Here is a 72,089-nt window from a genome sequence, read left to right on the forward strand (position 1 = left end):
TAGCAAATAGCAATCAAAATTCAGTCATAAAATCAATTTCTTTAAAAAAGACCCCAATTATTAAATGATAACTAAAAGTGGTAAAAGTGATCTTTTATAGTTTTGATATTGAAATGCATGTTTATCCCTTGTGATGGAGAATTCAACACAGTTAAGCAAGATATGCTTGACCGTGACTCTCTCATCACGAGGGATACAAAACGGAGGATCCTCACCTTTCAACAGGTATGCATGTATATCTTGTTGTGTGGCCAATACGACATCGTCGCATAACCAATATACCAATAACGAATATACGGTTTTATTTCATGTAATTTATTGATACCAACTTGGGTGTCCCACTTCTTTTGCATTACATCACGGATGTAAGATCTAACACTAGTTTTGTAATCAGTATGGAATAAGAAGTGGTGTCACAGATTTGTTGAGTGCTGCCTTAGCAGCAAGATCAGCCATTGTGTTACCAGAAATGCCTACATGGCTTGGTAACCAACAAAAGACGATATCGCACTGGCCAGTAGCAAGATCATTATATAATTCAATAATTTCTATTAAAAGTGAATGTTTACCATATAGGTTTTTAATAGCCTGAAGGAACGAAAGAGAATCTGAATAAATTATATATTGTTTATGTTTACTGTGTCTTTGAATATATTTGAGAGCCGGTAATATGGCGTTAGCTTCAGCAGTAAAAATAGAGATGTTATTTGGTATTCTAGAAGGTATTGTTCTGGATCCAATGATAGTGGCACAAGCCACAGCGCCAACGTCCTCAGACCCATCTGTAAACGAGGGTTTGTAAGTATTATATTTACTTTTTAATTGAGTATATTCTTATTTATATTGTAAGTCATTAGTTTCTGTTTTTTATATGCTGTTAATGTTAGATCAACTTGTGACCTAAAGGAGCCAAGACAAAGTGTTAGACATTGGTGATGGACAGAATCTAATAGTTTTAAGCTGCTTTTACAAGCTCCACCATGGACGATGGAGCCATAATCAAGCTTTGAGCGGAGAAGTGTTCTATAAAGGTGTAGGAGATTAGCTTGACCTCCTCCCCATCTTGAATTAGACAAGACTTTTAATAAATCAAGTGCCTTCAGGCATTTAGTTTTTAGGGATTTGATATGCGGAAGAATAGTTAAATGGGAGTCGAAAATCATACCAAAGAATTTGGCCTCCTTGACAACTTTGATGGGAGTATCATTTAAAAATAGTCTTTATGTGGTTTATATTTACGGCAGAAATGTATGCAGTTAGTATTTTATTTAGAAGCCGTTTTCAAGACACCATTTATTATTTTGTTTAAGCACAACTGCATTTGCCGTTCAATAGTATGCATATTTTTCCCACGACAAGAGATATTAAAATCATTCACAAATAACGATCCATCAATTGAGCCACTGAAAATCTTGGATAAACTGTTGATCTTGATGCTAAATAAAGTGACAAACAAAATATTGCCTTGAGGGACACCCTGACCCTGATTGTAATGGTCAGATAGGGGAGAACCAACTCGGACTTGAAATTGTCTGTCTTCTAAAAACTCACATATAAATTGGGGTAAACGGCCCCTCAAACCAAAGTCATGAAGATCTTTAAGAATTCCATACTTGCATGTTGTATCATATGCCTTTTCAAGGTCGCAAAAATTGATACAGCATGTTGTTTATTTAACATGGAATTTTAATAAACGATTCTAAACGTACCAAGTGACAGATGGTACTTCGAGTTTATCGGAAACCACGTTGAATGTTAGTGATGATGTTGTTGGTTTCCAGGTACCAAACTAAACGATTATTAACCATACGTTCCATAGTCTCACAAACACAGCTAGTAAGTGATATTGGTCGATAGTTAGAAGGATTAGTATGATCCCAACCAGGTTCAGGAACAGGAATGATAATAGCATTTCGCCATGATGAGGGAAAATGACTAGACGTCCATATATTATCAAAAATATTCAATAATGTTTCTGAGGACGATTCGGGTTTAAGAAGCTGATAGTGTATGTTATCAGCCCCAGACGCAGTATCATGGGCTTGCTCAATGGCAATATGGAGCTCATGAATGGAAAAGATTTCATTGTAGTCCTCCCCACTGTCGTAAAATTAATTTTCTGTTTTTCTTGTTGATCTTTAAATTTCATAAAGGCTGGTAAATAATTAGACGTAGAGGAATATTTTGCAAAGGTTTCACCAGCTCTATTTGCAATATCAGATGTTTCAGTGAGAAAAGTGTCACCCTCCTTGAGATGGTGAACACTGCACTTTGATCCTTTACCTTTGATTTTCTGTACCATATTCCAAACCTTAGCAATTGGCGTTCGTGACTTAGAAACATAGTTTTGCCATGACTGCAGTTTATTTTGCTTACATGTGCGACGAGCCTTGGCATTAGAAATTTTAAACTGATTGATTATGGACAGTTCGATGGCGACGGAAATATCTTTCTGCCTTTTTCCTCTCCCTTCTAGCTTGTTTGCAATCAGTGTTCAACCACGGTTTACGAATGTGTGGAACTGTATAGGATTTTGGATTGCATTCATCAGCTATGATATTTAAGAGACCAATCGGCTTTTGTAACGTTCCACCTTGGTGATGGTGGAGAGTTACCTGGACGTACAATTGATCGAACAGTGGGAAGATGGTCGCTTCATGATACGACCATACAAATTTATTTAATAAGTGGGAGTCTGTAAGGGAAAGATCTATTGAAGCATAACTTCCAGTTCCAGGATGCAGATAAGTATGTGAATTATCATTGAATATACATAAATCATTGTTGGAGATGAAATCGTCAAGTATTTTTCCTTTTGTATTTATAACTGAACCACCCCAAAGTGGGTTGTGGCCGTTCAAGTCACCTGCGATAACACAGAGTTTGGGAAGTTGATCATACAACTCTTGAAGATCTGATTGCTGAAGACAGAAAGAAGGGGGAATGTGAAGAGAACATCAAGTGAACACAAATTTAAATGTAAGCAAAACTGTAACTGTTTGAAGAGGGGTATAAAATGAGATACTCTGCTTCACAATAACTGAAGATCCTCCAGTAGCCTTATGACCTGGAGGGGAGAAACTATGATATGAGCTATACTGCTGTAGGTCAAATGTATCAGTGGCTTTGAGATATGTCTCTTGTAAACATAAAACCGATGGCTTCAAATCTTGAACCAAAGGTTGTAAATCATTGAAATTATTCCGCAGACCTCTACAGTTCCATTGGATTATATTTTGAGAACGCATGGGGGTTCAATAGGAGAACTGGATGAGTTCAGTACCAATACATTAGAGTATCAATCATTTAGGATGAGCTATTGGAGAAAGTTCACGACTTTTTTTCTTGAAGAATGACTCCTGGAGGAGGTGCTGACCTGGGATGACACGTCCACGTTATCTAAAATATCAAACCTATTTAAAATGGACACAGGGTCTCTTTGTCCTTGAGGCACACGATCAGTTCTACTTTGCTTTTTAGAATAATCAACATTCGCATTTTTCTTTTTCACAACTGGTGCAGACGGCTGCGTTTCTGATGATGTCTTTTGTGAGGAAGATTGATTTGGAGTAAGAGGTGTCAGATCGGAAATGCACATAGGCTTCTCTGCAGACATCCATGTCAAATCAGTCTGACATCCAGTGGACTTGACAGATGGTTTCAGTACTTCTGTGTATGTGGATTTACCTCTCAAGGAAGCATTGCCGGAATGAAGCAGCCAGTTTCTTTGCTTCTGAAAAACTTATATTCTTCTCCGTTTTGATACGTTGATCAGACATTTCAAACTGCCAAGCTGGACATTCTTTTGAGGAGGCCATGTGCGAACCAGAACAATTCACACATATTGGTTCAGATGCACGTGTAGTAGAATCATGATCGTCACCACCACAGCGATGACAAACAGCACGATTCGTACAGGTCTTCTGTCCATGCCCAAACCTCTGGCAGAGGATTAGGGACATATAGATCAATTTTCATTGAAAAACATCCAACTTTAATAGATTGGGGCAGCTTTGGAATATCAAAAGTCAGTAAATAGGTATTGGAAGGTAAAGAGATACCATCTTTCTTAAAGGAGAAACGTTTAGCCTCAACAAGTCCCTGCATTCGTAGCTGACTGACAATGTCAGTGGAGAGATCAGGAAGATTTCTGTCTCTGTCACGAATAATACCTTTGCTAAAGTTCAGTGTTTTAGTGAGGATAACATTTAACAGGAACATTTGCAAAGGATTTTGCTTCCATGAGATTAGCTGCTTGCTCTCACTTCAAACATTCTATTAAAATTGAGCCAGATCTAGTTTTGGTCACATTTACTGTTCCGGCAAGTAGTATAGGGAATGACAGTTCTAAAACACTTTCAAGAAAAGTCTCTACAAAGCCTTATTTACTAAATAAGGCTTTGGTTGGGACCTTAGTTCTTGCTACTATTACCCCTACTACAAAAAAGTTGGCGTGCCTACTTGCTACTATTACCGTGTGTTGGTAGGAGGTAACACTGTGCCGTACGGTACGATCAATAATTCTTCTCTTACAAACCCCCTACCCGGCCCATCCCTCAAGTAGTATAAGTTAGGTTCGTCGGCTTTCATATCCACTTTATCTATGTTGTAAGTTTTAACTGACCATAGAGGATCGGTGGCCCACTTACGGTTATCACCGTCGTGTTCCCCCGGCTGGTATAGATACCTCACTAGGGCCCTATCTGGTATCTGTTTCTCCTTCCCACGCAATGGAGCGGCCGGCTCTGCAACTATTGATTTTAGTTTGATAGCGTCTGCCGGTTTCTTACCGGTGAGACGGGTGACTTCATGGTTGATTGCCGACACCACCTTGGGTAACCTCGTGACCCATTCAGTCGATCGTTTTCCAAGGGTGGCCATCTCCCTAGCATACTGATAGCCGAACAAGCGCTCAGCCAAAGTCCTATTAAATCTCTCAACTATGGCTTGGCTGCGATGGGCTCCGGCCGTGCCACGCCTGACCTTTGTATCGTGTTTGGCTAGCAGTTGTGACACGGCACCCATGAACTCCCGTCCGGGGTCAACTTGCAGCTCTGTTGGCCACGTCAGCGGGCTGCGTTTGTATATGCGTTCGAATCCTCTGGCTACCTGGGCCGAATCTTTCGTGGTCAAGGGTTCGGCTTCCTTGTAACGACTGGCTACGTCCACTACGGTTAAGGCATACTTGTACCTCTTGTCGTGGGGTAGGAACAGTAGGTCTGCCTGGTGAACGCTATTAGGTATGTTAATACCGAACCTCCTTCTAGGCACGTACTGTGGTGCCGGCAAATAGATCTGCCACAGGGCTTGTTTTTCAAGCCACGCTTTGGCTTCCTCAGGGGGTACTCGCGCTATTTTAGCTAGCTTATCTACTGCGCTAGCTCCTTTCCAGTACCCACGCGGGCTGTAGTAAATAGCCTCAAATTTTTTCATGTCCATACGCGTATGTGTTTATCCCATCAATAGCTATCCAACGTTTCGTGTCCATAGGCGACAGGGACGTCTTGTTTATAGTCAGTCCGTATATCTTATGTCCATCACTTCTAAGTGTGTTCATTTTATGCCTAAAGGTACGGGTCTTGAACAGGGCTTCCTTGAATCTGGCGTGTTTGATGTGTTGTTTCACCACATACTTCTTAACCCCCTTAGCCTTCCGGATCTCACTATTGTCGGCTTTCAGTATGGAGTACATCTTAGGTCTCAAACCTATGTACTCGGCTATGGGCGTGCCAGCACACTCGTCCTTCATCTTACCTAGGACCTTTTTATTTACCGTACTGTGTAGGGCATGGGTCTTAGGGTAGTCGCTGGTGTCGTATAAATCGAGGTGTTTTTTCATGTCCTCGTACACGTCCTCGGTTCGAATTTCTAACAGCAGGGAATCCGTGTCAGTGTACAGCACTTCACACCTGTCACCGTACTGTTTCTTGAGCTCATTGTAGTAAAAGTCGTACATCAGGTGTTTGGATAAATCGAGGATGCTCATCCCCACGTAAACAGGCCGGTTGAATTTTATGTGGCTTTTCTTCATGTGTAGGGCAACCAGGTTGTCTGTGAATATCTTACTACGGTTGAATGCCGGACTGGCTATCAATCTCCTGAGCTTGTCTTCCTCACTCGACCGAACCAGCTTCACGGTCACGCGTTTCCTCAGGTTCTCCATAGTCTTACAAAACACCGAGTTGTTCATGAGCTTGTAGAGATTTTTCTCAAAATCACTGGTGGCTTTTTTTCGTAGGTCTGTGTTCATTCTGATGTAGGGCTCCATCCATGGGCTCTGGTCGAACATGAGCACCCTGTGTATTTTGGTCAGCCTCATACCCAACGACAGGTACAGCTGTAGGTTGCGATAGTGAACGATGTACTTGGTCTTATTCATTAAGTTAGGCACGAGTTTTTCAACGTCTGTCACACGCCCACCTAACATGCAAGTTATGTTGGTACTCAGACATCCAGTCTGGGTTTACGTTCGGGGGCCAGGGGGTAGCTGTTGTGCGATGTGTGTAATTCCTTGGTATACTCTAAGTCAACCTCGAGGATATACCCTTTGTTCGAATCTGGTGCAACCCCCATAACATCAACGTGGGGTACCCATTCGAATCCACCTGTAGGTAGATACTGGCTCATGGCCCAGCCGTACAGGTTGTTTGCGTCGAGGTAGAGAATGTGATTGGTTGGCTTGTTAGGATCGTAACCTTTCACGTATTGATTATTTGCTTTAGCGTATCGTTTGGATGCCATGGAAATCCCACCTCGCAAGCCTTTCTCAATGAATAGGTGCATGTCATCTCCATGTTGTTGGGGATGCACGTTATATTACCATCGATTTTCGCGATGGCCTGCATGATCAAGTGTGAGTCGTACCCTCTCAAGTTGTGAAAGACAACGGGGATGTTTATTGTCTTAGGGTTGATTTTAAGCTTGAGGTTGCACGCGCTGTGAGCGGCGCCTCTATACTTACCAGTTATGTGGCAGTGATCTCTCACCGAATCAGCGTTAAGTGGTGAGTCACACACGTGACATTTAGTGCTATGCTTGTGAGCTAGCTTGTCGTCTTGGGTCAGACGCATGGGAGCGATTTTATACAATGCATTCCTAATAATTTTTTCTTCCTCCTGCAAACACTTTAGAAACCTTTCAGCCGCGTCAGGGCCCCTATACACTACCGGAGCTTTCGTTTCCCCGTCACAACGGACGACAATGTATCCAAACCCACAGGCTTTATGCTCTTGTGTCTTGTGGGTGAAGCTACCACTGGGGGTTGTGGGGGAATCCCCACCCACAACCAAGGCTTCGAAGTCGGCGTATATGATATAAGGCACAGACATTTGGTTCTTGTGGTTACTGAATTTTAGGATTTTGTTATCTTCCTTAGGCATGTCGACTCGTATAGCCGTCTGCCCCACACCTTGGCAATCCTCCCGGTGGGATTCTAATAAATCAGCTCGACTGAAACCGTGTAGGCATCGTACACAAAAGTGTTTTTCTCCATCGTGTTTCGACTGGTCGTGCAACAACCGGCTGAGATGTTTTATCCACGTGTAGTGATACTTGTCACCTCGTTGGATCATGAATATATTGATAACTTGGCGATCCTTCACCGGGCTGACCCTGTGTACTATTGTTTTGTTACCTTCGTGCCCAAAGACATTTATAGCCATATTATTCTGTTTTTCTACTTTAGTGATCTGGGATATGGGGGTGGGTTCATCTATACCATCCCAGTTGAGCCCATCATCCTGAGGATAATTAGAAGGCCTGTTCGGATTAGTGTCAGCTGGAAATAAGGCTGACCTGATAGCTAACCTCAGGCAATCGTTTCCTCTATTCTTAACGTTTACTATGGCATGTTTGTTCCTATAGTAGGGAGGCAAGGCTAGGTATGACCCGCCTCTGAATGGCACGTAGTTAGCTATGTCTAGATAGACATTATCGATTTTATCTACAGCCCACCCGGACCCTAAGTGTGTGTAGCGTTCTAGGTTTTCTCATATCTGCTGAAAACTGGTATCGATTGATGCGTCAATGGTCTCTGTATGTGTGACGACCTCTTGTTTACCTCGGAAGTAAGGCTGAACATATTCAGTGGTACTCCCAACCTGCTTATCGAGCGACATTTTCACTGTGATCTGAAACTTGATACTTCCTAGGTTATTTAGTTCCTGGTTGACCTTATCAGCTATCAGAGGCTTGATATCTGTAATATCTATGTTTCTATCAACGTGCATGCGCCAACCTCTCAAATAGTTGCCTACAGCGCGCTCAGTGCGCACGAACTGTAGGTCAATAGCTCTATTCTGTCGTAATAATTCTACAAGCTGTGGTTTTCTCATACGGGAATACCCGCCTAAACCCAAATCGTGTGCCTCGGCTTTCAGTTGTTTTACAGTGGGAGGTTTTGCTACGGGGGCATGTGATAACAATGCGGTTAACCCGGCTCTCCCCAGGTTTGTAAAACCCGTGTATCCAAGCTGTTTTGCTTGAGCTTTTAATTGTGTTACCGTAGGAGGGGCTTCTAAACCTAGTAATCTCAACAATGCTGACTTCCGCATTCGAGAATACCCGATCACACCTCTCTGTTTTGCGACCCGCTTCAGCTCGCGCACAGTAGTCATAGTGTTTACACCTAAGAGAACCAATGTCTAATTGGTTCACAGTAAAGGGAGGTAACCCTTAAGTGGCTGTTTCACGCACTGTTGGATATATTGTAAAACATTTAATTGGAGTCTATCTTGAGCAGTCGCCTACGTTCTTTTATGTAGGCTTTTTTATTCTCGTAGATGAGTTGATGTCTGACTAGACAGTAGTGCCCTTTAACCCCGATACCACACACAGAACACGTGTAGTTAGGACTTCCCATATGGAAACAACAGAACCCCTGATTCCTGCATTTCCTACCACAGGCCTCGGTCTTCCCCATAAGTATGTATTCGCATCGGTATGGAGCGGGTCTCATGTTTACTTATATAGGTATTTTAATTTAATTGCTTAGCAACCAACGCAGTAGCTGCTATACCCAACACTATGAAGACCAGTTCACGATTCATTTGTCCCTTGGATGGTGTGTAGTACTGAGCGAGTGTGGGTTTATTGAGCGGTTCCAATCGTTTACCAGTTAGTAGGTAGTATTCTTTCATTGCTTCATCGACATCGGTGAATGTTTGAACGGCATGGTTTTCACGCGTGAGTTGTTCGTTAATAAAATCGATCCTCTGGAGGCGTTTTTTAGCGTACTCAGCCTGTGCCCTTTGTAATTTCTCAGTAGCGAGATCGTGCCGCTTCCTTTCTTCCTGTATTGCGTGATCATCTCGTAGTTTCGAGAAGAGGAAATTACTCCCGGAAAATGCCAGGGCATTCACTAACGCCCCACCGGCCATCATAGCTATCGTGGCCATCCTATATTTATTTCATTATATTTTCAGGTATTATTCCTTGTTTTACTAGGATGTCTTTTGTGGCCATCGCCATACCAAGGTTCATTATGAGCGTACCCATATCCTGCAGGTTGAAATCTAGCTTGATAGTTGGTTGTTTAAGCACCATTTTAGTCAACCGAGCGTACCCTACGGCTAGACTGGCGACCACTGTGGCGTGGTATGCGTCGTTGACGAACGTTTTCCCCTCAGACATTATGTATATGATATAAAATATTAAAATTATAACATGATATGTGGGTCGACTGTGGGGGTGGGGGGCTCACTGTTGGGTGGTGGCTCACTGTGGGAGGGTACCCCCACGTATAACCACGAGATAGCCAAGGCAGCAGTTACGCCTACAGCCAACAACAGTCGGGTTGGGTTGGTCACTTTATGTTGGTTACACCACCGTTTTTTACCGGCAGCTACTCTCTTAGGATTCTTCTGTCTGGTTACTGTTGGGGGTACCTCCACTGGGGTCACTTCCCTCACTGGTTCCTGTGAAGGGGTCTCCACCGTCACCTCGGGAGGGGTTTCCCTCACCTCGGGAGGCGTCTCCACCGTCACCTCGGCCATCTATACTATTATTATTATTCTTTCTCTCAAATTGACAATGTTTTGCCGTGATAATCGCCGCCGTCACTGGAGCCAACAACATACCATATTTGTGGTACAGCTCGCAGCTGATAGAGCTCACGGCGTGTTCAATAAAAGGGTCTTTATCTAGGTCCTCCCACAGGTAAAGTCGGCACTCTGGTGGAATGGGAAGGAAGTATGACACAATACCGGTGTATATCTGGGTCATAGCCGATCCTATTGTCTTTGTCATTTCTGCTCCGAGCCGGGACTCGTATCTAGCGTACAGCTTATCGATTTCTTCGGCTGACATTTTGTGAATTTTATCCGGAGTGTAGTCTCCAAAGTAATGTTTGGCTTTGCCGCCAACAGCCAACGCCACCAGTTTCTCTCGCTTATCATCAGTGGGGCCTGCCGGCGGCGTGGGGGAGACCCCCAACTGTTCGAGCAATTCCTCACACTCCATCTTATAATATAACAAGTAAGATTTAGTTTTACCTATATAATACCCGATGCAGACAAAACACAGAAAAATGATGGTTAAGTTGCACACGACAAACACTTCAAATATCATAGCTATATGCTTAGCTTTGCTTAGTTTTGCTTAGCTTTGCTTAGCTTTGCTTAGCTTTAGCATACTATATATGCTACTGGTTGGTCAGTCTTTAGCACGAGCTTAGCGTGTTTAGTTTCAGCGAGCTGTTTCTTCACCCGTTCCCGTTCTAATTTACTCATCACATTGTTCTCTCTCAAACACTCCTCGAACGAATCCCTGTCCTTGCAGTGAAATAAGGCTACCCATCGCGTCTGCTTCCTTAGGTCTTTCAACACCGAGTTGAACTTCTGCGTTAGCACCCAGACGCTGTGATTTGCATGCCGGCCGGAGAAGGCCAGGTACGATAGCATGTCTCTCTTTTTTGTTATCTCGCGATTAGCGCTGCAGTCGTCCAGTATGAACAGCGTCGGTTCCCCTTTAAATTTCTCGTGAAGAGCTTTCAACCAGTCCTGCAGGCGTGTTCCAGGGTCGATTTTGTGTACGTCCGGGTCCGTCATCACCCAAGGTCGCGCGTACGTTTTATTCATGCTCAGAGTAGGGCACATGATAACGATGTTATCAAACACATCCTTGTAGTAACCCTCCAACATATCCAACACGAAAACGGTCTTCCCACAGCCAGTCTGCCCGCACACTATGGCGCAGTGTGGGTCAGTGGGGAGGTGGGGCAGTGGGGACTGTTTATTGTTGCCCCCATCAGTAGATGGCTTGCACGAATCTCCCATTGTCTATATTAAGTTGCGCGTCCATAATAACGTACAGATATAATTTCAACTTACCAGCGGGTTGAGCCTTCTTAGTAATCTGGATGGTTATCCCTTCGCTGCCGTTATCTATACGGCGCCCGCTACCGTGCAGTTTATCATCATCAGTGGATCGCATGTCCAACCATAGGGCGTACTTGGTGGTCAGGTATTCACGGATCTGCACGGAGCCGAGGTCCAGGTCCTTTGTTATATAATCCCCCACTGGTAGCTTTTTTATCTCATCCCACTGCTGGTGTGGTCTCATACCATGACTGAACAGCTGGTTGGGCACGCCCTCGATGGTCACTTCCACCTTTTTCAATCTCGGGGTTGAAAAACTTCTCGCTGTCCCTCTGGAATGGATTGTAATACTCCACGGGGACGACCAGGATACCTTTCATCGATCGCGCCGGCACGTTCAGGTTGATATTCCACACAGTGTCGCTCTTATCTCGCACGACTGATCTATGCCTCAGTACGCGATCGTACAGGATAGCCATCTTCCCAGAGTACTGACTTCGAACCTGCCTGGCCAGCTCCGGGCTAGTGACCATGTCGAACTCCAGAGAGATGTTGTCTATGGCATAACTGGCCTCATCACCGTTCGGCGTACGCACTACTTTGCTATAGTCGTTAAACGTGAGCTCGTATTCGAGCCTATCACCCAGCGCGGCCTGGTAAAACGGCGCGTGTCCCGTGAGCAACTCGAAGTCGAGCGGCACGCAGAATCGATTCCCGTATGCTCGAGCGATGGCCTTTTCACCGTCCGATAGCTTGTCTTGCTGTTCTTGCGTGAAGACATACCCTATGCGCGCCCGGGTTGATTTGCTGATACCCTGGTATACATCATTGACTCGTTCTCCCTCGCTTTTCCAGAGATCCCTGTAGCAGTGAAACACGTCGCTGTCGTCGATGCTCAGCACCTCGTTACCGCTGATCTTGACGGTCGTTTTCTTGATGATAGCTCGACCCACGTTCCGCACTAGCTCGCGTTTGTCGTTGTCGGAGGTCAACGTGATATTGAACGCCAGTCGAACAGTGCCTGGTACAATGAGGTCATTCTCACCAAGGTTTGGAAATCTAACCAGCAGAGTTTGATTCTGGTCTATCTTGCTGGGATTGTTGGTGATGGTCACCGACTGACGCACGGCTCTGGCTCCTAATGGCTCTCTCAATCTTCTGAAAGGATCTAATTTTCTGCCGTACATTGTTATATATAAACGAAATATATTTTTAATACTAAATAATGGATGAAGACATACCTATGGAGGAGATGCGGGGCGCTAGTGCCCAGGCATACGATGAGCAGGAGACCTCATTCAGTACTAGCCTACAGCAGGCTGTCGAAGATATAAACAAGCAGAAGATCTCATTCTCACCAAGGACCAAACTCGTGAAGGGCGCCGTCGACAAATTTTATGATGGTTTAAAAAAAGATAAAAATTACGTAGAGCCGTTGGGGTGAGACTATACCAAGTTTTTTGTTGATAACAAGGGCAAGCTGCGTTTGAATAATTACCCGGAGATCGATCTCTTTAATCAATACACGAGAAAACCGCTTGCTTTATCAACATTGGTCGGTAAAACTAATACTGAATTTGTCCAAGATGAACTAGGTTTCACAAATTACGGTGGCACGCGATCTAAGATTCCCCCGAAGAAGATTCCCCCGAAGGCCCGTCAAGATCTGGAAGGCATCAGGGACGCCACATCGGTTCAAAACATGACTTATGATATTGAAAAGGTGTTGGCTGACTACGAGAACAAGCCCTTCCCGGGCCTCGAAATTACCTTTCGGGAACTGAAGGGGTTGGACCTGTTGATGCAAACCATTCGTGGTCATCTCTGGAAAAGCACGGCTAAAGTGAGTGAGATAGACGACAAAATCGCCTATGAAAAGAAAAAACTCGGTGAAACTGAGGACGAGTCTATTAAAACTACCATCGAGGAACGAATACGTAATTTGGAAGATGAAAGGCAGGTCTGGTTGGAGACAGCGTCCGGCTACAAAGAAAAGCTTCGATCCCAGACCAACCGTGTGCGGGAAACCATCAATCAAGTCCTCTACCGAGACACCACGTTAGCAGACAGGATTCGGATATTGTTCCGGGAGCAAGGGATCACCATCGCCAGCATTCTGACTGCATTTGGTTTCATCATATCAACCCTGGTGGTGTCACTGACAGGGGGTACTGTGGTGCCTGCCCGCGGCGGAACTCCAAGTGGCGGTGGGGGTGTTAAAGACTGGATAAAAAAACTCGGGGAAGGCTTAGCTAAACTGGCTGGTAAAGCCGCCGAAGCCCTTCCCGGCATCCTGGGTAGCATCGTCTCGTGGTTGTTGAGCGCTCTGTCTAAAACTGCCATGTGGCTCAGTCAAAACCTGTGGGCAGCCATCGTCGCCGTGGCGGGTCTGGTGTACGTAGCGGCTAAGAAATCTTTAACCAAATAAGTCCCAAAGCTACCCCACCAACCACCAGGGCCGTTTTACTATCAATATGCTGCTGAGCCTGCATATTAGGGTGTGTGGGGGGTACCCCCACATGAACTTTAGACTCCGGGGGTGACGCCACTATACCTGTTTCACGTGGTGGGATGTGTGGGATATAGGTGGTGTTAATATCGGGGTTGATACCCAACTTTTGATCCGACGTGGCTATGACTATTTTGTTGTTATAACCCACCACTTTTTTTACTCTCAGTTGCATATCACTCGGAGCCATGTACAGCCCCACGCCGAACACGTAATTGACTTTCGATCTGGCGTATTCTAACACGTTTTGGTAACAGTCGATGGCCCGCGGGAGATCAACTGGAGAATTGATAGCATCCTCAACGTTGGAAACGAACTGTTTCTGAGCGTAGAAAGCAGTTCCCTTACCGAGGATGTTGGAACGCGTCATCGACTGCGCACCCAACAGCGCCCACAGGTACGTTCGAACCGAGTCGTTCAACCTGACTACCCCGGCACGAGTGAATCCTTTCGACGTGTCCAGCATAAACATTTTTCACCCGTCTGCGGTTGACTGCTCCACTTTCTGGATTGTGAAAGCAACACCACCTTCAAAGTCCATACGATCATCCCTCCATTCATTACTCGATAAAGCAAAGTCCTGCCTAAGTATACCTCGTTTCACTAAATCATCACTTGCATCTTTCACTGGTTTTGGTCCATATTTGGTAGGTTTAGGAACAATATCATCTAATGCATGGAAAAAATTCCCAGTACTAAACATTTTTCGTTTCATAAAGTTTGTTAGTAAATCTTTCTTAAATGCTTTTACTGAGAGCCCATCGCTGTAAGGAATACCCAACTCGTGGTTCAGCCCCGGCAAACGCCAATCCGTCTTCGGGCTTATTTCGAATTCATTGCAAATACGTTCGTAGACCCGTCTATCGTACGGGTTGTTTGTTGCGTCCCACGCTTTGTCCTGTGGGAGGGGGGCGCTGATCTCTTTAAGGATACGTCTGACCTGGTAGTACACGTGGAACTTGAACACAGACTGACTCAGCGGTTCACGCCGAGTGTCGGTCAGTGTCACACCACACCCCGTTGTAGCGCACCACACGGCAAAGTTTAATTGATTCTGCCAGAACTGCATAGGGTTGTTGAACCAAGCGTGGACTGCCTTGATGTTAGTCACCGAAAGCTTATACTTATCGAACACATCTAAAAGCTGGGCATTGAAATACAACTCAGGAGCAACTACGATCTTCATGGGGGAGAAATCTACGTCCAGTTTAGGGTAAAACAACATTTTAAAACTCTTATATAATGAGCATATATACTCTAACATGTACATAACACTTCCAGGAATAACGAGCGGTGAGGCCGTTCAGCTGACGCACGCGATCGATAACACGTCAGGCCAACTCGAAGTCGCACTCTGCGATATCACCTACCTACCGCAATGGACTAACATCAACGTCAGCAACAATAAGCTTTTCGTCAGTGGAACTCGCAGCCAGATAACTGACGGCTACTACAGCGTGTGCTCTCTAAACGACGAGGTCTTCAAACCCCTGGGAGCCGAACTCAAGATGAACGACTCAAACGGTACAGTGGTGTTAATCAACAACGGAAGAAACCCCTTGAGGCTAGGCCGACCATTAGCGAGGATACTCGGTATGTCTCCTGACGAGATAAAACCAACAACAACCGTCACAGGCACGAAGTTACCCGATCTAGTACCGTACCGAGAGCTGTACATTCATCTCGGTCAGGTGAGCACAACGTACAACATTCAAGGAGGTCACCCTTCCACTATACTGAGAGCAGTGCCGGTGAAAACTGAGAAATACAACGACGGTAAAACCGAGTCGTTTTCACCACGGCAGTATAAGAGATTAATCCAGGGCAACATACCTGAGCTGACAATATCGGTGTTAGATATAAATCATAATCCTGTAAATATAGGATACCTCAGCTTAACGCTTCATGTAAAATGACCAGCGCACAAGGGCCCGGAGTGAAAAAATGCGTCAATATCGGGATCTCCGACCTCGGAGACACGCGCGGTTTCGACGCTCCCGGAGTAGATGGTACATCGTACGCATTTCAACTGAAAAACAACATTTACAAACGCGTTGAAGTCACCTCCGGTGGAGCCCTAAGTGATATAGTAGATACCGCAAGAGCAAAAGTCAACACTAAGTACGCCCTTGTCAACACCGGTAATAACTGGATAATATACCCATCGTTCGGGGGTAAACTGTTCGACTTAGACGATGTTGAGAGCACTACCGTCGTCCAAAACAAACCATATATGCTCGTCTTCACCGAAGATGACAAGTGGGTGTTGTTACCCGATAACGACGACTGGTTTCTCAATATTAGACTCGTCTCTCCCTACGTGTTCACGGATAACAAAGACAACCACCTAAACAAAGTTGTGAACAATGGAACCCTGCTCGTGGCTTACGTCCCAACTCAGAGACGTAGCATAGTCGTCAGCCCAGTCGACACTATTGCAGCCCACATGCTATCGAGTAAACCGGCCATACAAAACGTGAAATTGCAGTTGGTGTCTGAATTCGAAGGCGTGGTCAGTATACTAGAGAGTCTACCGGCAAACTCAACACTGATCATCAAAGTCTACCTAGGGGAACCATCGGGGAATGATGTCGAGATCGTGAAGGGGATCAAACTCGGGTGGGTGAAACGACACCAGTATCAAGTTTGCAACGTTTACGTGCGGGTGGGTGCCGACTCCAACACCAGTCTGCAGGGGGTCAACGTGATCGTGGAAAACAATATATCACTAACCAATATCTTCCTGCCTGACAACATACACTTCATGGGTATGAAGTTCACCCCTGAACTATTATCAAAAAACCAGTTGGAAATTATATCGTAATAGTATAATAATGGCCAGTCATCATCCCAATACTACGCTTAACGACCTAGGAGATACGGAGGGATTCGATCAGCCTGGTGAGGAAGACGCCTTATACATCCTGCACTTTAAAGACAACGTGTACAGACTGGTGTCGTTATCAGATTTAAAAGAGCCCAAATGGCTGATCAACTTAACACTCGCCTCACCTTATATCACAATAGACGAAAATGGGTATATCTCTAAGATTAGGAACAACGGTATCTGGGCCGGGGATTTCATTCCGGAGAGGGTACCCATAGCAGCTACTAATACTGAAAAAAATAGGTTACAGACTGTAGTAAAAAATAAATTAACATTTATCAGTTATTCTTTTAACGTATATCTTGATGTATTCTCCCCTTTCACACTCATCATAGAAGTCTTCTTTGCGTATTCAGACGACAATGAAAACACCTCAAGAGTACACCAAATTTTACCCGGGGTGTCAATACACTGGTTTGACGAACACCAAGACCAATATTGTCGTATTGTTATACAACCCACGGGGGTTCTATAAACCGCTTAATAAACCTCAGTGGGGTTTTTATTACAACAGGAAAGTCTATTAGACTCTCACCTATTACCCTGACTACTAATCTAGAACTTATAGACTTCAAATTAATTTATAGAGTATTAACTGAAACCCAATTAAAATATCTTTCAAAATATATATTATAGGATGGGTCTGTACCCAGTCGTAGAGGAAGTAGCGAAGACGTTGGAAACCGTAGATGGGTTCCGCTTGAGGCAGTTATGTAATGTGAAACGTCAACTAGAACAAGACCGTGACACGCGGAAAGCACTATGTAAGAAGTACAATAGAGCTTTCAATATCGTGGACGGGGCTGACACTACCCTTATGGCAACCAGCATGGGACTAGGGGCGGCAGGCGTTGGGTTGTTGGCTACCATCGTGGCTGCACCTATAGTGCTAGGTATTGAAATAACGGCAGGGGTGGCAGGGTTAGCAGGGTTGGCGCTTAAGTTATTATCACGCAGACTGCATCGTAAGGCATTGAAACACGACGAGATCAGGGTTCTGGCCGAAGCAAAGCTCAACACAGTGAGTGAGCGTATTTCCACGGCACTCTCTGATAGTAAGATCTCAGAAGAGGAGTTTCGTTCAATCCTCTCTGAACTCACAAAATATAACGGAATGAAACAAGATATTCGGTCCAAGTCTCGTAAGTCTGCTATCAGCGAGGACGAGAAAAAAAAGTACATAGAACAGGGGATACAAAAAGCCCAGCAAGCCTTTATTACGAACACCAAAGAGATCATAGGCGGTTCACGTTAAACTGTTTCATCGATATAAACGTGACATAGGCACGCCAACTTTTTTGTAGTAGGGGTAATAGTAGCAAGAGCTAAGGTCCCAACCAAAGCCTTATTTACTAAATAAGGCTTTGTAGAGACTTTTCTTGAAAGTGTTTTAGAACTGTCATTCCCTATACTACTCGGCAAAACCTTGGATCGCTTTCTCTAATAGAAAAGGCGAACAAGAAATCATTTCTTTCTCACTAGATCCATGCACACGGCTTGCCATGACCAGCCGATTGGTTGAAAAGGGCCCATTCAACCAGACGTCTAGGTGAAGTCAGGGCCAGTGATGTACCAGGCAACAGAAACACGGTTGCAGGCCCCTATTGCCCTCAACCACCAGGATCCCCTCCTCCACCGACACAGGGCCGCAACTCACGGCAAACGGGTTGGTTGACCAAATATCCCCCCGTTCCACAACGGGGGGTGAACGGCATTTAGCGTTACCCAGCACCCACCACGAGGAGGTGGCCGTTCACGGGTGCCTCATTCTTACGACAGTGTGTTATTCTATAATTTGTATAATCATTGAATAGGTGATAGTTATTATGGGTCACATTTCGCATCGTATATGTTCAACGGTAAGAGTATTTTAGCTGCACGCCTTTTTTAAGTAGTATTTTAGAGTTGCGTCCCTTTAGGCAATCTTCATGAGTATGTGTTTTTCTGTTGGTATACACGAGGACGAACGAGAAAGTTCTAAGTTAATGGCGATGCAGTTGCACTAGGATCAAATGTTCTACAATCTGTGACCGTATCTATAAGGGCTTCTTGTGTTGACGGAACACACACATACACGGACTTACGCTCGGAGTTATACTGGAGTTGTGCTCATCATTTGGCCGACCAAATATACATCTGTCTGCCTCTTCGTCTGACTGTCAACCTACATTCAGGACTAACACTTCTGTGTCTGTACTGTGTAACGTGTAGTGTAACTGTTTCTCACAGAAAACTAAGATTGTTGATCATGTGTTGGTGAGATTTGACTCTGTTGCAAAGTACTAGAAACCTCTATTGTGAATCACTGTAACTTGCTCACGGTTTCCTACATATATTATTGAATATTTTAGATTTGGCAGTGTTATACTTTGTTGGTTCAGAGGGGATTTCTTATAACGGCAATTAATTGTCACGGCAATTCCTTAACCGCAACATCATGTTGTTGATCACTAGATTGTCAGGTCCAGACTACTTACAGACCGCCGCATATTGCGGGAATATTGCTGTGAGCGGCAAAAACTAAACTCACTCACTCCTTGGGACAGAATAAGAGAAGATTCATTAATGTACTGGTCTTCATAAATAGGACAGTCGAGCACCGTTGTATCGAACTCTGACAACTCGATATGTCGATATAACATCTCGGTTCCGGCAAAATCCTTCATAATCTATCATTTTTCAAGGTCTTTTAACTCGATACGGATGTCTGGATATTTCGATATAATTTCATGGTCCCAACAAGCAAACCTACCCTTTATCTCGGTATTTACAAAGAAACTCGATATTTACCTACCTTTCATGGGCAGGTATCCCTCTCAGGTGAGGTTGTTTCCACACGTTTACACATGGTGCGGCATGAATCAATGGAATGCGGTAATGTAAACTAATTAGGGCTGATTATGTTGAAGTTGCCTCTTGTATGTTATTTAATTAAGATTAACTAAGAAGGAGTTAATAGGAAAGCACTTACTTTTACGACAAAGCACCACTGATAGTGGAGTCTGATAGTTTCGAGTCAAAACATACTGAGAATCCAGTGAGAGTTTTGGGTAATTACCTGCCTAACATGTGATTGTTGTTTCTAAATCTATATGGCACCCTTGGCGAGCCACCGCCTCGTGGTGGGTGCTGGGTAATGCTAAGAGCTCGCCAATACCCCGTGTGGATCCGGGTCAGCAAGGTCGATAGCACCCCATTGCTGGTCGCGAGGAACGACCGAATTGGGCACCCTGTTTGCCGTGGGTTGCGTCCCGTGTCGGAGAAGGAAGGCATCCTGGTGGTTGAGGGCAATAGGGGCCTGTAACCATATTCCTGTTGCCTAACACACCACTTTGGCCCTGACTTCACCTACACGAGTGGTAGAACTGGCCCAGTAGCAGAAGTACTGTAAGTCCCCATGGCCCCCAGTATGGTGATCTACCTTCAGTTGTTGGTGATCTATATAGTCTGTTTTTATATTGTATTGTCTGAATACGGATAATAATTTTAACTTTTGACGCTAGTTTTATTTCTTATTGTGATATTCTAGTTGTTTTACTGTCCTTCGTCGACAGGTTTTTTTATGATATACATAGATTCCTTTTTTAAGAATGCTCTCGTCACGATATGACTGCAACACTGCCGATGTGACGTTAAATGTTATAACTCACTCACTCACTCTTCTCCTCCTTGGCAGTTGGTTAGTTGATCTAACATTAACTACATTTAAAAAATCAGAAACGAATGAATTACAGTATAAACAAGAATATAATCAGTTGAAACATAAATATAGCAATTATAAATCCTTATTTACAGATGTGTCCAAGGGCGGTGGCGCAGTGGCTTGTGCCACTGTCATTGAATCCAGAACAATATCTTCTAGATTACCCGATAATAGTTCTATTTTTACAGCAGAAGCTAACGCCATATTAACAGCTCTTAAATATATTCAAAGACACCGTAAACATAAACAGTATATTATCTATTCCGATTCTCTTTCTTGCCTTCAGGCTATTAAGAATATTTCTTGCAAACGTCCACTTTTAATTGACATTATTGAATTGTATAATGATCTTGCCACTGGCCAATACGACATCGTCTTTTGTTGGTTACCAAGCCATGTAGGAATCTCTGGTAACACATTGGCTGACCTTGCTGCTAAAGCAGCACTAAAAAATCTGTGACACCACCTCTTACTTCTTATAGTGATTACAAAGCCACCATTAGATCTTTTATTCGTGATCTGATGCAGAAGAAGTGGGACACCCAAGTGGGTATCAATAAATTACATGAGATAAAAGCTTACATTGGTTATACCCACTTGGGTTGTCAGTCCAGATTTGAAGAGGTTATTTTACGACGATGTCGTATTGGCCACACTAGATATACTCATGCGTACCAGTTAAAAGGTGAGGATCCTCCATTTTGTATCCCTTGTGATGACAGAGTTACAGTCAAGCATATTCTGCTTGACTGTGTTGCATTCTCCATCACAAGGGATAAGTATTTTACAGTTAAAACAATGAAGGATCTTTTTACCAGCGTTAATTCTGATTTAATTATTGGTTTTTTAAAAGAAATTGATTTTTTGGTTGAATTTTGAATAGCGTGTTTCTGTAAATAGATGTATTTAAATGGTTGGTAGTTTGAATTAGTAACTTGAATTGTTGATGGCTGTACCCTCAAAGGGGGTTGAAATATTGTAAAATTATTGTCCTCCTAAGAGGGTACGTAAGTCCAAAAACATTCACAGTAAATTTAAGTCTACCAGGTTTTTAGTCCTAGTATTCATGTTCTCTTAATTTTGGCTAAATTTTCGTACAATCGCCAGCAGCTGAAGGGATGGTGTAAATCCAACTGGGGTCCATGTAGGTAGCAAAGGTACTGTAAGTCCCCATGGTCCCCAGTGTGGTGATCTACCTTCTGTTGTTGGCGATCTATAGTCTGTTTTTATATCGTATTGTCTAAATAGTGATATTAGTTTTAACTTTCCATGCTAGTTTTAATTGAAATTGTGATATTCTAGTATATTTACTGTCCTTCGTTGACAGATTTTACCACATGCATATATTTCATTTAAATGTTCTCGTCACGATATGGCTGAGATATTGCCGATGTGACGTAAAATATTAACTCACTCACTCACTCACCCAGTTCTAAGCCGTATGTTCACGGATAACACGATTTTTGTTTCAATTTGACTTCAAATGACATAAGAAATCAAACATAACATCTGTTGACTAAATCAATCAAACAATAAACCTATTGATTGAAGAAATCAAGCATAATAAGTGGATAACTACATTCCCAACCCACTTCGCTGTTACAGATGCAGCCAGTTTGGGCATTTGTTCAACTTCCCCAAAATGCGAAAATCGTGGGGTATGCTAACATATATACTGCATTAAGTTTTCTGAGTTAGTAGCCGTTATACTGAATGCATTGCCCTGACATTGCATTTCATGTTGCATAACAAATAGTTATGAATATGCTACCTTGTGAATACATTAGTTTATATCGTGTAGAATAACATTCTAGTAGTATCATTTTGAGTTGACCAAGAAGGAAAGCTATGTATATTTTTACCACTTTGGTAAAACCAATGAACACTAGTAAGGTGCTGACGAGCTTAAACATCGGTATTCCAACTCATATATGACGTGTAGAAAAGACTTAACTATCTACAGAGGCGCATCTGTGAGTACATTACAACATTGCATTAGATGAAACCCAGATTTAAGAACAATTTGTTCATACTAACAAATGACTCTTGTACCTTACAGGTCCGGAACCGCTGCATGAATGGTGGCGAATATGACCAGGGCAAGCAAAGCTGTCAATGTTATGGTGGCTATATCGGCCAGTTCTGTGAAAGAATCATGCAGGGTAGGGCTTTAGTCATAACCGAGCTATCATCTCTTAAAGTATTTTGAGAAACCACACACAATTGTTACATGTAATTACAGACGCAATTATAAAGATGCTCTACTTTTAAATATAGAAAGGGAAACACATTAATGGGTTACAAAAATAAATATACATATGGAAATTAATTAAGCAACACCAAATTCAAAGACACATAAAAACTTAACAAAGTTTAACGAAGTAATTTTGATGATTGATTATTCAATTTTGATGTATTGACATACAGCATGAGCTTTTCATGGGTTGATATGACGCGCGTGAAGCTTGCACAGCGCACGTGCATTGCTTTAACCTCAACTTTCGAAAAATGCACTTTTTCCCTGGGGTGTTTACAAGCGCAGGTTGTCGATTGCATTCGGTTTTTCATTCATTTCAATGTCATGGCACGTAGGAAATTATCAGAGGCCACTCGTTGGCAAATAATCGGCATGAGGAATGCTGGTATGTCTCTAAGACAAATCGGGACTCAAATCGGACGACATCATTCCATAATTTCAAAACTTTTGAAAAAATACCGGGCCACTAATGAAGTTAAAGACCTGCCTAGACCAGGAAGACCCAGGAAGACCACAGTCCGGGAGGACAGAGCTTTACTGAGACTTGTACGGCGCAGGTCCTTCGACTCGAGCTCTCGGTTGAGACAGGAGTGGCTTCCAGGGAGACCCATCTCGAACAGGACTGTTCGGAATCGTCTGAAAGCTGCAGGATACCGGGCAAGGAGGCCAATCAAGCGACCCAGACTGTCTCCAGCCCATAAGGCAGCCCGACTGGCCTGGTGTAATGACCGTTTGCACTGGAACATTGCCTCTTGGAGGAAGGTCCATTTCTCAGATGAGAGCCGGTTCTTGCTGCACATGGTGGACGGTCGTACTCGGGTCTGGAGGCAGAGGAACACAGCAATGGCTCCACGGAACATCCAGGAGACTGTGGCCTTTGGGGGAGGTTCCGTTATGGTATGGGGGTGCATTTCCATGAACTGCAAGTTGGATATCATTACCATCCGTGGCAACCTTAACGGTGTTCGTTACCAACAGGAGGTTCTTGACAGGGCTGTGGTACCTCATTTTGAGAACCATCCTCTGGCAACGAGACCCATATTTATGGACGACAATGCTAGACCTCACAGGGCGCATGCTGTAAATGATTTTTTGCGGCAAAATGCAATTGACAGAATTCCATGGCCTGCCATGAGCCCTGACCTCAACCCCATTGAACATTTGTGGGACTTTATTGGCCGTCGTGTGAGGCAGAGAGACCCACCAGTCCATAATCTCAACGAATTGACGGCTGCCCTGCATGAGGAGTGGAACAGGATCCCCCAGAATCAGATCCGGAGACTCATCCAAGGAATGAGGAGGCGTCTGGAATCGGTGGTGCGTGCGCAGGGAGGACACACTAGATATTGATGAAAGTCGGTGTGCAGACTCTCAGATGACTGTTCTTTCTTTCCATGTGACATTTGTGTTAATACACCTGACAACAACGTCTTTGGATGAATAGTAAATTGTGTCCATTTTTTCATGAATTTAAGACAGTTTTAAGAATTTGGATTTCGTTGCAATAAAGCAAAGTCTTGATACTTTTTCCCTTTAAGTTGTTTGTCAGAGATCGTCTGTTGAATAAAAAAGTGTCAAACTATATCAACCCGGCATATTTTGATTGTCAGAACACTTCAAAGTTGCTCCAATAGAAAAAATTGGGGTGTTGCTTGATTAATTTCCAGGTGTATACATTATGTGACACCCTGTTTCTAAAGCCCTCTGTGAACAAACCTATCGTCCATCTGACTTTACTGAACATAATGTATCTGGAAAAGGTCTTTTACTGATACATTTGTTCTTATCTTGCTGAAATATGCGTTCCTAATTGTGGATAACATTCTTTCAGATTGTACGGAAGGATATAACACACATCATTATAACAAGGGGTCTGGGATATTTTTAATTCACCCATACATGGCGCCTAGCCCATTCAAAGTCAAGTGCAGGATGGAGTACGGTGGCAATACATATATTCAAATCCATGACGACGGATCTACACATTTCAATCGGTCGTGGCAAGAGTACAAGGATGGCTTTGGGGACCTTACCAAGGACTTCTGGCTTGGCAACGACAAAATAGCTTATATCACAAATGGTCGTAGTCAGTTACTCTTATTTAAAACTAAAGATATTAGCTCCACCGTTTACAGACAGAGAATATACAAATCTTTCACCCTATCACAAGATGGCCTCTACACAATGACATATGAACGGTCTTGGGCACACATACGTCCTGAATATATTGGTGGTGATTGTTTAGCTGAATTAAAGGGACAACCTTTTTCTACCTTCGACCGTGATAACGATGAGAGCCCTCTGAATTGCGCTCAAGAACACCAGTCTGGATTCTGGTTCAAAGACTGCACCCCCTGTAATCCCAATGGTGTTTGGTCAGAGACTCCGGACAAGATGAGAGCTGGAGTACCTTGGGAGATGTTCTGGACACCTGTAACAGGAGACCACTTGATATTGTCTTGCTTTGCCTTTTTGAAGGCCGAATAATTTTATTAATTCCTGTAAACAGATCATCCGTATTGTTCCTTGTACCCGTTGTACATTATCATTTGTTAAAGGTTGAACTTTGAGGCACAATGATATAGTCTGTGGGAATCCTTACACAGGTACAATTTGTGAAGCCCATTTCTGGTGTCTTCAGTCCTGACTTTGTTGGAATATTGCTAAAAGTAGCGCAAAAAAGAACCACTCACTCGCTTGGCTCCAAATATTGCCTGAGGGGTGTTTCAGCAGTGTAATAGTAGCCGGCACACTGTACATGTCTGTAGGGTTACATCATTATAGTTTTCGAATGGAACTCCAATGGAGGGATTTTAACACTTGTGAGACAGTAGACAGTCACAGCAACGTCAACCGTCGCTTGAACGTTTGAACAATTGTAATATAAACTGCAAGACGAGTGGTCTTGGTTGATACAAGACACCGAGAAAGTTTGGAACTACACGGTGATCACAGCAAGTACTCAGATGCACGTCAACATGTGAAATACTCGCGAGTTTAGTATTGGTCTTCAACAACCCATGCTTCTTGTAAGAGGCGACTAAAGAGATCGGATGGTCTTACATGTTTGCCACATGTCATGGCATCCCAAATGCGAAGATCAATCTTCTTTAGACATGGACAAAGCCATGTTCATTTCGTTAATCACAATGGTAATAACAAAGTAAGTTCTGAAAATTTCTCTCTATCATGCTGTGTTATAGAAAACACTGGATGCTGAAGTAATATCAAAAGCAACAAGGAAAGAAAAGTATTAATTTCAATGCTGATAATGGGGACGATTATAATGAAACGTTTTCTATTCATGAACTCCATACTGCTCTTGATCAAGCTCATGACACAGCTACAGGAGCTGATAACATACATTATCAACTCCTGAAACATTTACCAGAATCCTGTTTAGAGACGCTCTTGTATATATTTGATGATATTTGGACTTCCGGGAAATTTCCTTCTTCATGGCGTGATGCCATAGTAGTACCAATACCTAAACCTGGACGTGATCATACGGATCCATCCAATTATCGTCCGATTTCATTAACTAGCTGTGTTTGCAAGACCATGGAACGCATGATAAATAATCGACTTGTTTGGTGCTTGGAAACAAATAACCTTATAACAGATATACAATGTGGTTTCCGTGGAAACAGATGTACTGTCGATCACTTAGTGCGTTTAGAATCATTTGTGAAAAACGCACTGATTAATAAACAACATGCTGTGTCTATCTTTTTTGATCTTGAGAAGGCATATGACACAACCTGGAAATATGGCATTTTAAGAGATTTACATGACTTCGGGTTGCGAGGTCGTTTGCTTGAATTTATAGCGAAATTTTTAAATAACAGACAATTCCAGGTCCGCGTGGGTTCTACCCTGTCTGATCATTACAATCAGAATCAAGGTGTTCCACAAGGCAGTATTTTGTCTGTCACTCTTTTTAGCATCAAGATCAACAGTTTATCTAAAGTTATGAACGATTCAATTGATGGGTCGTTATTTGTGGATGATTTTAATATTTCTTGTCGTGGTAAAAATATGCATACCATTGAACGGCAATTGCAGTTGTGTTTAAACAAGATTAATAAATGGTGTCTTGAAAACGGCTTTAAATTTTCTAAATCCAAAACTAACTGCATACATTTTTGTCGTAAATACAAACCACATAAAGACCCTGAACTATCTCTGGATGGGACGGCCATTAAAGTTGTGAAGAAGCCACTTGGGTCAGTTCTTCGGTCTTATCTTTGATTCACATTTAACATTTTCACCATTTATTAAATCACTTAAAGCTAAATGCCTGAAAGTACTTGACTTGTTGACTCTCTCATCACAAGGGATACAAAACGGAGGATCCTCACCTTTCAATAGGTACGCATGTGTATATCGTGTATGGCCAATACGACATCGTCTTAAAATAACCTCTTCAAATCTGGACTGACAGCCCAAGTAGGTGTAACCAATATACGGTTTTATGTCATGTAATTTATTGATACCTACTTGGGTGTCCCACTTCTTCTGCATCAGATCACGGATGTAGGTTCTAATGCTTGCTTTGTAATCAGAGTATGGAATAAGAAGTGGTGTCACAGATTTGTTGAGCGCTGCCTTGGCAGCAAAATCGGCCATTGTGTTACCAGAAATACCTACGTGGCTAGGTAACCAACAAAAGACAATGTCGTATTGGCCAGTAGCAAGATTATTATACAATTCAATAATTTCTATTAAAAGTGGATGTTTACATGATAAATTTTTAATTGCCTGAAGACAAGAAAGAGAGTCTGAATAGATTATATATTGTTTACGTTTAGGGTGTCTTTGAATATATTTAAGTGCTGTTAATATGGCGTTAGCTTCAGCTGTAAAAATAGAACTATTATCTGGTAATCTAGAAGATATTGTTCTTGATCCAATGATAGTGGCACAAGACACTGCGCCACCGTCCTTGGACCCACCTGTAAATAAGGATTTATAATTGCTATATTTATGTTTTAATTGATTATATTCTTGCTTATATTGTAATTCATTAGTCTCTGATTTTTTAAATGTGGTCAATGTTAGGTCTACTTGAGGCTTGACCAACTGCCAAGGAGGAGAAGAAATAAGACGGGAGGGAGCTATGTTTTTTCAGCTGAATGCCAGCAGCAGAAAGAAAGGGTTTAATTCTATGTCCGAGAGGCGGGACAAGAGAAGACTTTTTGTTGTATAAATCCTCATGAAGGGGATTGAAAACACAGTTATATGCAGGGTTAGAATGATTAGAGTATAATTTAGTAATGTACTGTAAAGCTAACTTTATACGGCGATGCTCAAGACAAGCTTCATCAGCCTCAACATAGAGACTGTCAATAGGTGAAGTTCTAAATGACCCAAGACAAACTCTCAGACCTTGATGATGGACAGGATCAAGAAGTTTAAGATTGCTTTTGCAGGCTCCACCATAGACAATGGAGCCATAATCAAGTTTAGAACGAACTAGTGATCGATAGAGATGGAGAAGGGTAGCTTGATCCCCTCCCCATTTAGAATTTGAAACCACTTTCAACAAGTCAAGTACTTTCAGGCATTTAGTTTTAAGTGATTTAATATGTGGTAAAAAGGTTAAATGTGAATCAAAGATAAGACCCAAGAACTTGGCTTCCTTCACAACTTTAATGGCCGTCCCATCCAGAGATAGTTCAGGGTCTTTATGTGGTTTGTATTTACGACAAAAATGTATGCAGTTAGTTTTGGATTTAGAAAATTTAAAGCCGTTTTCAAGACACCATTTATTAATCTTGTTTAAACACAACTGCAATTGCCGTTCAATGGTATGCATATTTTTACCACGACAAGAAATATTAAAATCATCCACAAATAACGACCCATCAATTGAATCGTTCATAACTTTAGATAGACTGTTGATCTTGATGCTAAAAAGAGTGACAGACAAAATACTGCCTTGTGGAACACCCTGATCCTGATTGTAATGATCAGACAGGGTAGAACCCACGCGGACCTGGAATTGTCTGTTATTTAAAAAGTTGGCAATAAATTCAGGCAAAGGACCTAGCAAGCCAAAGTCATATAAAGCTCTCAAAATGCCATATTTCCAGGTTGTGTCATATGCTTTTTCAAGATCAAAAAAGATAGACACAGCATGTTCTTTATTAAGTAGTGCGTTTTTCACAAATGATTCCAGTTCCACTAAGTGGTCGACAGTACTTCTGTTTTTACGGAAACCACACTGTATATCTGTTATGAGATTATTTGTTTCCAAGTACCAAACAAGTCGATTATTTATCATGCGTTCCACGGTCTTGCAAACACAGCTAGTTAATGAAATCGGACGATAATTGGATGGATCCGTATGATCACGTCCAGGTTTAGGTATTGGTACCACTATGGCATCACGCCATGAAGGAGGAAAGTTACCCGATGTCCAAATATCATCAAAAATACTTAGAAGAGTTTCCAGACAGGATTCTGGTAAATGTTTCAGGAGTTGATAATATATGTTATCAGCTCCTGTAGCTGTGTCATGAGCTTGATCAAGAGCAGTATGGAGTTCATGAATAGAAAACGTTTCATTATAATCTTCCCCATTATCAGAATTGAAATTAATAGTTTTCTTTTCTTGTTGTTTTTGATACTGCTGAAATTTAGGTGTATAATTCGAAGAGGAAGAATGTTTAGCAAGAGTTTCGCCCAGTTTATCAGCAATATCTGAAGTAATTGATCTACATGTTTAAGATGATGGACAGTAAATTTAGTACCTTTACCTTTGATTTTCTGGACCATGTTCCATACCTTGGATATGGGTGTTCGAGAATTTATTTTAGATACATAATTTTGCCAAGATTGGCGTTTGTTCTGCTTAAAAGTACGCCGCGCTTTAGCATTTAAAATTTTAAATTTATATAAATTATGCACCATAGGATGGCGACGGAAATAATGTTCTGCTTTCTTCCTTGCCTTGCTAGCTTGTTTGCACTCATCGTTGAACCATGGTTTTCTTATGTGTGGAACTGCAGAGGACTTTGGTATACACTCATCAGCTATTGAATTCAATTCATCAGAAAAGCATTTAATAGCATCAGGAACGTCAATAAAACCTTCAGGTTTAAGTTTTTCACCACACAGTATTTAATATAAAGCCCAGTTAGCTTTTTTTAAAATTTCGTCTTGATGATGGAGGAACATCGGATGGAGTTACAGCTTTTAATACAGTAGGAAAATGGTCACTTCCACAGAGGTCATCGTGGACTGACCATTCGAATTCATTAAGTATTTCTGAATTTGTCAATGACAAGTCAAGAGCAGAATAGGTCCCTGTCCCAGGGTGTAAATATGTGTTGGAACCATCATTATAAATACATAAATCATTGTCAGAACAAAAGTCCTCCAAGAACTTACCTTTAGTGTTTGTAGTTACACTACCCCAGAGTGGGTTATGCCCATTTAAATCTCCCATTATAATACAGGGCTTCGGGAGTTGGTCATACAGGGCTTGAAGATCAGTTTTGGCAAATGTCGAAGACGGCGAAATATAGAGTGAGCATAGCGTAAACGCTACATGTAAAGTAATTCTCACAGCAACAGCCTGCATATTAGTATTTAGTGAAACAGGGCTTTGAATAACGTTTTGTCTGACTAGAACGGATGACCCGCCAGTGGCTCTCTCACCCGGAGGTGAAAAGCAATGATATGTATTAAAATGACGAAGGTCAAATGTATCTGTTTGTTTTAAATATGTCGCTGAAGGTGTAAAATACTGGACTAATACCTGTAATTCATGTAAATTAGTCCTCAATCCTCTACAGTTCCACTGTACAATATTGGAATAAACTATCTTTTGGGGGGATTTATTGGGGATCTACCCCGCACTCTTTTGGAGGGCGACAAGCTATGTGCCCTAGAATGGACGTTTTCAGAAATGTCCATGTCTTCAAGAGACCCATACTTATTGTACAACTGAATTTTATTTTGTGACCCTTTAGGAGCTCTGCCACTTTGTTGTTTTGAAGCATCAGGCTTTGTCTTCGGTTTACTTTTCACCGTCTGTTGACTATCAGCTGTCGATTGAGACTTTGAGTGTGAGTGAGATGATGATGATTTGTGATCAGAAGAAGACTTTGATGTACTAGGAAGTGATTCCTCAGTCTGAGATGATATGGCAGGGTACAAAGGCTGTGGAGAATCGCAATTTACCCACGTCAAAGTAGTTTGGCAGGCTGTGGTTGACTTTGTTATTTTAGACGTAGACTCCGATGGTGTTTTTGCTACTGTAGCATAACTTTCGTGAAGATCATGCCTCTTTACCAGATTTTTTGGCCTCAGAAAAGGAGATATTTTGAGTAAACTTTATTCTGTTTATCTCCATTTGCTCTTTCGAAATAGGACACTGTTTTGAAAATGAAGAATGCTCGCCTGAGCAGTTGGTGCATTTTGTGACGTTACTGTCACAATCTTCTGTTGTGTGTGTCTTTTCACTGCAGTGAGCACACACAACAGACAATGTGCAAGTATTGACACCGTGGCCGAACTTTTGGCATTTGAAACACAGAAGGGGATTCGGAATGTACTTTTCCACACTGATATTACAGTATCCAGCTTTAAGTGATGTTGGAGCAGTAGGTGATGAGAATGAAAACAGATAGGTATTGGTTTGAATAGTTGTGTTGTTTTTACGGGTTGTGAAACGTTTGACATATAATACACCCTGGTCTTTCATTTCGGAAGCGATATCAAGTTCAGACATGTCTGCCAGCAAGCGATCTCGATCACGTACGATTCCCTTACTCGTGTTCAGTGTTTTGTCGGCCGTGACAGTAACCGGAGTGCCAACGAAAGTATCAGTGTTCAAAAGGTTCGTGGACTGTTGCCTTTTGGCGCACTCGATCAACAGAGCACCAGAACGTAATTTTCTAATGTTCTTTACATCACCGGCAATGCCCTGGATACCCTTAGACACCGCAAAAGGGTTTAACTTTAAAGGTGCATTATCTTTGGTCTCAGTGACAACAAAACGTGGCCAGTATTCAATGTGTTTAGACGGTCTGAGGTCATCAACAGGGTCATTTTCAAGAGGACGTGTGCTCTTTTTAGTGGGGCTTCGTAAGCCATGGTGAGTTATTTAGGTTTCATCATCCGAGCTCCCCACCCACCACGGAGTATCACAAGGACAATGCTAAAGCAAGCGGGCCTCCAGCCTGCAGCACCAAGGATACCCGGATGATATACTCCAGCAGAAGAATTATGAATAATTGATCCACCAGATTGGCCCATGAGCCATCGCCTTCTGGGCATAAGACTCTAGGCAAAGTTCTAAACGTCATAATTCAAATCAAACATGTTTATAAAATATAACCAAGACCAAACTTACATCAATTTCAAATTATACTTGTGCAGTGATACATATATATAGATTCCATGCACAGGGCTTGGCATGACCAGCCGATTGGTTGAACCGGGCCCATTCAACCTCCCGTCTAGGTGAAGTAAGGGCCGAAGGGGTGTGTTGAGCAAAGGGAACGCAGTCACAGGTCCCCTGTGCCCTCAACCCCCAGACCCCCGTCCTCCACCGACACAGGGCCGCAACCCACGGCAAACGGGTTGGTGGACCAAATATCCCCCCGGGTCCACAGCGGGGGTGTCGGCGAGCTCTTGGCGTTACCCAGCACCCACCACGAGGAGGTGGCTCGCCACGGGTGCCGTCACGGTCAAGCATATCCTGTTTGACTGTATTGAATTCTCCATCACAAGGGATAAGTATTATACAGTTAAAACAATCACGGATCTTTTTACCAGCATTAGGTCTCATTTATTTATTGGTTTTTTGAAAGGCATTGATGTTTTGGTTGACTTTTAAAAACTTGTTGTGTAAATAGATGTATTTTAATTATTGGAAGTTTGGATTAGTAACTTGAATTGTTGGTGGCTGTACCCTCAAAGGGGGTTGAAGTACCGTGAAAGTATTGTCCTCCTGAGAGGGTGCGTAAGTCCAAAAGCATTCACAGTAAATTTAAACTTTCCACTGTTCTTAATCGTAGTATATGTGTATTTTTGGCTAGATGTGACTGCATTTTGCTAACAGCTGAGGGGATGATGTAAATCCAACTAGGGTCCATGCAGGTAGCAAAAGTACTGTAAGTCCCCATGGCCCCTAGTATGGTGATCTACCTTCAGTTGTTGGCAATCTATAGCCTAATTTTATGTCGTATTGTAAGAATAGTGATATTAGTTTTAATACTTTCCACACTAGTTTTAATCCCAATTGTGATATTCTAGTTGTTTTACTGTCCCTCGTTGACAGGTTTTCATAGTACCCATATATTTCATTTCAGTATTTAACGTTCTCGTCACGATATGGCTGAGATATTCCCGATGTGACGTTAAATATTAACTCACTCACTCACTCACTCAATACGAGCCTCAGTATCTTCCTCGGCATGTGTTCATATTCATATAATGTTTTCTTTAAAGTAATCTTGACAATTTTATTATACTCTTCTGTGCGTAACAATGAGCTATTGAAATTTCCTTTCTTTACCTAAAGCATTTGCAAAAAAGTAACCGGGCAATGATGAGATTTATAACCTAGAATAATGGGAGTGTCACATGGGACATTAAATAAATCTCGTGTCATAAGAAAAAAGTCTAATCTAGCTTGTTGTTTAGGGTTTCTTTTCCAACAGGCAAATCTTCTGCACTCAGATGTATGGAGGGAGCAAAACCTATCGGATCAAATTGTTGTGTATTTTCTGGAGGTGAATCCTTGCATTGGGGTTATTAACACGTTTAAAGCTTTCTAGGTCTATAGATGGTATTAATTCCAGATTCCAAGTCATTGCCCATACCATCAATCAGCTTAAATATTTTGATGTAAAAAGATGGTTCGTCTTTGTTTGGGCCATAAAGATTAGTTAATGCCATCTTAGTTCCATCCATGGGCTAGCTGACTTGTTTAGCACGTGTCATGGGTTCCCAGTTGCGTAGATCGATGGTCATGTTGTTTTTTTTTATCACTGGGTTGTCTGGTCCATACACTACTAAATACATTTACAGACCGCCGCCGAGTGAGGAGTTGAGTGCTGAGTAAAACTGAACTCTCCCTCTTTAGAAATGTTATGCATTGTTTCATGCAATCTATGTTTTGAAATCTTGTGTAGTATTTGTTATGTATTCTGTCCAGCATTCCTCCAAAGGATATTGAATATTCTAGGAACTGGGATAGTGTATTATAAGTTATTATAAGTTGTTCACAGGTCACGAGGGTGGGGTATGAGTTGTGAATTGCAATGGACCACACTTGTACACGAAAATAATAGAAAAGCGCTCAGACATCGACATTTATGTGTGCGGTAAGATAATTGTATGTGTACTGCATGTGATGGTTGTGCTGTGGCATGCTCTCAGACGTTTCATTCTTCCTACATTACATGCATTTGTGTACATAACATATCCCACGTTGCGCTTACCTGTAACGTTCCTGAAATCAAACAATTTCTGAATGCAGTGTGTAATACTGTACACATTGACCTTGTTTTATTTCAACATATTGTAAATAATGTTTAATGTACTTGTAAATTTCCGATAATGCAGTAACAACTATCATTTATTGTATTAATTTCAGATTTATACAGCAGTCATCTTCACTGATGTATGTGCAACGGTAGAAGCTTATTTTTTTCATTTTGCATGTAACATTAAGGAGTTGTGAGCTACATAACAATATTTACAGCTTTCATCCTTTAGTACGATATTCTCATTGGGTGACGCCAATTCTCAGTAGGGTAGATCCGTAAGCACTGGTGATCAATCCAAGTAGTCGCCTGGGCTGTATGTTCTGTATCATGTCTCAAAAAATATAATAAAAAAGTAGTCGCCTGGTCACCATTGACTAGTTTATATTTGTTTACTTTTATAAACCATTTGTTTTATCCCTGAACTTTCACACCGTGCCTACACACTTCAGTGGGACGACCCTTAGTATTATTGTGTTCAATTTATGCCGGTCTAATATACAAATCAATTTAAGTGAATAAATGTCTGTATCAGATTAATATTATATTCAAGCAAGTCATATACAAGTGGATGTTTGTGTGTATGTGTGTGTATGTGTGTGTGTGTGTGTGTGTGTGTGTGTGTGTGAGTGTGTGACGAAAATATATGCCCTGAAGAATGAACAATTGATACCAGATGCCTTAGTAGACACATTACTGCCGACTCGACCTAAAATGGGATGGCTAACAGTTACAGTTTAGACGAAATATAAGGCGATAAAGTGAACCTATTTATACTTCATAATAATATGTGAGCAGTAGGTTGGAAAACGGCGGAATTCAGCAAGCTCCGTTCTAAACGCATGCAGGGTCACATGGAAGTAAAACATGACAAACCCCATTGCAAACATTTTTCTTACTTCAATTTCCTTTGCTCATTAATCATTTCAACAAACGTAGGAGATGAACGAAGGCAGATTACTTGATTAAATTTCAAATAGTTGCTTGGTGTATTTCAATACGTTTCTAGCTAATGTTATCATTGGAAACAGCAACGTCTTCGCTTACCAGAAGTAGTATAGGTAATGGGGGTTCTGGACCACTTTCAAAAAAAGTCTCTACAAAGCCGTATTTACTAAATAAGGCTTTGGTTGGGCCCTTAGCTCTTGCTATTATTACCCCTACTACAGTTGGCGGTAATACTGACCGCTATGTCACGTTTACCGTTTAACGTGACTTGCTACTATTACCATGTGTTGGTAGGAGGTAACACTGTGCCGTACGGTACGATCAATAATTCTTCTCTTACAAACCCCCTACCCGGCCCATCCCTCAAGTAGTACAAGTTAGGTTCGTCAGCTTTCATATCCACTTTATCTATGTTGTAAGTTTTGACTGACCATATAGGATCGGTGGCCCGCTTACGGCTATCACCCTCGTGTTCCCCCGGCTGGTATAGATACCTCACTAGTGCCCTATCTGGTATCTGTTTCTCCTTCCCACGCAATGGAGCGGCCGGCTCTGCAACTATTGATTTTAGTTTGATAGCGTCTGCCGGTTTCTTACTGGTGAGACGGGTGACTTCATGGTTGATTGCCGACACCACCTTGGGTAACCTCGTGACCCATTCAGTCGATCGTTTTCCAGGGGTGGCCATCTCCCTAGCATACTGATGGCCGAACAAGCGCTCAGCCAAAGTCCTATTAAATCTCTCAACTATGGCTTGGCTGCGATGGGCTCCGGCCGTGCCACGCCTGACCTTTGTATCGTGTTTGGCTTGTAGTTGTGACACGGCACCCATGAACTCCCGTCCGGGGTCAACTTGCAGCTCTGTTGGCCACGTCAGCGGACTGCGTTTGTATATGCGTTCGAATCCTCTGGCTACCTGGGCCGAATCTTTCGTGGTCAAGGGTTCGGCTTCCTTGTAACGACTGGCTACGTCCACTACGGTTAAGGCATACTTGTACCTCTTGTCGTGGGGTAGGAACAGTAGGTCTGCCTGGTGAACGCTATTAGGTATGTTAATACCGAACCTCCTTCTAGGCACGTACTGTGGTGCCAGCAAATAGATCTGCCACAGGGCTTGTTTTTCAAGCCACGCTTTGGCTTCCTCCGGGGGTACTCGCGCTATTTTAGCTAGCTTATCTACTGCGCTAGCTCCTTTCCAGTACCCATGCGGGCTGTAGTAAATAGCCTCAAATTTTTTCATGTCCATACGCGTATGTGTTTATCCCATCAATAGCTATCCAACGTTTCGTGTCCATAGGCGACAGGGACGTCTTGTTTATAGTCAGTCCGTATATCTTATGTCCATCACTTCTAAGTGTGTTCATTTTATGCCTAAAGGTACGGGTCTTGAACAGGGCTTCCTTGAATCTGGCGTGTTTGATGTGTTGTTTCACCACATACTTCTTAACCCCCTTAGCCTTCCGGATCTCACTATTGTCGGCTTTCAGTATGGAGTACATCTTAGGTCTCAAACCTATGTACTCGGCTATGGGCGTGCCAGCACACTCGTCCTTCATCTTACCTAGGACCTTTTTATTTACCGTACTGTGTATGGTATGGGTCTTAGGGTAGTCGCTGGTGTCGTATAAATCGAGGTGTTTTTTCATGTCCTCGTACACGTCCCCGGTTCGAATTTCTAACAGCAGGGAATCCGTGTCACTGTACAGCACTTCACACCTGTCGCCATACTGTTTCTTGAGCTCGTTGTAGTAAAAGTCGTACATCAGGTGTTTGGATAAATCGAGGATGCTCATCCCCACGTAAACAGGCCGGTTGAATTTTATGTGGCTTTTCTTCATGTGTAGAGCAACCAGGTTGTCTGTGAATATCTTACTACGGTTGAATGCCGGACTGACTATCAAACTCCTGAGCTTGTCTTCCTCACTCGACCGAACCAGCTTCACGGTCACGCGTTTCCTCAGGTTCTCCATAGTCTTACAAAACACCGAGTTGTTCATGAGCTTGTAGAGATTTTTCTCAAAATCACTGGTGGCTTTTTTTCGTAGGTCTGTGTTCATTCTGATGTAGGGCTCCATCCATGGGCTCTGGTCGAACATGAGCACCCTGTGTATTTTGGTCAGCCTCATACCCAACGACAGGTACAGCTGTAGGTTGCGATAGTGAACGATGTACTTGGTCTTATTCATTAAGTTAGGCACGAGTTTTTCAACGTCTGTCACACGCCCACCTAACAAGTTATGTTGGTACTCAGACATCCAGTCTGGGTTAACCCTCATACGTTCGGGGGCCAGGGGGTAGCTGTTGTGTGATGTGTGTAATTCCTTGGTATACTCTAAGTCAACCTCGAGGATATACCCTTTGTTCGAATCTGGTGCAACCCCCATAACATCAACGTGGGGTACCCATTCGAATCCCCCTGTAGGTAGATACTGGCTCATGGCCCAGCCGTACAGGTTGTTTGCGTCGAGGTAGAGAATGTGATTGGTTGGCTTGTTAGGATCGTAACCTTTCACGTATTGATTATTTGCTTTCGCGTATCGTTTGGATGCCATGGAAATCCCACCTCGCAAGCCTTTCTCAATGAATAGGTGCATGTCGTAATCTGTGAGCAATTCCAAATTAACTCCGGTCTTTTTAAGCAAGGCGTCCCACGACAGACCTGGGCTGGTGTAATACCATGCGGGGTCGAGTTTATACTGCTTGAAACACGTCCGCCTAAACGTCTCAAACACGTCGGCTAACAGCAGTACATCTGTCCTCAAGTACAGGTCGTGATAATCACCCAGGTTCTTACAACCTAGTTTATTCCATACGTTAGTCGCGTGCGAGTAATCATCTCGTGAGACGGACGCCTCATTCAGCTTGCTATAAAAGCAGTCAATAGGGGGTAGTCTGGTCTCGGTGAACTTGGCCCAACTATCCATGTACTCATAGGGGTACACACCCTTCCTCATAAGCAGGGGTCTAGTCTCGGCGTCTGTGTATCGATCGGTGATAGGGAAGGTATTGTTGGCCTTGACCAGACTGTCGAGTGACGACAGGAGGAACTGAAACGAGTCAATGAACCTAAGTCCTTTTAAGCTGAAGGAGATGTATCTCTCCATGTTGTTGGGGATGCACGTTATATTACCATCAATTTTCGCGATGGCCTGCATGATCAAGTGTGAGTCGTACCCTCTCAAGTTGTGAAAGACAACGGGGATGTTTATTGTCTTAGGGTTGATTTTAAGCTTGAGGTTGCACGCGCTGTGAGCGGCGCCTCTATACTTACCAGTTATGTGGCAGTGATCTCTCACCGAATCACCGTTAAGTGGTGAGTCACACACGTGACAGTTAGTGCTACTAGCGTGAGCTAGCCTGTCGACTTGGGTCATATGCATGGGAGCGATTCTATACAATGCATTCCTAATAATTTTTTCTTCCTCCTGCAAACACTTTAGAAACCTTTCAGTCGCGTCAGGGCCCCTATACACTACCGGAGCTTTCGTTTCCCCGTCACAACGGACGACAATGTATCCAAACCCACAGGCTTTATGCTCTTGTGTGCCCCCCACAACTAAGGCTTCGAAGTCGGCGTATATGATATAAGGCACAGACATTTGGTTCTTGTGGTTACCGAATTTTAGGATATTATCACCTTCCTTAGGCATGTCGACTCGTATGGCCGTCTGCCCCACACCTTGGCAATCCTCCCGGTGGGATTCTAATAAATCAGCTCGTGTGAAGCCATGTAGGCATCGTTCACAGAAGTGGGTCTTTTCTCTGTGTGCCGATTGGTCATACAACAGCCTGCTAAAGTGTTTTATCCATGTGTAGTGATACTTGTCACCTCGCTGGATCATGAATATATTGATAACTTGGCGATCCTTCACCCCGCTGACCCTGTGTACTATTGTTGTGTTACCTTTGTGCCCAAAGATATTTATAGCCAGATTATTCTGTTTTTCTACTTTAGTGATCTGGGATATGGGGGTGGGTTCATCTATACCATCCCAGTTGAGCCCATCGTCTTGGGGATAGCTAGAAAGCCTATCTGAATGAGTGTCAGCTGGAAATAAGGCTGACCTGATAGCTAACGTCAGGCAATCGTTTCCTCTATTCTTAACGTTTACTATGGCATGTTTGTTCCTATAGTAGGGAGGCAAGGCTAGGTATGACCCGCCTCTGAATGGCACGTAGTTAGCTATGTCTAGATAGACATTATCGATTTTATCTACAGCCCACCCGGACCCCAAGTGTGTGTACCGTTCTAGGTTTTCTCGTATCTGCTGAAAACTGGTATCGATTGATGTGTCAATGGTCTCTGTATGTGTGACGACCTCTTGTTTACCTCGGAAGTAAGGCTGAACATACTCAGTGAAGTCCCCAACCTGCTTATCGAGCGACATTTTCACTGTGATCTGAAACTTGATACTTCCTAGGTTATTTAGTTCCTGGTTGACCATATCAGCTATCAGAGTACACGATGCCATTTAGAAAGTGGTCAAATGCAACATATGTCATATTTGGGATTTCACTTTCTTAGTAAAGTACAAATTCTAGTACTTTTTTCGGTTGAGTCCCATCCGGGATTCGCGGTGGCTGAGCGGGCTAGGCGGCTGACTTTGTGTGCTGGCGATTAGGTGCCTGACTCTGAGGGTGCGGGTTCGAATCCCGGATGGGACTCAACCGAAAAAAGTACTAGAATTTGTACTTTACTAAGAAAGTGAAATCCCAAATATGACATATGTTGCAGCTATCAGAGGTTTGATATCTGTAATGTCTATGTTTCTATCAACGTGCATGTGCCAACCTCTCAAATAGTTGCCTACAGCGCGCTCAGTGCGCACGAACTGTAGGTCAATAGCTCTATTCTGTCGTAATAATTCTAAAAGTTGTGGTTTCCTCATACGGGAATACCCGCCTAAACCCAAATCGTGTGCCTCGGCTTTCAGTTGTTTTACAGTGGGACGTGCTACGGGGGTATGTGATAACAATTCGACTAACCCGGCTCTCCCCAGTTTTGAATAACCCGTGTATCCAAGCTGTTTCGCTTGAGCTTTTAATTGTTTTACCGTAGGAGGGGCTTCTAAACCTAGTAATCTCAACAATGCTGACTTCCGCATTCGAGAATACCCGATCACACCTCTCTGTTTTGCGACCCGCTTAAGCTCGCGTACAGTAGTCATAGTGTTTACACCTAACATAAGCAATGTCTAATTGGAGTCTATCTTGAGCAGTCGCCTACGTTCTTTTATGTAGCCCTTTTTATTCTCGTAGATGAGTTGATGTCTGACTACGTTCGCTCCGTGAGCTTTACATAGACAGTAGTGCCCTTTAACCCCGATACCACACACAGAACACGTGTAGTTAGGACTTCCCATATGGAAACAACAGAACCTAGCCCTGCATTTCCTACCACAGGCCTCGGTCTTCCCCATAAGTATGTATTCACATCGGTATGGAGCGGGTCTCATGTTTACTTATATGGGTATTTAATTTAATTGCTTCGCAACCAACGCAGTAGCTGCTATACCCAACACTATGAAGCCCAGTTCACGATTCATTTGTCCCTTGGATGGTGTGTAGTACTGAGCGAGTGTGGGTTTACTGAGCGGTTCCAATCGTTTACCAGTTAGTAGGTAGTATTCTTTCATTGCTTCATCGACATCGTTGAATGTTTGAACGGCATGGTTTTCACGCGTGAGTTGTTCGTTAATAAAATCGATCCTCTGGAGGCGTTTTTCAGTGTACTCGGCCTGTGCCTTTTGTAATTTCTCAGTAGCGAGATCGTGCCGCTTCCTTTCTTCCTGTATTTCAGCCGCGTGGTCATCTCGTAGTTTCGAGAAGAGGAAATTACTCCCGGAAAATGCCAGGGCATTCACTAACGCCCCACCGACCATCATAGCTATCGTGGCCATCCTATATTTATTTCATTATATTTTCAGGTATTATTCCTTGTTTTACTAGGATGTCTTTTGTGGCCATCGCCATACCAAGGTTCATTATGAGCATACCCATATCCTGCAGGTTGAAATCTAGCTTGATAGTTGGTTGTTTAAGCACCATTTTAGTCAACCGAGCGTACCCTACGGCTAGACTGGCGACCACTGTGGCGTGGTATGCGTCGTTGACGAATGTTTTCCCCTCAGACATTATGTATATGATATAAAAATATTTAAATTATAACATGATATGCGGGTCGACAGTGGGGGTTACCACCTCACTGTTGGGTGGTACCTCACTGTGGGAGGGTACCCCCACGTATAACCATGTTATAACCACGGCAGCGCCTACAGCCAACAACAGTCGGGGGTTGATAATTTTATGTTGGTTACACCACCGTTTTTTACCGGAAGCTACTCTCTTAGGATTCTTCTGCCTGGTTACTGTTGGGGTCACTTCCCCCACTGGTTCCTGTGAAGGCGTCACCTCGGGAGGGGTTTCCCTCACTGTGGGGGGTACCTCCACTGGTTCCTGTGCAGCATCCATCTATACTATTATTATTATTTTTTCTCTCAAATTGACAATGCTTTGCTGTGATAATCGCCGCCGTCACTGGAGCCAACAACATGCCATATTTGTGGTACAGCTCGCAGCTGATAGAGCTCACGGCGTGTTCGATAAAAGGGTCTTTCTCGAGGTCCTCCCACAGGTAAAGTCGGCGCTCTGGTGGAATGGGAAGGAAGTATGACACAATACTGGTGTATATCTGGGTCATAGCCGATCCTATTGTCTTTGTCATTTCTGCTCCGAGCCGGGACTCGTATCTAACTTACAGCTTATCGATTTCTTCGGCTGACATTTTGTGAATTTTATCCGGAGTGTAGTCTCCAAAGTAATGTTTGGCTTTGCCGCCAACAGCCAACGCCACCAGTTTCTCTCGCTTGTCATCATCCCCAGACAATTGTTCGAGCAATTCCTCACACTCCATCTTATAATATAACAAGTAAGATTTAGTTTTAACTATATAATACCCGATGCAGACAAAACACAGAGAAATGAAGGTTAAGTTGCACACGACAAACACTTCAAATATCATAGCTATACTTAGCATTTGCTTAGCTTTAGCTTAGCTTTGCTTAGCTTTGCTTAGCATACTCTATATGCTACTGGTTGGTCGGTCTTGAGCACGAGCTTAGCGTGTTTAGTTTCAGCGAGCTGTTTCTTCACCCGTTCCCGTTCTAATTTGCTCATCACATCGTTCTCTCTCAAACACTCCTCGAACGAATCCCTGTCCTTGCAGTGAAATAAGGCCACCCATCGCGTCTGCTCCCTGAGGTCTTTCAACACCGAGTTGAACTTCTGCGTTAGCACCCAGACGCTGTGATTTGCATGCCGGCCGGAGAAGGCCAGGTACGATAGCATGTCTCTCTTTTTTGTTATCTCGCGATTAGCGCTGCAGTCGTCCAGTATGAACAGCGTCGGTTCCCCTTTAAATTTCTCGTGAAGAGCTTTCAACCAGTCCTGCAGGCGTGTTCCAGGGTCGATTTTGTGTACGTCCGGGTCCGTCATCACCCAAGGTCGCGCGTACGTTTTATTCATGCTCAGAGTAGGGCACATGATAACGATGTTATCGAACACATCCTTGTAGTAACCCTCCAACATATCCAACACGAAAACGGTCTTCCCACAGCCAGTCTGCCCGCACACTATGGCGCAGTGTGGGTCAGTGGGGAGGTCAATAGATGGCTTGCACGAATCTCCCATTGTCTATATTAAGTTGCGCGTCCATAATAACGTACAGATATAATTTCAACTTACCAGTGGGTTGAGCCTTCTTAGTAATCTGGATGGTTATCCCTTCGCTGCCGTTATCTATACGGCGCCCGCTACCGTGCAGTTTATCATCATCCGTGGATCGCATGTCCAACCATAGGGCGTACTTGGTGGTCAGGTATTCACCGATCTGCACGGAGCCGAGGTCCAGGTCCTTTGTTATGTAATCCCCCACTGGTAGCTTTTTTATCTCATCCCACTGCTGGTGTGGTCTCATACCATGACTGAACAGCTGGTTGGGCACGCCCTCGATGGTCACTTCCACCTTTTCAATCTCGGGGTTGAAAAACTTCTCGCTGTCCCTCCGGAATGGATCGTAATACTCCACGGGGACGACCAGGATACCTTTCATCGATCGCGCCGGCACGTTCAGGTTGATATTCCACACAGTGTCGCTCTTATCTCGCACGACTGATCTATGCCTCAGTACGCGATCGTACAGGATAGCCATCTTCCCAGAGTACTGGCTTCGAACCTGCCTGGCCAGCTCCGGGCTAGTGACCATGTCGAACTCCAGAGAGATGTTGTCTGTGGCATAACTGGCCTCATCACCGTTCGGCGTACGCACTACTTTGCTATAGTTGTTAAACGTGAGCTCGTATTCGAGCCTATCACCCAGCGCGGCCTGGTAAAACGGCGCGTGTCCCGTGAGCAACTCGAAGTCGAGCGGCACGCAGAATCGATTCCCGTATGCTCAAGCGATGGCCTTTTCACCGTCCGATAGCTTGTCTTGCTGGTCTGGCGTGAAGGCATACCCTATGCGCAACCGGGTTGATTTGCTGATACCCTGGTACACATCATTGACTCGTTCTCCCTCGCTTTTCCAGAGATCCCTGTAGCAGTGAAACACGTCGCTGTCGTCGATGCTCAGCACCTCGTTACCGCTGATCTTGACGGTCGTTTTCTTGATGATAGCTCGCCCCACGTTCCGCACTAGCTCGCGTTTGTCCTTATCGGAGGTCAACGTGATATTGAACGCCACTCAAACAGTGCCTGGTACAATGAGGTCATTCTCACCAAGGTTTGGAAATCTAACCAGCAGAGTTTGATTCTGGTCTATCTTGCTGGGATTGTTGGTGATGGTCACCGACTGACGCACGGCTCTGGCTCCTAATGGCTCTCTCAATCTTCTGAAAGGATCTAATTTTCTGCCGTACATTGTTATATATAAATGAAATATATTTTTAATACTAAATAATGGCTGAAGACATACCTATGGGGGAGATGTGGGATGATACTATGGATGATACAGGGGCCGAGCAGGAGACCTCATTCTCGCTAGGTGACACACTCATGAAGGAGGACGCCGCCAACGATTATTACAACGCAGTTGAAAATAAATCCAAACTCAAGCCGTTGGGAAGGGACTATTCCAGGTTTACCCTCGATAGCAATGGCACGCTGCGTTTGAAGGCTCACCCGGAGATCGATCTCGTGAATAAACGCACTAGAGAACCGCTTGCTTTATCAACACTGGGCAGTCGACATGGGAGTGACTTGATCCGCGATGAGCTAGGTTTCATAGATTACGGTGGCGCGCGACCTAAGCTTCCTCCGAAGGTCCGTCAAGATATGCAAGATTATGATATTAAAAAGGTGTTGGCCGACTACGAGAACAAGCCCTTCCCGCGTTTCGAACATACCTTTCGGGAACTGCGGGGGTTGGACCTGTTGATGCAAACCATTCGTGGTCAGCTCTGGAAAAGCACGGCTAAAGTGAGTGAGATAGACGACCACATCAACTATGAAAAGGAAAAACTCGGTGAAACTGAGGACGAGTCTATGAAAGCCACCATCGAGGAACGAATACGTAATTTGGAAGAGGAAAAGCAGGTCTGGTTGGAGACAGCGTCCGGCTACAAAGAAAAGCTTCGATCCCAGACCAACCGTGTGCGGGAAACCATCAATCAAGTCCTCTACCGAGACACCACGTTAGCAGACAGGATTCGGATATTGTTCCGGGAGCAAGGGATCACCATCGCCAGCATTCTGACTGCATTGGGTTTCATCATATCAACCTTGGTGGTGTCACTGACAGGGGGTACCCCTGTGGGGGGAACTCCCACAGGTGGTGTTAAAGACTGGATAAAAAAACTCGGGGAAGGCCTAGCTAAACTGGCTGGTAAAGCCGCCGAAGCCCTTCCCGGCATCCTGGGTAGCATCGTCTCGTGGTTGTTGGGCGCTCTGGCTAAAACTGCCACGTGGCTCAGTCAAAACCTGTGGGCAGCCATCGTCGCCGTGGCGGGTCTGGTGTACGTAGCGGCTAAGAAATTTTTAACCAAATAAGCCCCAAAGCTACCCCACCAACCACCAGGGCCGTTTTACTATTAATATGCTGCTGATTGGAGGCCTGAATATGGGGGGCCACCTCCTGTGGTGTTGGTTGAACTTTAGACTCCGGGGGCGGCGCCACTATACCCGTTTCACGTGGTGGGATGTGTGGGATATATGGGGTGATACCCAACTTTTGATCCGCCGTGGCTATGACTATTTTGTTGTTATAACCCACCACTTTTTTTACTCTCAGTTGCATATCACTCGGAGCCATGTACAACCCCACGCCAAACACGTAATTGACTTTCGATCTGGCGTATTCTAACACGTTTTGGTAACGGTCGATGGCCCGCGGGAGATCAACTGGAGAATTGATAGCATCCTCAACGTTGGAAACGAACTGTTTCTGAGCGTCGAAAGCAGTTCCCTTACCGAGGATGTTGGAACGCGTCATCGACTGCGCACCCAACAGCGCCCACACGTACGTTCGAATCGAGTCGTTCAAGCGTATTGTACCAGCACGAGTGAATCCTTTCGATGTTTTTGAGATCATTTTAGTCCAGGCTGTGGCTGCATCAGGATTGGTTTGCTTTATACAGCTGACATGGATCTTTTCATTCGTTGTGGGGCCTGTAAATGTATGACGGTTTGGGTTGTATGTACCATCTGCAGAACCGGCCATATATGTTCCGGACCTGTAGAAGTACACGAGAACTATACCGAGACCATGGTTCACACCAGGAAGGCGAAAGTCTTTATTCGTTGGAATCTCAAACTCCCCACAAACACGTTCATAAGCGCGTTTATCATAGGGGTTATTCGTCATACTCCACGCTTTATCTTGGGGAAGAGGAGCACTTATTTCCTTCAATATTCGTCTCGTTTGATAATAAATATGAAACAAAATGACTGCCTTACTCAGTTCGTCTATACCGTAGTCTAGTGTCACACCCGACCCTGTCGTCGCACACCACACAGCAAAGTTGAGTTGGTTCTGCCAAAACTGCATTGGGTTTTGATTCCAGTTTACCACCGCCTGCGCGTTATTAACGGTCACGATATAGTTTTCAAAGATATTAATAAAGGTTGTTTTAAACCCCGTACTACCTACCACCACGATTTTCAAGTGTGCTAAGTCCATATTATAATATATAAATTATATATTATAATATGTACATAACACTTCCAGGAATAACGAGCGGTGAGGCCGTTCAGCTGACGCACGCGATCGATAACACGTCAGGCCAACTCGAAGTCGCACTCTGCGATATCACCTACCTACCGCAATGGACTAACATCAACGCCAGCAACAATAAGCTGTTCGTCAGTGGAACTCGCAGCCAGATAACTGACGGCTACTACAGCGTGTGCTCTCTAAACGAAGAAGTCTTCAAACCCCTGGGAGCCGAACTCAAGATGAACGACTCAAACGGTACAGTGGTGTTAATCAACAACGGAAGAAACCCCTTGAGGCTCGGCCGACCATTAGCGAGGATACTCGGTATGTCTCCTGACGAGATAAAACCAACAACAACCGTCACAGGCACGAAGTTACCCGATCTAGTACCGTACCGAGAGCTGTACATTCATCTCGGTCAGGTGAGCACAACGTACAACATTCAAGGAGGTCACCCTTCCACTATACTGAGAGCAGTGCCGGTGAAAACTGAGAAATACAACGACGGTAGAACCGAGTCGTTTTCACCACGGCAGTATAAGAGATTAATCCAGGGCAACATACCTGAGCTGATAATATCGGTGTTAGATATAAATCATAATCCTGTAAATATAGGATACCTCAGCTTAACGCTTCATGTAAAATGACCAGCGCACAAGGGCCCGGAGTGAAAATATGCGTCAATATTGGGATCTCCGACCTCGGAGACACGCGCGGTTTCGACGCTCCCGGAGTAGATGGTACATCGTACGCCTTTCAACTGAAAAACAACATTTACAAACGCGTTGAAGTCACCTCCGGTGGAGCCCTAAGTGATATAGTAGATACCACAAGAGCAACAGTCAACACTAAGTACGCCCTTGTCAACACTGGTAATAACTGGATAATATACCCATCGTTCGGGGGTAAACTGTTCGACTTAGACGATGTTGAGAGCACTACCGTCGCCCGAAACAAGCCATATATGCTCGTCTTCACCGAAGATGACAAGTGGGTGTTGTTACCCGATAACGACTGGTTTCTCAATATTAGGCTCGGCTCCCCCTACGTGTTCACGGATAACAAAGACAACCACCTAAACAAAGTCGTGAACAATGGAACCCTGCTCGTGGCTTACGTCCCAACTCAGAGACGTAGCGTAGTCGTCAGCCCACTCGACACTATGGCAGCCCACATGCTATCGAGTAAACCGGCCATACAAAACGTGAAATTGCAGTTGGTGTCTGAATTCGAAGGCGTGGTCAGTATACTAGAGAGTCTACCGGCAAACTCAACACTGATCATCAAAGTCTACCTAGGGGAACCATCGGGGAATGATGTCGAGATCGTGAAGGGGATCAAACTCGGGTGGGGGAAACGACACCAGTATCAAGTTTGCAACGTTTACGTGCGGGTGGGTGTCGGCTCCAACACCAGTCTGCAGGGGGTCAACGTGATCGTGGAAAACAAGATATCACTGACCAATATCTTCCTGCCTGACAACATACACTTCATGGGTATGAAATTGACCCCTGAACTATTATCAGAAAACCAGTTGGAAATTATATCGTAATAGTATAACAATGACCAGTCATCGTCCCAACACTACGCTTAACGACCTAGGAGATACGGAGGGATTCGGTCAGCCTGGTGAGGAAGACACCTTATATATCCTGCACTTCACAGAGTACGTGTACAGACGGGTGTCGTTATCAGATTTTAAAGAGCCCAAATGGATGATCAACTTAACACTCGCCTCACCTTATATCACAATAAACAATGCGTTGATCTCTAAGATTAGTAACAACGGTATCTGGATCGGGGATTTCATTCCGGAGAGGGGATTACCCATGACAACTATTGGTACCGAAAAAAATGGGTTAAATTCTGTAGGAAAAAATAAATTAACATTTAGCAATAATTTGAGTAATATAAATCTTGTTGATATATTCTCCCCTTCCACACTCATCATAGAAGTCTTCTTTTATTTAAGCAATGAAAACACCTCAAGAGTACACCAAATTTTACCCGGGTTGACAATACGCTGGTATGACGAACACATAGGCCAATATTGTCGTATTGTTATACAACGGGATACCCCGGGTCATATAAACCGCTTAACAAGCCTCAGTGGGGTTTTTATTACAACAGGAAAGTCTATTAACCTCTCACCTATTACCCTGAATAGTGGTCTAGAACTTGTAGACTTCAAATTCACTTATGGACTATTAACTGAAACCCAATTAAAATATCTTTCAAAATATATATTATAGGATGGGCCTGTACCCAGTCGTAGAGGAAGCAGCGAAGACGCTGGAAACCGTAGATGGGTTCCGCTTGAGGCAGTTATGTGATATGAAACGCCAACTAGAACAAGACCGTGACACGCGGAAAGCACTATGTAAAAAGTACCATAGAGCTTTCAATATCGTGGACGGGGCTGACACTACCCTTATGGCAACCAGCATGGGACTAGGGGCGGCAGGTGTTGGGTTGTTAGCAACCATCGTGGCTGCACCTATAGTGCTAGGTATTGAAATAACAGCTGGGGTGGCAGGGGTGTTAGGGTTGGCGCTTAAGTTAGTATCACGCAGACTGCATCGTAAGGTATTGAAACACGACGAGATCAGGGTTCTGGCCGAAGCAAAGCTCAACACAGTGAGTGAGCGTATTTCCACGGCACTCTCTGACAGTAAGATCTCAGAAGAGGAGTTTCGTTCAATCCTCTCTGAACTCAAAAAATATAACGGAATGAAACAAGATATTCGATCCAAGTCTCGTAAGTCTGCTATCAGCGAGGACGAGAAAAAAAAGTACATAGAACAGGGGATACAAAAAGCCTAACAAGCCTTTATTATGAACACCAAAGAGATCATAGGCGGTTCACGTTAAACTGTTTCATCGATATAAACGTGACATAGGCACAGTAATTACCGCCAACTTTTTTGTAGTAGGGGTAATAATAGCAAGAGCTAAGGGCCCAACCAAAGCCTTATTTAGTAAATACGGCTTTGTAGAGACTTTTTTTGAAAGTGGTCCAGAACCCCCATTACCTATACTACTCCAGATCAGATGTAACATTTATCTCACAAGACCTGCCAGGAACAGCACAAAGAACGTTACTGAAATCTTATTGGGTGGAAAAGCAACACTATGTCTTCTGTCCGGCTGACGTTGATAGGGCACCCGTGGCGAGCCAACTCCTCGTGGTGGGTGCTGGGTAATGCTAAGAGCTCGCCGACACCCCCGCTGTGGACCCGGGGGCATATTTGGTCCACCAACCCGTTTGCCGTGGGTTGCGGCCCTGTGTCGGCGGAGGAGGGGATCCTGGTGGTTGAGGGCAATAGGGGCTTGCAACCATGTTCCTGTTGCTCAATACACCACTTTGGCCCTGACTTCGCCTAGACGGGTGGTTGAATGGGCCCGGTTCAACCAATCGGCTGGTCATGCCAAACCCTGTGCATGGAGTTTATGTTGAAATTTGCACAAACTGTGAATTGGAATTGTTTAAATTTTGGTCTTGGCGCCCTTGGTTTAAGTAATAATATTTAACTATAATTTTGTTTACATGAACTTTGCCTAGAGTCTTATGCCCAGAGTGCGGTGGCTCATGGGCCAATCTTGTGGTGCATATCTCTAATGCTACAGTAACTGCTTGAGTATATCCTCTTGGCATCCTTGGTGCCGCCTGTTGGAGGCCCACAGGCATTAGGCATCGTCCTTGTTGACACTCCGTGGTGGGTGCGGAGCCAGGAGGATGAAACACAAATCTATTACCATGGCAAACCAAAACCCCAAAAAGCAAAAACGTTATCACATTGATGATACTGATGATGAGGATGATATCATTACCAGACTCTGTTACTCTGAACGTAACACATGGCCTCGATTCATTGTCGCTGAATCAAGTGAGAAAAAGTTAGCATCTTGTTCTCCCTTTCTGCTAGAGAAAGCAATTCAAGGAATTGCTGGGACTGTCAAGAATGTTACAAAAACTCGATCTGGTTCAATTCTCATAGAATGTCTAAAGAGAGAGCAAGCGGCCAATCTTCTGGAAGCAAAATCATTCGCAAATATCTCTGTAAAATGCTATACTCACAAATCTTTAAATCTTAGCAAAGGAATCATCCGAGACAGAGATAGGAGTCTTGCTGATCTGTCAACCGATGACATTGTTAGTCAGCTGCGTATGCAAGGAGTGGTCGAGGCTAAGCGATTCAGCTTTAAAAAGGACGGAATATATCTACCCACAAATACTTACTTGCTTACGTTTGATGTACCCAGTTTACCTCAATCAATTAAAGTAGGATGCTTCTCTATGAAAATTGACATGTATGTTCCAAATCCACTGAGATGTTTTCACTGTCAGAAGTTTGGCCATGGGCAGAACACTTGTAAGAATCATGCTTCTTGTTCACGCTGTGCTGGTAAAGATCACGACAGCAGCACGTGTTCGTCTGAAATCAAATGTGTAAATTGTTCTGGATCTCACATGTCATCTTCTAAAGAATGTCCGGTATATCAGTTTGAAATGAGTGTCCAACGTATTAAAACTGAGAAGAACATAAGTTTTTCAGAAGCAAGGAAGTTGGCAACTTCAGCTACACCATCTGGTAGCACTGTATTGAGAGGTAAGTCAACATATGCAGAGGTGATGAGACCTTCCACTAAATCAATCTATTGACTGCCAAACAGACCTGACTTGGCTGACAGCTCAGACACCTATGAGTATTCAGGATCTTCCTTCTGTGTCTTCCTCACGAAAAACTTCACAATCCCCTGAATCTTAAAGAGCACCTACACCGGTTATCAAAAAGAAGAATGTAAATGTAGATTACTCTAAGAAGCAAAATACAAGTGACCGTCTTCCTAAAGAACAAAGAGGCTCTGTGTCACTTGTAAACAGATTTAATCTTTTAGATGACATGGAGGTGTCACCTCCTCTGACAACCCGCTCTCGGAGCCATTCTCCTAAGAAAAAGGGTCTTGAACTGTCACCGATAACACATCCTAAATGACGGATACACTAATACAATGGAATTGCAGAGGACTTAGGAAGAATTATAATGAGATTCTTCTATTGTTACAGGACTTTAAACCTTCAGCAGTGTGTCTACAGGAGACGTATCTGAAACATACTGATGTTTTTAACTTAAGACAATATAGTTGCTACCATTCATTTTCTCCCCATGGGGACAAAGCTACAGGAGGATCTAGTATCCTGGTCAGACAGGACATGATTCATAGTGCCGTTCCGCTGAATACTAATCTTCAAGCTGTTGCTATCCGGCTGACCTTGCACATTGCTCTTACTTTGTGCTCACTGTATGTACCACCTTCATCAGTTCTTCGTCAAACTGACCTTCAAAGTTTGTATGACCAGCTCCCAAAGCCCTGCATCATTATGGGTGACTTAAATGGGCACAACCATCTATGGGGTAGTACAAATACAAACAATAAAGGGAAAGTTATTGAAGATTTTATTTCCGAAAATAATTTATGTGTTTTTAATGATGATTCCAATACTTACTTGCATCCAGCCACTGGAACGTATTCTGCACTTGATCTAACTCTCACAGAGTCGAACATTGTCAATGAATTTGAATGGTCTGTACATGATGACCTTTGCGAAAGCGATCACTTCCCTACGCTCCTGAAATCTATAGCACCAGGTGACAATCCACCTTCATCCCGGTGGAATTTCACTAAGGCAAATTGGCCTGTATATGAGCAATTATGCGTTGAAAAATTAACACCTGATCACTGCAGTAATGTACCAGATCCCATCTTGATGTTCTCAACACAACTGAATGAAATTGCTGATCAAACCATTCCTAAGTCCTCTGCAACTCCTTATATTCGTAAACCATGGTTTACTGACGAATGGAAACAGGCAAGAAAATGTAGGAAGAAAGCAGAAAAATATTTTCGCAGACATCCTACTGTTCATAACTTCAACAACGTTAAAATTACTAGTGCTAAGGCTCGACGTACGTATAAGCAAAAAAAGCGCCAATCTTGGAGGAACTATGTTTCAAAAATTAATTCACGTACACCCATGTCTAAGGTGTGGAACATAGTTCAGCGAATAAAAGGCAAAGGTTCAAAATCTGCAGTTCACCATCTTAAAGATGGTGACAAATTAGTAACTAACAAAGCAGACATTGCAAATAAAATTGGCGAAACTCTTGCCAAAAACTCATCATCAGCAAATTATGTTCCTGAGTTTCAGAGGTATCAGAAACACCAGGAAAAGACAAAAGTTAATTTCGATTCCAATAATGGTGAAGACTATAATGAAGTGTTTTCGTTACATGAGCTCCACACGGCTCTTGATCAAGCTCATGATACTGCAGCAGGTGATGACAATGTTCATTACCAGCTATTGAAACACTTGCCTGAACCATGTCTGGTCACACTTTTAGATATATTTGACAAAATATGGACGTCTGGAATTTTTCCTCCTTCGTGGCGTAATGCCATTGTAGTGCCAATACCAAAACCTGGCTGGGATCACACGGACCCATCAAATTACAGACCGATATCTTTAATCAGCTGCTTCTGTAAAACCATGGAACGAATGGTAAATAACAGATTAATTTGGTATTTGAAAACTAATAACCTCATTACAAATATTCAATGTGGTTTTCGGAAGAATCGAAGTACTATTGATCATTTAGTACGTTTAGAATCCTTCGTCAAAAATGCTATTATCACCAAACAACAGACAGTATCTATATTTTTTTTATCTTGAGAAAGCATACGATACTACGTGGAAGCATGGCATTTTAAAGGATTTACATGATTTTGGTTTGCGAGGTCGTTTGACAGGCAGTTTCAAGTCCGAGTGGGTTCAACCCTGTCTGCTCATTATAATCAGGATCAGGGTGTCCCACAAGGTAGTATTTTGTCGGTCACGCTGTTTAGTATTAAAATAAATAGTCTTTCAAAGGTTTTAAGTGATTCAATTGATGGATCATTATTTGTGGATTATTTTAATATTTCTTGTCGTGGTAAAAATATGCGAACTATTCAGAGACAGTTACAAATTTGTCTAAACAAAATTCATAAATGGTATCTGGAAAACGGGTTTAAATTTTCTAAAACTAAAACCAATTGTATACATTTTTGTAGGAAATACAAACCCCATAAAGACCCCGAATTATCATTAAATGACACACCAATCAAAGTTGTGAAGGAGGCTAAATTTCTTGGTCTCATCTTTGACTCGCATCTAACCTTTCTGCCCCACATTAAGTACCTCAAAGCCAAATGTCTGAAGGCACTCGATTTGTTAAAAGTTGTTCCTAATTCAAAGTGGGGAGGGGACCAAACTACCCTCCTTCACTTATATAGATCTCTGGTTCGATCGAAACTTGATTACGGTTCCATTGTGTATGGTGGAGCCTGCAAAAGCAACCTAAAGCTATTAGATTCTGTACATCACCAAGGTCTGAGGCTATGTCTTGAATTTTTCAGAACATCTCCCATTGACAGTCTCAACGTTGAGGCCGATGAACCATCTCTAAAACTTCGCCGTATCAAATTGTCTTTACAATATATCACAAAGTTGTATTCTAATGAATCCAATCCTGCTCATAACTGCGTTTTTAATCCTCTTTATGAGGATTTGTATAATAAAAAAACTTCACTTGTTCCACCTCTTGGGATCAGAATCCAGCAATTCATTTCTGCTGCTGGCATTGAGCTGAAGAATATTTCTCCTTCCCGGGTTTTTTCTTCTCCCCCTTGGCAAATGGTGAGGCCACAAGTTGACCTTACACTGACAAAGTTTAAAAAATCAGATACTAATGAAATACAATATAAACAAGAATTTATTCAGTTAAAACATAAATATAATACATACAAAGCCTTATTTACAGATTTGTCCAAGGATGGTGGCGCAGTATCTTGTGCCACTGTCATTGGATCCAGAACAATCTCTTCTAGAATACCTAATGATAGCTCTATTTTTACAGCAGAAGCAAACGCAATACTAACAGCTCTTAAATATATTCAAAGCCATCCTAAATATAAACAGTATATAATCTCTTCAGACTCTCTTTCTTGTCTTCAGGCTATTAAAAACATATCTTGTAAACATCCACTTTTAACAGAAATTATTGAGTTATATAATGTTCTTGCTACTGGCCAATGCGACATCGTCTTTTGTTGGTTACCAAGCCACGTTGGCATTTCTGGCAACACAATGGCCGATCTTGCCGCTAAGGCAGCACTCAATAAATCTGTGACACCACTTCTGATTCCATACTCAGACTATAAACTACAATTAGATCTTATATCCGTGATCTAATGCAGAAGCAGTGGGACACCCAAGTAGGTATTAATAAATTACATGAAATAAAACCCTATATTGGTTACACCTACTTGGGTTGTCAGTCCAGATTTGAGGAGGTTGTTATGCGACGATGCCGCATTGGCCATACTAAATATACTCACGAATATATACTTAAAGGTGAGGATCCTCCGTTTTGTATCCCTTGTGATATCTTGCTTGACTGTATTGATTTTGCCATCACAAGGGATAAATATTTTAATGTCAAAACAATGAAGGATCTTTTTAATGTTAATTATCTTTTAATCATTGAATTTTTAAAGGAAATAGAATTATTAGATAAATTTTGAATAATATGTTTTGTAAATAGAAAGCTGATATTTTAACCATGGTGGTAAGAATTGTCAACTGCGATCGTTAGTGGCTGTGCCCTCAAAGGGGGTTAAAGTAGCGTCAAATTATTGTCCCCCTGAGAGGATACGTAAGTCCCAAAACTTTCAAAGTGAAATCTAAACTGACCAATTTTTTAATGGTAGTATTTTTGTCATTTTAAATTTCGGCTACATTTTCCTACAATCACCAACGGCCGAGGGGATGGTGTAAATCCAGCTAGGGTCCATGCAGGTAGCAAAAGTAATGTAAGTCCCCATGGTCCCTAGTATGGTGATCTACCTTCAGTTGTTGGCGATCTACAGCCCGTATTTTATATTGTATTGTCCAAATAGTGGTATTTGTTTTAACTCTCCACACTAGTTTTAATTGTAACTGTGATATTCTAGTTGTTTTACTGTCCTTTGACGACAGGTGATTATAATGTATACATATTTCATTTCAATATCAAAATGTTCTTGTCACGATATGGCTGCAATATTGCCGATGTGACGTTAAATATTAACTCACTCACTCACTCACTGACGTTGATAGGTAGACATTAACAATGCGAGTGACATCTGTATTATAGAATTTTTCTCTATTGAGACCCGCCGAGCAGACAATGTTTCCTCACAAATTCAACTCTTGGACATACCCTTACAATTTGCAACGTAATGGTCCACACCATAGCTTGTTCATATTCTTGCACCACTTAGACGACTCCCTCAAACTCTTGATTCTTTGTGATATCGTAATGGATTCATTTGATGGAAAGAGTGAGGTTAGTTTTACGATATCTTCAGCAATATTACAGCACTATCATGGCAGGGGACATCAGAAATGGGGTTCACACGTCAAAGCTGGGTCTTCGGTGTGAACGCTTTCAACACTTGACTACCTAACTTTACCTATGTGACAGCAGAAAACACCAAAAAGGAAACATGTATTGATAGCATTGACTGCATGTACATGTGGATCAATTTGAATTTGTTCTCGCTCTACCAGCAATTATAAAGGTAACAAAATCAATGAGTGTGGTCTTGGATTATCAATAGCTACACATGTTTTGTATACTGACGTGTAAGCATTTGTATTAACGTGTAAACATCGCGCACAACAGTTTTACAAGTTTTAGAGACGGAAGGTGAGTGTATGACAAATGTATCCTGGCGACCAATCAAACAACAACCGGTCTTTTGATGAATAGCTTTTAGTGAAGTAACGATGCACTTTGCTGACATATCAGTGGAAGATAATTTGCATCATAAAAAGATACTGTAAAGCGATTACATAACGTTTATATATTTCTGGGTGGTTCTACAACCCACGTTGGCAAATGTTCAGCATATAACAATATGTTATCTCTTTACATTCCCGTATCGTGTTCCTTGTCGTTTCTACACTAGAAACGAAACTACACAGAAGGAGCCGTGTTATGAACGCTTGATTTACAAAAAAAAATTCATTCTATTGACCAGATTCAGTGACATTCATCCTCGACCATGACCCTCTTCAAGGTACTGAAACGACAGGTTGATAACGTTAAACCTGATCTGTCCAATTGAAGTATCAGACAATAAAGCAACAGCAACCGTTATTTCGAAAGCCCAAAACTCCATCTTTCTCTCCGCATATGCAAAACCCTAACGCTAATGTGGTCCGCAGTCATTGAACCACCACCCATCCCCACCCCGATCCGTCAGGGCCTGTTACTATACCTTGTAATACATTTCAGTCTTTTGCACTGAATTGTAAACTTGACTAGTTTTAATTGAATTGTTAAGGCTTTCGGAAACACATGTACTGCATATATTAGATCACAGATATAGGATCTACCGACACCTTTGTAATCAGGGTATGGGATCAGCCACACATTTGCTGAGTGCTGCCTTGGCAGTGTTCTTATTAATACCAACATGGCTGGGCAGCCAAAAGGGACCTCACTACTTACTAAGGAGGAGAAAAAAAGAAGAGGTATAATTATCCAGCCCAATGCCGGCAACAGAAAGGAATGATTTTATTCATATTCCAAGAGACGGAACAAGGACGGTCAAATCTCCTTTGCCTGCATTATGTCCCCTTAGAACCAGAATGTCCCAACACTCTCGCCTATTCCTTTTTACTTGCTTCCGTCTACTGGTTTCTTTGTGATCACCCATTCGTGATCCCACCAGTCAATGATGCACTAGTTCACATGTGTGTAATGGAAAAGAAACGATGTTATTCATTATTCCATTAGGTAGACATCGACCGTATGCTCAATCTGGAAATATACGTTCATTTCCCAATAATCATGTTCAGCTTCGTTTTTTACTGAGTAACAGTGTTAAACTAAGGACATAAGAAACTGCTTGATGGTCAAAGAATTGGAAAACTTTCCAAACGCCAATGCTCATACACTTGTCATATTACGATGAACACATGTTCTATTTGTTTAAATAACAGAAACTATTGACTGACCATGTTTCCGAGTCCTTTGTACAAGGTCTTGCTTTGATATGGAGATAAATCTCTCATTTATATAAGAAAAGTGTCGCAGTTTGCAAGTGAGGTCAATAGAAATGAGTGATTTTACGTCACTAAAAGTTGTTCAAGTTATACAACATCTAGGGTATTTAGAGAAGTTGACGTTTTCATCATATATATACTGAGTGATGGAAATTCCGTTTTAGTTAGAGCAGATGACATGTGAATCAACGTTAATTATGATTCAAATTACATGAGCTGAAGACGAATGTGATCAATGTAACATACGAAATAGTACGGGATACTCCTCAAAAGTTGCACCACGTTTTAGCGATATTAGCATTGCAGTTGTATCCACATTGTAGACCTCAGTACTGAGTTCGTGCGTGCGTGCGTGCGTGCGTGCGTGCGTGTTCAGTGCCGACATGAAAGTAACTATATAAACTGTGTAAAATATACATAACTGTCTTACAAAAATTGTAGTTATAATCTTAGAAGAGAGCTGGAGATCTATCCGAAGAATGAGGGGAAAAGAATGTTTATGATCACTTTTCAAGTTCATTACTTTTCGAATAAGAAGGATGCACAGAAATATTTGAACGAAAGCGTGCTACTTTTGGAGTGGCGACAAACAATAACCCAAAACAATCAGATATCACGGATAGTTTAATAGTGATTCTCTAGTGAAATTTTGCATTTGATCTTTTGTTTCCTTCAAAACGACGAAGGTATTCCCAGATGTCCCTGTATCGTAGTTCCTTCCATTACAGCAAGCGACCGAGGCGAAATGTAAAGCTTTATCCGTCAGTTCGTTACAAGACTCTTCGTTATAATGACCATATTCTCCTACATTGGCATTCACATTCAAGCCGACAGGTTACTCAAGAGCCAAGCACGCATCATTATTCGCCGGCTGCCAGGGCTGTGGGCTCGTCTTGAGTTACAGCGTTCACTCGTCACACCAAGGACCAATTAAATATTTTGTGTCCCCAGCAATGATAGTGCTGTAATATTGCTAAAAGCGGCGTAAAACAGTGACCTTGACAATCATCCAAGGTAATGACTGTAACCCTCCCTGGAACAAACATATCCCAATCTGTAAGATTACTTCAGACTGTGGAGACATCAGTGAAACCTCCAGCCGATTATATATTCTGAACAAAGATCGGGAGAGAAAATAATAATAATGCACTTGTATAGCACCTAATTTCCAACCGATGGCTGCTCAGTGATGCTTCACAAAGATACAAAATAAGAATATTTTCGACAGAGTTATTGATTGAAGAGGTAGGTCACGACGGAAAGACTGGAGTCTGCAGATTAGAGAGATGTTGATGTTCCGGAACACAACAATACAACATAGTTACAGTTACTCATAAAGACACGTGTCAATGTCGTATACTTTATACTTTACTCCGATTTACAATTATGAAATTGGAACAGTTTATGTGGAACGGTAACATTCATATTTCGTTTCGTGGGTATATTATGTTACAATATGTGCATATATCTAGAAATACTGCATCAGTTAAACAATTTCTTGCTACATCTACTCAATCAATAAATACAAAAGTAATAATGATAATAAAAACTTACGCCAGCCAGCGTGAGATGCAATCCCATACAAAAGTTGAACCATACAGGCGAACACAGTGGTGATTCTGGCTGACTGTGCAGATTACTACCCTTCCTCGCTATTTATAATGACCTCCCATACCCAAGGTGCTCAACACCTCTCTATTGTTTATAAATTAACTCCCCAGCTCTCTGGCCATACCTGGTCATGCTTCCCTGAACATAACCCTGTTCCCATAGTATTACCGAATATAATCTCCACCCCTCAGCGATTATTAACCCACTATAACAATACCATACTGCATCTATTTACAGTACCATAAGCTAATTATATAAACAAAATGATCTGTGATCTTGACAGTCCTCATTCTCTTCAACTTCAACTTCATTTATTCTCCAAAGACCACCAATGGCGGTATGAGAGTACATGGTACACAAATCAATCTTTACAAACAGTCAAAATGGCGGCAGAGTATGACAATATATTATAACAAATCAGTTGATGATATGACATGTCTGTCACCTAACAGTTGTTATAGCAGAAGAGATAACATTCACAAACTTTGCTAAGTTTTTTGTACAGTAAAATCTAAACAAGTAAACAAAATTTTATACGATACAATGTTTGAGTGTTTCAATAATTTGGTTGGTATTATTTTTTTCCTAGATTCGTAAAAGGCAGGACAGCGAAAAATATAGTGACACTCATCTGCAATTGCTGGGGAGTCACATAATTTACAGGTTCTATTTTCTCTTGGAATATTATTCCGGTTCCGCCCGGTTTCAATTAGTAGCCAATGATTGGAAGTTCTGAATTTTAATAATGGAAAATAAATATATTTGGGCAATAATAGAAAGGCTTCTAGAGTTTTAATATATTTATAATATTGTCCCTTAGAGCTCATTTCTATTATTTTCCTCCATTCTTGAAAAAAAATGATCTCTTTATCTACATTCTACCATATTCAACAACCATGTTCGACTAAAATTACTCGGGAACATATGCACATTGCTAAGTCCGCATGAGTTTAAGATATTTTCAACAAGTTTAAGTCAAGGATGGGAATGATTAGTTACTACACTATCTAGTGACATGAGCTTATAGATTACCTGCGATGATTTGGATTGGGACATGGTCGTAGTAAGTTTATGCCAATAACTATTAATTCTTTTAGATACATGGATACTGATAGGATATCTTCCGAATTCACCATATAAGTAGTAATTTGGTGTAGACATTCTGAGACCCGAGGCCAGTTTTGAAAATTTTATATTATATGAAATATAAATTATATATAGTTGCATGTGTTTAGGGGATAACGTTTCCACGTGTTTGGTAAATGCGCAGAGGAAGACTTTATGCATAATAACACTTTTGAAGAAATATATTTTACTGACTATTGCAGCGGATCTTGGCTTGATCATTGGCTTCTGGACAGAACTTATAGCACACGTGTTTATTCCCTTGTGTGTTGAAAGGTCTGCCAAACAAAAAACAAACCAAAAAAACCCCCAAAAAAACAAAACAAACAAACAAACAAAAACGTAGCATGGAAACATACTCAAATGAATCAGTACCTCAAAGCAATCGTACTTGACCACACTGCAAGTTTAGAATCATCAGATTATGTAAGAAATGCCTCTAAATACTCAACCAAGTATGGTGGCCACATGAACACGTGCACCTAGTTGTCAGTAGAACATCTAGTTTGCGGGTACAACAACATGCAGTAAACTTGGACAAAAGTACTGTGACTATGTTTCCCAGTTCACCCAGTTGTGAATGGGTACCTCGTAAGGATTAGAAAGCCACATTAACTCGGTGCAACTAGCAAGAGTTGTATGTTCCTCATGGAGTTGAGACTGAAAATACGACGTGCTTTTGTGATGGACACCCAATGATAGAGGGCAAACACAGCATCTTTGGGCAGTTGGGCATAAATGTCGTGCACACATTGCAATTATGAAATTTATACCCCAACTGATACCCCAACGGTTTAGACATGTTACTTTCATCCTCATTAACTGCCGAGATATTTGACTGTCATTTATGGCAGCAAAATGTGAGCAACGCCATTGTCACTGACGCATCTGTCAAATGGTGTGAGAATTGATGCTCTGACTGTCTGTTGCACTTGTAATTGTTTTTCTACATGTTTACGAGATTTTGTGGGTAAAACTGTAAAATACAGTCTACTGTTACCTACCGAAGAATATACATCACCCACACACTGAAGCTGGCGTACCCAATGATTCCCTACATACGCCAGAGAACTCATCAGAAACATGACCAAAAAATCTTACTGACTTTACTCAAGGTGTGTGAACGCTGGGAACATAAGCAGCATTTGCGTTTAGCGACCTTGACAGCAATGATAAAATTGAAACCATTTCTAGTACTTCATTCTTCATTTTCGGAACTAATAATGTTTCGGCAACTTGTTTTGTGGTTAACGGTATTGATGTCCATGTACAATGAACGTAGTGACTGAACCGGTCGTAAAATATGCCAGATTGTAAAGAGCTTGAATATTGCTGAACGCGGCGTTAAACAGCAAACCTGTATCAATTTCGGGACATTCATGAGTGCGGTTCCAGATCTTGTCAAAGAGTGTCGAGTCATATTCATTGTTGTTCACGCCAAGTTTGATTTATGTTCTACCTCCATGGCTTCAAGAGTGGATATATGTTGTCATTTCACATCTTGAGATTTGTGCACACACTTTTGAAATTTCTGTACAAAATCGCATCAGAGCATTACAGCTGACTTTAAAAACAACGGTCATATTATGTACTGCAGGTATTTACCCAGTTCGTTTTCACGGAACTCCTGAATGTGAAATGGGGCTTGCATATAATTCGAGTAAACGTCAGTGTTGTAGCAAAAGGATTTTCGCAGCTTTCAGATAACAACCACTGGTCACTCTTACATCGGCACAAGCAGACAACTCTTACATCGGTACAAGCAGACATTTTCCTTATAAGTAGAATATGATTGATTAAGATGATGTTACACCCCTTCATCTTTCTCCTTTGTTGACGGTAGAAAGAATGTGTTCTGTTAGTCGTTAATGTTTGAAATCAATATCCAAGTGATGAGCATCCATGATCGCGCTGCTTCAATACACCAACTAATCTTGTGTCTTCTTCAAGGTGATCCTTGTAACTCTACGCATTCAGATCTGTTAAGCTATTTCATGAGGATCTGTTCCTGACTCAGTGTTACATACTGGTAATAGCGGGTTCTAACCAAATGTCAACGTATCCTGTGCTGTAGGCAGCGTACGTAGGTCCCAAAACTTTGTTGTTTCATGCAGTGGCTAAATCTCAGGACACTCGTCAGTGGATGATGGGATGGTATAAATCCAGCTAGGTGTCAAAAGTGCTTGTAATTGTCTACGGTCCCTTGCATGGTGACTTACCTTCAATTGCTTGCGATTTGTAGCCCATTTTACGACGTGTTGTTCATGATCTGTTCTTTCAAATGTCATCAATTAGGTGTAACTTATAACTGTGATAATCAAGTTATTCTACTGCCCATCGATGACAGGTTTTATCGCTTATGTATTTAGTCTTAGGATTCAAATTCTCGTCACGACATGGGCTAAATATTGGAGATGTGACACCAAAGTGTCACTCATCAAACAGATGCGATTGCACAAGACGAAAATAGAGAGTGACGTAGGAGATCCTTACATATCTGTTCTGTAACTGATGTCCTAACTATGGAAGGACCCCCCCCACACACACACACACACACGTGCCTAGCATAAAACTTTGAGTGTTGGATGTTGCAACTTTGATCAGGCAATGTTTCCGATGAGTCGAATAATTTCAGTCCTTAAAATGTAGACACGAACTGAACATTATTCGACCTAAATGCACAATCGAGGAATGGAAAGTTGAAATCGTCTTTCTTGTCTAACAGTTTTACTGATATTTATCACTTAATGTTAACGCATTTAGATGTCAATATGCAACTGACACACATGTGACGAGACAGTTATACTGAAGTCCCTAAATCCTTCGTCAGGTAATTAGTAGAAATGCGACCATATTTGTGGGCAGACTATTTTCAACATATGATTCACTACGTATGAATCAGGCTTCTGCAATGAAGATCCTAATCGGATTTCAAAAGAGGCGATTCTCGTAAAGGCGGGAATGATCTCTGTCAGTCAGTCTAGAATTCCTGGCTCAATTGACCGATGTTTGAAGAAATACTTGTTTGTGTATCCAACTGTGAAACTGCGTGCCGTCAGTAATATCTATCAAAGGCTGGAGTATAACCTGTTCGTGCTGACATCCCATTCCAGCTAAGAGAACTCATGTTTAGTGGGAAGTCAACATCTAACTAATTGTTTGTTCTTCACACATATTTACAAATCTGCATGTGAAAAACAACAAGACATTTTGAATATTTTTATTTTTGTTTACATTGGTGTGTCTTTCGTGGAGTTTGCTCCATTAGATTAGCGAAAATCTCAACATATTTACAGATGTGGCTTCCATGTACCAATCAGTTAGCAGATCCATTTTGATGATTATGACCATCTAGTTTGGTATTATTCGTAGCTATGTATAGCAGTTGCTTCCAAGGAGTCTCTTAGGTATTTGCAAGTCTTAGGTACAAGGTAAATCTCTGTATCGTGGAACAAAACTCCATCTCTTCAAACTCCCAGCGGCAATTACAAATACATGGCGAGCGAGTAGCTGTCATTTGATAAGGAAATGAATTTCTTGAGGAGAGAACCTAACTGAGGCATCCAAATTTAGGCAAGGCAGACAAATGAATATCTGAGTTCAATAATCAATCACCACTATATTCGATGTTTATCCTTACCACTGTTCTACAGCTGCCTCTTCTACTACTACTGACACCACCGCCACCACCATAACAGAAACAACTACCACTGCCAAACGACCACTACTACATCAACAACTACTACTATTACTACTACCACTACCACTACCACTGCTGCTGCTGCTGTTGCGACTACTACTACTACTTCTACGAGGAAGATCGGAGCAACAAATACTATCTCTGTCCTGGCCTAAAATCAAACTACTATACAAAGTTTGTAACATGCAACAGTCGTTATTCGAGAGGCATATCAACACGTTAGAATGAGCTTCACTGTGTCACATGAGATTCTATTTCACTTTGCTAATCCTCTGTACACAGTACTGCGTTCCAGGTAAATTTCATTTGTGTTCTCTACTGACATAAGTATTTAATCGGAACAACCTATATATTTGCTTGTTGGTTCAGATTTAGTTATATCATTAATTTTCCATTCCATTCATATCGCCGAATGAAGTTTAACTTGCAAATGTCATATATTCGTATATACGTTGGTAAGACACCATTTCCTAAAACGTGGCAGGCTTAGTTATCATGATGAGAACACGCGTAATCTCTGTCGTTATCTGATCATATGGTTAATTCTGAATGTGATACGGAGGTACCAGTTAGCCATTGTGATATTGAAGTATTGCTTAATCATTGGGGCGAAGTATTGACTATCCACTATGAATATTCTGTTGGCTATTAAGGCAGTTTCTGTCGATACTGATACTTTGTTCTGGGATATTGAAACACAATTCTGCACTGACTGGTGCTTTATGTTGTTGTTTATGAGCCATTGTTTATGAGTTATAACATATGCCTTGTGTGATTTTGAGACCTTGTGTAACGTGTACACTACATATCTGGGGAGACACTGCCTCAGTTAAATTAGAAGATAGGCAGAGACGTTTTATTCTGTATTCAGTGACACAACTTACAAGTCTTAGACACGGGCACCCTGTATTCTGTATTCAGTGACACAACTTACACGTCTTAGACACGGGCACCTGGTATTCTGTATTCAGTGATACCGCTTACACATGTAAGACTCCTTGTATTCTGCGATACTACATAGACACGAGCACTTACTATTCTACATTCAGTGACACCACTTGCAAATCTAACACACGACCACCTTGTATTCTGTATTCAGTGACACCACTTACAAATCTAACACACGAATACCTTGTATTCTGTATTCAGTGACACCACTTACAAATCTAACACACGACCACCTGGTATTCTGTATTCAGTGACACCACTTACAAATCTAACACACGACCACCTGGTATTCTGTATTCAGTGACACCACTTACAAATCTAACACACGACCACCTGGTATTCTGTATTCAGTGACACCACTTACAAATCTAACACACGACCACCTTGTATTCTGTATTCAGTGACATCACTTACAAATCTAACACACGACCACCTGGTATTCTGTATTCAGTGACACCACTTACACATCTAACACACGACCACCTGGTATTCTGTATTCAGTGACACCACTTACAAATCTAACACACGACCACCTGGTATTCTGTATTCAGTGACACCACTTACAAATCTAACACACGACCACCTGGTATTCTGTATTCAGTGACACCACTTACAAATCTAACACACGGGCACCTGGTATTCTGTATTCACTAACGCCGGGTACATGGTATTCTATGGTAATCTTTCGTAAATTTAGACATTTACAAAATGTGAATGAACACACATGTAAAGATAATGACACAATGACAATTCATGCAAAACACATCCGATTTCAGCTTGATGTTTAATATATATCATTAAGCAGGAGATCGTGCCATTTCATGAAGATATCGAGATAGTGAATACATTCTTTCATTTTCTATGGTAAATATAAACATTTGCAGAAGTACTTGTGTTTATAATAGTTTAACTTCCGTTAATGATTTGGACGCAAATATGCTTTTCTTCCGGTCTAAGTGGCCCTAAAACTATATCACCACTACCATCTGCTTTTCACGTATGTTTACACTTTTACATATTGCAGTAAACGACTGGGCGATTTTACAATTTGCAGTCTAAGTGGCCCTAAAACTATATCACCACTACCATCTGCTTTTCACGTATGTTTACACTTTTACATATTGCAGTAAACGACTGGGCGATTTTACAATTTGCAGTCTAAGTGGCCCTAAAACTATATCACCACTACCATCTGCTTTTCACGTATGTTTACACTTTTACATATTGCAGTAAACGACTGGGCGATGTTACAATTTGCAGGCAGAACTACTGATTTAGTAACCGCCACGACCGATGGTACAACCAGTGATTTCGAACTTACCGGTGTCCCTTACAAGGTGTCGAAGAACATACTGTTTGATGTTGACAGCTGCAAACCCTCCCTAGTTGCTTTGTGGGATGAAAACAACATCACTTACACGATTACAATTGATCCGGCAAACAACACAATTACAACAGGACTTAGTATTTCTGGTATCAGTGATTACTGGGACAGTGTCCCCTCCTCCGGCTTTAGCTGCCTGCAGTCGGTGTGGGTGCGGTGGGATGAGTACATCCTGGAAGTCGGTACTGGAAGCAGCGTAGGAGAAAAGGTCGCCACAAGCATAGATCCAGTCGGCAAGTTCATCATCAGAACTATCAGAGTCTCATCCCATGGCGTGGCGGAGTGGACGTTTGGTATGGTTTTACTTTCTGTAGGGTTATCATTGTGCTCGAGATTATATTAGAATAATTCACAATTTGATATCAGGACACTGTTTGACAGTAGCCGGAAGATATATACAATGTATGAATAACGAGATCCACATTAATATAACTCAGCGTTTTTGGAATGAAATAATTGAATGAACATGTATCCCGTATTCACCTGATGTGCGGTGTTAGGACAGGAACACTATCAACCCGTGAAGGTCCTATTTAGAGCTTTATCAACCCGCGAAGGTCTTATTTAGAGCTTTACCAACCCGTAAAGGTCCTATTTAGAGCTTCGTCGTCGTAACACTGATATTGCTGAATGAAGCATTAAGAAAGAAAAATAATAATAATTTGAGGTGGAGATGGTATAATTGCAAAATGCCATTTGGAAAGTTTTCAAATGCTACATTTGTTACAGTGATGATGCTATTTTTCAAAGTCTTTCTCAGCTAGTTGCTGTGATTCCGATAGCCGCGTACCCGTGACACAGCCAGCGTCAACGGTTTCCATGGCATCAAACAACACAGATGCAGGGTCTGGAAACGTTTCATCATTTACAACAACAACGTTCATCCCAGCAACGTCACCTTTAAGGTCGGGTGGAAGTAAGGAACCACGTCAGCTTTCGGGCTTGGTCGTTCTCGCCAGCACCTGTTTCCTACATGTGATGTATGTAGCTGTAGCTTTGTAGCGGGTACACTACAGAGGTAGAGTTTTGTACATTATGTATATGTCCAGCGAATTACACAAGGGCAAACCGATATAAATAAACGTAGTGGTTTAACAACACTGTGATTACTGAGGGTGTTTATTTCTTTTTAAAGGTGCCGTTCCTTGGATTTCCGTTTAACCCTACTGAAAAATCATTAAGTGGATACTTGAATAACAAGGGACACAAAAGACGTTTCGTTTTAGGTGAATCGTTATAATATAGTTTTGCATTTGATAATGGTAATGTTAATGGCATTTTTTTTCTATTACCATTCTATTCAGCTCTCTAGCTGTCACCCGTGAAAGTCCCGGGGTAGAATAGGCCTTCAGCAACCCATGCTTGCCACAAAAGGCGACTATGCTTGTCGTAAGAGGCGACTAACGGGATCGGGTGGTCAGGCTCGCTGACTTGGTTGACACATGTCATCGGTTTCCGATTGCGCAGATCGATGCTCATGTTGTTGATCACTGGATTGTCTGGTCCAGACTCGATTATTTACAGACCACCACCATATAGCTGGAATATTGCTGAGTGCGGCGTAAAACTAAACTCACTCACTCTAGCTCTCTATCTATCTGTCTCTCTGTCTATCTCTCTCCCTACACACACACACACACATATATATATATATACATCTTAGCTCTATGTGTAACATATACATACACAGAATATAAGTTGTGTAAGTTATGGCACATGTTAATGGTAATGATTCCGGTAGTTTGGTTGACAACCCTTAACTACAATATACTGAATATCGAAATATGAAAACGACCTGATAATGGCAATAATGCTGCACATTTATATCACGCCCTTCCAAGCTTCATACATGGCTCAGAGTGCACGACAAAATCATTATTACCATGGATACGACTATACGACTCACTTCCGAATTAGTAAGATGATGACCTAGAGTGTAATCGTGTCCATCCTCGCCATGATGGCAGAAATACTTAAACTGGGCAACAGCGTAACGTGCGACGGCGTCAGGACTGGGGCCGTTATGTCATGTGTGTATACAAATCTGTTGATGTCAGTTAATTATGGACAACGATAGCTGCCGTGTGAACTAGGTAGAGGTGTCCTGGAAAACTTTGATTTCGAATGATAGGGAAAGAAGACCAAGTAGCCTGCGGATTACTGACTTGACTTTAGGATAACATTGGTGTCACACTGCCTCGTGTGGAGTTGGATATAATGGTGATCGCTTTTCCCATGTTATGTACAATCAGTAAGGGCCAATCATGGGCATGACAACCTCACTTACGATCGATCTGAAGCGATGAAATCAACCTCTTAATCACCGTACGTAAATGCTGTTCCACTTACACAAATCGATCTTAGCGTGATCGTTGGGATTGTAAGCCTGATATCTTCAAGGTGGGGCTACGAGTATTTGACGTCTGTGTATAGTTGTATGTAGACGCGCACAGCTTGCTGTCAACACCTTACCCAGTCTTTAAAGGTTCTTAATAAACTCTCGATTATTAGGTTGATGGCAAATAATTTCATGTGACACGTACATGACTGAGGTATCCCGAGCCGTTGCAACAAACGATGTAACTACCTATGTTTTATGCAATAACCAGATAGATATTAACACATCCATGAATGTTGTCCTGGTTTATCACATATGCGATTTTTCACACTTGGTTCACCATGGACTAGGGTGGAAATGCTATTTCATGCTGCACACTTCCTCCTCGACCCCTCCTTAAGCCCTCCCATCTTTCTCTCTCTCCTTCTCTCTCGTTTGCAAAGTAAACAGCGTTCTTTATTCAGCTGTAATCGTTTAACAAAAACTTTACATACAACATACATGCCATTTCGTCCAGGGAATGTGAGTCCTGTTGTTGCCGTGGTAGTTAAACTTGTTGTTTCATTTTATGTAGTGCCACTAAATTATGTACTCTACTGTGGGATTCAATCACATACAAAGCCCGGCGTTGATTTTACAAACGTTTCTATAAATAATTGCATCTCGAAACGATTTTAGTTACTTCCCGTTTTACACCTGTTCCCAGTCTCCTGACCCCGTTTTCTTGGTTTAATTGTCTATGGTTGACATGACGGGTGCTGTTATCAGCTCTCTCCAAAACGACATCTTTTGTTGTGGGAGGAGTACATAAATCATGCCAAATTAACCTGCAGAGTAGCCTTGTACATGGAACACTCTGTAATTTGTTACTACGGTATGTCCAATATGGTTGTTCCAGGGTGTCTGTTTCTCCTCACAGAATTGCTCATCTTCAACACCATACCATGGGTTCAAGTGGGAAAAGTCTAATCAAGACCATTTTCATTTCGGATTCTCTTCCTTAGGCCACATATGCCCTGATAGAAAATACGCACACGTTCATGAATGAGGTGGCAAGTATGAGAAGATGTGCGTGTACATTCACTGTGGAGTGTGGTTAGAGCAGGGTCCTTGGCAACATAGGTGATAACATGCAGTGTTTAACATGCTAGTCTTCAGTATTCACGGTGCAATAACCAGCTGAATATATTGTTCCCAAAAGATTCCAACCGGATTTTCTGCATAAGAATACCACCTTGTATTGAAACAATTTCTTATATTCCTGGTCCATTAGAAACTAGTAGTACCCGATACATAGGGAATAGGGCCGCGTGGTAGCCTAGTGGATAAATCTTTCGCTCAGCACACTGAAGACCCGTGTCCGATTCCTCACATGAATACAATGTGGGAAGCCCGTTTCTGGTGTGCCCCACAGTGATAATACTGGAGCATTGCTGTAACTAAACCTACTCACCCACATAACGACTACTTCAAAACGACCTACGGTTCTACCTCGATTCACACAAAACAGTCCAGGCCCTCATTTTCACATCCACTTGTGTGAACAACCGTACACATTCTTCGTAATTATTAAATGAAACACCAACAAAACAAGCGCCTAAAGCGATCTATACCTGTATTGACACATTTGCGGTGTGCTTCATTGAAAAGTCAATACTATGTATTCCCTATCAGCCATGGAGGAAGGTTATTTGATTGTCATTTGCAATGGTTGGTGGAACATCCGTTCCTTTGTTTCCAACCTCACCAGATGCTCAGAGAACCTCCTTGATGTGCTATTTACGGCACACCGGGTTATACAGTAGGTCACTGGTATTGAAACATCATAGCTGTCGTTTCAATATAGTAAACAAGACCTTTGATGCAATGATTTTCCTGTGAAGGCACGGGTTAGTATTGATTTTCAGTAACCCATGCTTGTTGTAAGAATCGACTAAAAGCGGATTGAGTGGTCAGGCTCGCTGACTTGGCTGGCACGTCATCGGTTCCCAGTTACGCAGTTCGATGCTCATGCTGTTCATCACTGGATTGTCTGTCTGTACAGACCCCCGCCATATAGCTGGAATATTGCTGAGTGCTGAGTGAAACTAAATTCACTCACTCTATTCTGTGCTTTGAAGGTTTTGAATCTGGGAGGTTTGTTTGTTGTATGTACCATGGTACACATCTATCTTCTGTCACGTAATGTGAACAGTCTGATCAGATGAAAGCGACTGGGCAACGACAATCCAGTGCCCCAATTTATCCAAGCCCGGACGCCAGATCGATGACCCCAACACATATCCATAAACGTTAATCGAATTTCATACCCAGCGCTTTATATCACTTGAGTGAGCGAGTTTGTTTTACGTCACATTTAGCCGTAAGGCCATACGCCAGCCATGGGACGGTGATTGACACGATAGAGGCATCTAAAGTTGTACCTTAGACCTGAACCCAAGTCGTCACCAGACATGTAACCTACCAAGTAAGTGCCATACATTAACATTAACTTACGACTGCCTTAGCGTTAAGAGAGCTTCGAAACTCTACGAACAGGTCGTGACCAGAGATGGAACCTAGGTCGTCACCAGACACGGAACCCGGGTCGTGACCAGACATGGAACCCAGGTCGTCACCAGACACGGAACCCGTGTCATGACCAGACATGGAACCCAGGTCGTCACCAGACACGGAACCCGTGTCATGACCAGACATGGAACCCAGGTCGTCACCAGACACGGAACCCGTGTCATGACCAGACATGGAACCCAGGTCGTCACCAGACACGGAACCCGTGTCATGACCAGACACGGAACCCGGGTCGTCACCAGACACGGAACCCGTGTCATGACCAGACATGGAACCCAGGTCGTCACCAGACAGCGCTTTCAAAATTAGGCCAATCCTATGCCCTGAACTAACTGACATAGAGAACACTCGAACAGCTGAAACGTTGATATTGTTTATTACAAAGAGATTTAGATACAAAGCTTCACGATGAAACTCAATCTAACACAAACTACAATGTTTCAACGTATAAATATATATGTATCTATATTTGCAGACACAGAACCAAGTGGTTATATAAACATATTTCCAAAATAAACACACTGCATGGAAGGCTTGAGATACCGTTAATCAGACTTCCCTCTGTAATCCAGATAAGGGACACATGTATATGTATAAAACACACTGTATAGACAGAGAGTTCAAAGAAAGATTATTGCAGGGTATTCGGACCCTACAACACCCGACTCTCCAGCAAGTTCAATGAAGAGGTTATGTTTTTATAAAACAACATATTAGTCAGCAGTGTGGGGAACACACTTTGACACGATAAAGCTCCAATATCCCATATGAATAAAACTAATAAACACATGTCGATATATTAAAACATTATACAGATCAACAGATAACACACTTCCACTGAATCAACCTTACACTTGTTCGACTTCGCATCCTAGATTCCCGTTCTTTCCAAATGTGTATTAACAATAGCTATCGTATTTCACAA

The 72,089-nt window shown here is 42.4% G+C and overlaps 1 protein-coding gene across 1 annotated transcript; it reads left to right on the top strand.

The window, feature by feature from the left end:
* The first annotated feature begins 12,558 nt into the window (after window positions 1-12,558).
* LOC137297818 (techylectin-5B-like) lies at window positions 12,559-25,158 on the top strand. Its single transcript, XM_067829773.1, has 4 exons — window positions 12,559-12,755; window positions 20,897-20,960; window positions 22,474-22,576; window positions 24,503-25,158. Exons 1-4 carry the CDS (start codon window positions 12,559-12,561, stop codon window positions 25,156-25,158), a joined length of 1,020 nt encoding a protein of 339 aa, XP_067685874.1.
* Window positions 25,159-72,089: the final 46,931 nt, after the last annotated feature.

Source organism: Haliotis asinina, chromosome 10, assembly GCF_037392515.1.
Source record: "Haliotis asinina isolate JCU_RB_2024 chromosome 10, JCU_Hal_asi_v2, whole genome shotgun sequence".
Taxonomy (NCBI): Eukaryota; Metazoa; Mollusca; class Gastropoda; order Lepetellida; family Haliotidae; genus Haliotis; species Haliotis asinina.

Coding starts and splice junctions, on each gene's coding strand:
- LOC137297818 (XM_067829773.1), top strand. CDS start 12,559: ATGGAGGAGATGCGGGGCGCTAGTGCCCAGGCATACGATGAGCAGGAG. Junction 20,961..22,473: donor AGAAGAAGTGGGACACCCAA/GTGGGTATCAAT, acceptor TGTACCTTACAG/GTCCGGAACCGCTGCATGAA. Junction 22,577..24,502: donor CTGTGAAAGAATCATGCAGG/GTAGGGCTTTAG, acceptor ACATTCTTTCAG/ATTGTACGGAAGGATATAAC.